The sequence below is a fragment of the Coffea eugenioides genome, chromosome 7, assembly GCF_003713205.1.
Source record: "Coffea eugenioides isolate CCC68of chromosome 7, Ceug_1.0, whole genome shotgun sequence".
Taxonomy (NCBI): Eukaryota; Viridiplantae; Streptophyta; class Magnoliopsida; order Gentianales; family Rubiaceae; genus Coffea; species Coffea eugenioides.
The window spans coordinates 9,119,572-9,190,810 of record NC_040041.1 but is presented as its reverse complement, the minus strand read 5'-3'; the positions used below and the strand labels follow the sequence as shown (position 1 = coordinate 9,190,810).

Below are 71,239 nucleotides of genomic sequence, written 5' to 3'. Positions count from 1 at the left end.
TTATAAATTTAGATATGCCTACCCTGAAAAATGAGCACTCCCCGATGAATCATGAGTGAATGATGATGAACCCTTGGTTGGTATGTCTAAACACACAGAACTGACAAAAGTAATGGATAGGTGCAGTGCTGTCCACCCAAAAAAAATGCAGCAGATGGAAATAGTAATTTAAAAGAAACACTATTTATTTTAAAAAAGTTTTATGATCTTCTTCTTTCAGTTGGGAGAAACAATCTAATAATAGATTTTAACGTATCTAATTTGAGTTGCTTGATTTGATATCTATACGTGATTCTTCTCAACCCCATCAGCTAACCCAAGGTCGAATGTCAAATTCCAGAGCCAAATGGGCGTTGTTCTATCTTGACTCCAAATAGTCTTGCCAGAAGATGAAGATGAACATATGATAACCATTCAATAAAAAAGAATTACAGTTCGCTCATGCTATGAATTGATTTTTAACACGAATGTTTGACAAGAAAAGTTATAATAAACCTGAAGCTGTGAAAACATAATGGGTAAATCATTCTTGGTAAAGAATTTAGGTGCCAAATAACGCAATACATACCAGTAACTCCTGATCCAAGTTATAAAAGAACAGAGAAGATAAATGAGTAGAACTACAGTAGTGGACTAGTGTCCTCCTCCTGGATCCCAAACTTCTAGTTGTAACAGCTCCATGCAGCCAATTACAGCTGACATGCTGCTGCTAACGCCGTGCGGTAAAACTTTATGAATGAAAGGCAGAATCTCGGCCACCAAATGACAAATGCAGAGAGAGCACACCAAGTATCTCTAGCACTAGGAGGAGGTACATAGACTTGTTGATGACAGAGATGAGCAATTGCGGTACTTCTAACACGCAACATGGATAAGAAGAGAAGTAATAGTTTAAAAAAAAAAAAAAAAATCAAATCGGGTTGATCTCCACAGTTCTTCAGCGCACATATGAATAATTCAGTAAGCACAAAAACCACTGTAACATTGCCAACATCAACAAAATGTCAAGAGAATTCAATTCTCAATTTAATTTGGAATGAACATAAGAGAGACAACACCGTTAAACGACTACAGTAAAAACAACACGAATTATGTTTCTTAGTTTTCTATACCTATGCTCCCTGAACTCGACAAGATTTGGTTGAAGGAAGGTTCTAAAAGGATCTCGATCTCTTACCCATTTTGTTATGGGCGTCTAGCTTCTCTATGCCGGGTATAATTTAGACATGTAACAATGGCATGAACCACTATATGCCAGTATGCCTCCATTTTACCACTATATGCCAGTATGCCTCCATTTTAAGAGGGAGGAAAATTCTACGATAAGTTGAAGTCGACCAATAGTTTCTTCAAGTCAAATGACTTCAAGTCATTTGACACAAAAGCTGCACCAACAGCCACTGCAATACTCAATATAACGAATGCCTTCAAGCATCCATTGCTTCGTGATACCCGACCCAGAAGTATCTTGCAGTGCTTTTGAGCATCTTTCAAGGTCGCTTGATGAGCAGCATCCTTCTCATCACTAGCCAATGCCTTCTCATTCTGCAAATCCACAGCACAAGTGTTTAGGTCTGGTTGCAGAAAGTTTATTACTTGTAACTAAGCATCGTTAAAATACTAAAAGATAGCTTATCCTAGGAACAGAGACACTAGGCAACTGAGGGCCACAACCAGCCAACATCGAAGAAGCACACATGTTCAGATTTTGTATAGAGAATGACACTTGGTAAACCACCATCAGACCAATGATCCAAAATTACTGCCGTGCGAAACTAAAGGCCACTCAGAACTTTGTTGATTCAGGAAAAGAAAATACACGCACAACTAACATATGTTCTATTTGCCAGAGGAATATCCTTGGTTACATACCACAGCACATGGCGTCATCTCCATGATTAGTGATTATTGTAGATCACGCATCTAATTACCCAATTCAATTATTTATCATTTTCAGAATGAACTCAATGAACAACCAAAATGATTTCCCCAATGCAAATTAAAGCATAGCCTTACCTTCACTATCAAACTTCTTAAAGTTGTCTTTAGAGGGTCAACCACAGAATGTTTCTCCGCATGAATCTTCCACTCATCACACAGCTTTTTCAGAATGACAACACTTGCATCAAGATTTTCCATATAGATGTTATCCTGCTTGAATCACAAATGATAATGAGTAAATAGAAAAGGAAAGCATCCAACAAGCAGATAAGAGATGATTTGGCTACAACTCTATTGAACTTACCCATTGCTTGCAAGAGTCAGGGTTCTCAGTTAAACACCAAATAAACAAGTTACTCGCTTCTCCTGCTAATTCAGGAATACCTGAAAAGCTTTCACCTTGTCAAAAGCCATAAACTGACCTTGGTAGGGCAACAACTGCTCTTAGAAGGCACAAACGAAGACTGAAGACTATTGGTATTTAAATTTTACAATACCTTCTCCGGCAGCTTTAATGGCAAAGGGCAGCATTTGCTGAGTGATTTGCTTCATAGCTTTGCTTCCTGAGGAAACAGAAAGAGCTACCTCTTTCAAAAGAGGATACACAGCTTCAAACCTCTCAGTTGCCTGAATGCAAAAGCAAAAACAAACACCTCAGAACCCAACATACATAAATAGAACAAAAAATATTTTGGAATACAATTATTTCTAGCTTCAAGGTGCTGACCTTTACTCTGGCTGAATTTGCTGGAAAGGTGGCTCTCATCAAAAGGTCAAGTGAGGATGGAGGAACCACACGTTCTCCCTTTCTGACTGCACCATTAAGTAGAATGGTTCGAGCCTTTGGTGAGGAAGTAATTCTGCAATCAAAACCAAACAGAACTTATTTAAGCTTTTAGCAAAGAAATGAATGAGTTCAGTTAAAATCAACCATAAATTGACTACAGTAACAACAAAAGGGAAAAAAATTTTAAAAAAAGGCTATTTACCTCTCAACCACCTGCAAAATTAAGTCTCTGGATTGCGGATTAGAATTGGATTTCCCGCTAAGCATAGGGAAAAGAAAATGAACCCACAGGAACAGTCCAACAACCAAATCCCCTTGACAAGCCTGCAGTATTTGAGTAATTATTAAAGGGGATACCTTTTTTCCACTTACAAATCAATAAGATAGGAAAGAAAGGGAAATGTCAATCTTTTATCAAACACTGTAGGATCTGGCTATCAGATTTTATCAAGAGAATACCTGAGTGATAACCCACACGAGAACAGGAAGCTTATCTTGCCCCTGATACTTAGCATTCTCCTTCAGTGATGGCAACAAACTAATCAAGACGTCGGGTTTACGTCGCAATACCATTGCCAAGCCGACAAAAATGGCAACCTGCACCATAATGCCATTATGTAATTGATTTATCCACAACATGCCATTAGAATCAAAGAAGGTAAATCATTTTATACGTGAATAATACTTAAATACTCTCAAAGTAACTGACCACTTCCGTAGGTACTTTCCAATCTAAAATAAATCAACAACTAAAATAACTACTTGTGAGCTTAGCCTAACTTTATATTAGTGCTTATCCAACCATTTGCCAGTTTAATTGCATTCTTGTTGAGTAACTGAGTCGTAATTCTGTCAGTATTGATCCCTCTACTGAGAGTTACATGTGCTGTTGTTACTGGAGAAAACATTCCAATGGGTGAAACAGTATGAAGATTGATCACTCAATCTACAGTACCACATTATCTCTACAGTACTAATGTCCACTGGAGTACTTTTCCAAGAGCGAGTGATCACCTTAGATGGGCAAAATACAAAATTACCCCATTTTAAATCAAACTATAAATTCTTCAGCTCGCCTGAGGGTGTAGAAACAGTTGAACCAAACTTTGGCAAAATATAGCACTTCCAGTCCAGCTTATGTCAACAATTGTGAGCATGCATTTCTACTAAATACTGGTCTCACATTAGTAAGGATTATCGCAACCTTAGTAAACACTATTTAGCTCCATTTGGCCTCTAATAACCACACAAGATGGGATTTTGACTTTGATTTATTCTGGTGAAATCACTGACAATGACTCTACTTTAGAGAGTAATGATGCCCAAATAGTTACTCCTTGCTGAAGCAGAGGCAAGAGGAGAAGAAGACAAAAAAAAAAAGGTTCTAAGCAGCTTAAAAATTAGACTTCAGAGAGAGAGAGAGAGAGAGATGTATTCATTGTTCAACTAAACAGGAAGGCAGGACCAAGAACAATTACCTGAGATTTTGAAGCTGCCTGCTGAACAACCTTTTTAGCTCCTTTGGTGGAGCCTTGATGAAGTGCAATGTCAGATATAATGCTATCGAGTGACCACAACACAAAAGAGCCAAGCGCTTCGACAGATCGCTGGTTAAGCCAATCTGTTGATGTCTTGTACACATCTTCAGACACGTTGGAGAGAGGGAGCTGCACAAAAGCCACAAAATCATTACCAATTGAGTGCATCATTAACTCCAAATTTATAATCCGTTACCCACTATAAGATTTAGGTAACTTGAATCACCATGACCATTCAGCAGTTATGAACAAACTTCTTGGAAGGAATGAAAAGAACAAAGTGGACCAAAAAAACACCCAGTCAATAGATTCAACAAAGTGAAAAACCTAGCAAGTATTCACAAATTCAACACACTTCTCAGAAAGAAAGAAAAGAACAAAGTTGACCAGAAAAAACACCCAATCAAGAGATACAACGAAGTTCAAATGGACTTATACTATTAAAACTGCATGTTGGATTGACTCAGAAGTGTGCATATACTGACACAAAACCAGCGCTCAGTAGTAGTAATGCTAAATAAACTTGCGCATAGACAGGTTTTAAAGTTAAAAGCAAAAACAAGAGAAACAGAAGCTGATGATCTACATGACAAATATTACCGCAGTCTGCAAGCTCCAGGAACAAGGGACAGCCATATTTATATCCGACACAATACTGTAATTAACACATCAAACTTCTGAATTACATTATATCTAAAAATGTAGGACAAACGATCCACGCACACGTCATAGACAGTCATCTAGACTAATTCACATCATATAACACTTTTTACATGAAAAATAGTAGTCTTTCTCTAGTCTGCGCACGCATCAAACCACATTTTATTAAAACGCAGTTGTTCTTCATAAAAAGCCAACAACTTTCGATTCTTATCATTGTTAAACCTGTTACACACCAAAATTTGGTTTATTTAATTTTTTTTAAAAAAAAACTGACTTTCCAAAATTTTTACTAATTAAAGAAAAAGGGGAAAAAAACTCACATCAACCATCTTTGCAACAGGAGATTCCTTAAGTATCTTCATCCATGGAAACTGGGACCCACTCACTTTAGCAAATGCACGTCCGAAATAATCTGCAAATCTCATCAGCTGTATATCCTGCTGCGTCTCAAAGGAAACCTAAAATAAACCAAAATAAAAAGTCAAAATCATCAATTTTTTGGGCAATTCGATTCAAAACCCAAACTTTAACACACAAATTGAACGTAGTAGCAGATCAGATTCAGAAATATCTGAAAATTTGTTTTAGCCCTAAATATCCAAAACATAATTTTTACTTACTGAAATATCAGCAAGGAAAGAGGTGAGATCAGCGGCGTCGATCTTCGAAGCAGCCTCAGCAACAGTAACCTTCGGTTTCTTAGGCTTCTTAGGCTTAGTCTTCTTCTCTTCCGGGGCGCCATTCTGCACTGGAGCCTCGTCACCGTCGCTAACCTCCTCGACGTCGTCAATGACAACGGAATGATCCTCCATAGCAGCGGCGGCGGCTTGTCGATCCTCCAGCCATTTCCGGTGTCTCTCCTCGGAGTGCTCCTCGATCACCCGGAAAACATCGCTCCGTCGATCGGAAACTCCACCTCCTCCTCCCGCCGCAGCCGACCTCACTTGCTGCTGATTTTGCGGCTGTTTCTTATTCTTCTTCTGATACGTCACCGTTTTCCAACCATGATCGTCGTTTCCGTTCTTCATCTCAGCAATGGAATTTGAATTCTCTTCCATCTCTTTTTCCTCACTTAATTAAAGCTGCAAATTTTAACTATTAAAAAAAGGAAAATCAAAATGGAAAAGAAATCAAATTCTTTTCCTTTCCCTTTTCCTCTTTCTCAGCTACCTAAGAGGCTAAGATTTCGATTTATCCTTTTCCAACTGGAAAAAAAATAAATTAAAAATTAAAATAAAATTTTGGGAGCTTTTATTCTCTCTCTCTCTCTGGTTTTTGTTACTCAGCGATGTGTCCCTCTCGCTAGCAATGGGGAAGACGAGTGGGGATATATATTAGGTGAGGAGAGGGCCGAGTTCGGGCCAAATTGGGGCTGAGATCGGATAGAGGAATAGTCCACGTGGGCTTATGAGCTAGCTTGGAGTTATCCTATTGACCTTGGATTGTTTGCGAAATTACAGCATTGGCAATTGTCTTGCATCGGTTGGTTGGTGCCGGTAGGAATTGGCTGCGGGTAGAAGCAGGTTTTGGTTTGATGATTATGCATCTGTTATGAAATTACGATGGATAAGATAAAATCATAATAGTGGAGTTATATTTAATCAGGGGCTAAAGAAATAGCTGGACCCCTTCTAAAAAACAAAAATAAAATTAGGTGGATTGGGAGTTAACTTTCCCTTGGCTTTAGGAATGGGTACGGGTCGAATATCCAGCTCGTATATCACTTCACTGATCTAACTTGCATCTTACGAGTCAGTCATTTTCTGATCCTTATTCGTCTCTCATATCAGCAGCTATTCGGGTACCCGCCTCCATTCCACTTATCATTTAATTTTAAAAAATTAATTTATTTAATATAATTTTGTATATTACATATTCATCTAAGATTTAATAAAGATTTTTTCTCAAAAAAAATCTCACACCAAGAAACAAACATACAAAAAGAATACAAGAAAAAAGAAAAAATCAATGAAATTTTGAAATAAGTATTACCTTTTTTCTAAATATATATTTCACATTAATTAAACTCTTTCTAAAAAACATAAGATCATAACCTCTGCAAATGAATTTGGTAAACAAACTACAGTTTCCCATTTTTGTAATGTAATTTATTCAATGAAATTGCTTATTTAACTCTAAAAATATTATTTTGTAATATGTGTAAAAAAATTATATATATATATATATATATATATATATGCTAGGTAAGTCGAGTACCCACGAGTTTTTAATTATATGACCTTAACCTGCTTCACATCTAAAAGCGTAGCCGACCCTCTTTTGACCAAAATAATATGAATTGAATATCCTAATTTTCGGATTAGATCGGATCAGGTATAATGAATTTTTGAGTTAGCGGATATCTTTGTCCACCCCTACTTGGATTATGGTTTGTGATTTGCTTGGGAAAGTAAAAGATGATCTAATGAAAAATTGAGAGATTTATAGGTCCTGCAGCTCAACAAGTTGTACAAAGATATATTTTAGTATGTAAAACTAATTTAAGTGACTAGTATTTAATGCAAATGAAAAACTTTTGACTTGTTTAGATTGCTATTTTCTGAAATTTTTATAAAAAAATATATATACTATTGTGATTTGATGACATGAGATAAAAAAATAATTGAAAAATATGTTCACAAAAAATGTAAAAAAATTTTGAAGAAAAATGGCAGTGCAAACCTAAATTTTTTTTTTTTGTTTCACAACCAAGGCATTTATAAGCTGGTGACTGTTTTTCAACCTGGTTGCATCACAACAAAGTATTATTCTTTACAATCTCAAAATAAAACAAACTAATAGACATTTGGGGGGAAAGATAGATTGGATGGTTTGAAGGTAAGAAATGTAAGTAAAAGATCTACCCATCACTATTACTCTTAAAAAAAAATGTTACTCATTTGGTTAATAGGATTAGCATCATCTTTGTTATTTTAGAGGAGAGGATATGATTTCTATAGTAATGAAGTCCACCCAAAATATGACAAGGTTTATATATATATATATATATAAAGATGATGAGTAGTAGTTTTTCATTTACTTCCTTGACGATGACTCGATCCTATTTACTTTCGTAGGTTACAAGTGCACGTTATGTTAACTAAGTTAGGTTTCATTGTCGACATGACAATGTTAAGTATGATTATTTTTAAATATTTTAGTCTTGTGACATATCAAGTTAGTGGATATATGCATAATAAGTACATTACAAAAGGTGTTTCAAATATATCTTTTATCAAATTATCAATCATTATACATTTCTTCGTATTACTATTATCCATTGTGTGTTTAAAGTTTTTCAGCTGCTCAGAAAGAGTAACAAGCTAGGCGGTGACAATTTTCAATATAGCACCAAAAAGCAAATGACAAAACAAACAGTTCAGTCAATGTGAAATTCAAGTATGCAGATTGCCAGTTGACTTATTGTCATAAAGACTTGTTTTCAAACTCTGTGGCATGGCATGTTACATATCGTGGCTACTGAGTACTGGCTATCCACGTTGAAATGAGGGCGAGTCATTGCGCCCTCAATATGGAAAGTGGATATAAGCTTTGCAAATAAGTATATATTTCTTTTCTTTTCTTTTTTAAGTAGCTTTTGTTTTACATTTGTACTCCTAAATTTTTGTAAAATTCCTTTATACGTTATGTATTGCTTTATCTTGCTTGAAACTTTACTTGAATGAAAAAGACTTTGAAAAACATAATTTTGCTTCATACTAACTTCTGTTTTTATACATTAAACAAAACGCAACTTATTGCTCTTGACACAATTGGTTTATTACTTCCACTGATCATAGTCTTGACTACACCACTATTTATAGACACATAACAAAGTGATTTGATTTATACTCTCCTCATAAAAATCGTACGGGTAAACGCTTTGCCATCTAGTAGCATATTTTTCACTTGGCTATGTTGGAATATTTGCAATTAGTCTTAATGTGTAGGTGAACATAATTGGACCATGATATATAACTGGTCCTGACACATGATGTTTTGGGAAAATGTTCTAGCATTTCGTGTATAAAAAAGTAGAGTTTAATCATCACCTAAATTTGCTGATTTGAGGATAAACTCCCATTTTGGGTATTATTAGTTCCCTTCATAGCTATTTGTCTAAATATTTTTTACAGTATAGATGGTACTGTGAAATGCTTCTTTAAATTGGAAGTTCACCATGACCGCCTTGTCTATGATTACATTTAAAGTAAATCTTATATACACTGATAGTGTATACACTATCATGATTAGATACACAACACATATATAAAATTTAGATATCAAATTCAAATTCAGATTATGTGTCATGCATCTAATCATGAGAGTGTATATACTGTCAATGTATAAAATATTAACCCTTATATTTATGGCTAACAGCAAAACAGTCACAACATTTTTTTTTTCAAACTATTGCATATGAGGTAGGATTTTGCAATGGATCAAACTTTATCTCCTAACACAATTAAATAAAATGTATTTTAGCTACATATTTTTCTTAAAAGAAATTGTTTTTTTAAAGCAAAAACTCCATAAATTGCTTAGCTAGTGAGTGATGCCTTTCCAACATTTTCTTGATCTGTAAATGACCTTGAGATCCTCACGGATCTTGGCCTCAAAGTCTCCTTGTTGATTTATTTTGAGAATGTATATAGCTAGGACTATTGGGCTACCAAATGGTAGGAATTTTTATTAAAAAAATTGCATTATAACGATTATATATATATGTGAAATAAAAAAGTGATTGAAAACGTAAAGATTTTTTCATGAAAAATCACAATCCAAACAAGGCCACGTGTTCTAATCTAATAGTGGCTACATAAAAAGGATTAAAAAGCTGAGAAGGTAGTCAATATAGTTCATTTCCAGCTCCCAATCTTGACCAACCACAATGAATAAGATCTACACTGTGTTGAGAACTTTGAGAATTTGGGGGAGGAGAACAATCATGGCATATATAGTGATTTTTAGGATCAACAAAGGGCAAAAGAGTAAAATGAGTGGAACTTTGTGAACCTTGAAGCATTTGTTTTGGATTATCATGGTCATTTTCGTACTTAACACCTAAAATTTGTACAAATCCATTTCAACTGTACCAAATTAACACATAGAAATCTATGCATTAATTGTAATTGTATATATTAACATAGTAAAATTTGTGTAATATCTATATATTAACGATACCCGTTGGACACCTACTCAGAAAAATCCTATGGTATAATTTATGTCCTTGTCAGCATCTTACGTGCAAGACTGGGAGGCTACCTTTTGTTTTCACACGAACCTGTCCATTTCTATGAGTGTCTGTCTACGTTATTGCACCTAGTACTAATAGTTAGTTTACATTAAATTTTTAGAAGGAAAATATTTAATGCTGCATTGAATGCTTGAAAATGCAGTAATAACTGTAATATTTATTTCCTAATTACATTACACATCTAAGAGCCTTGGATATCCATCATGTCTGGAAACTAGACACAATCAACAAGCCTTAGGAGAATTGACAGCTAAACAACACGTAAAAGTTAGTCTTCAAAATCAGGAAAATTGAATTCTTCCGGTTCTGATATCACACTACTATAAACAATGCACGTGATGAAGTAAAAATAGGCAAAGTAAGCCATTAGATTTTATTGTTGGAAAAGGGGATTTCGTCACTAGTGTGTGTCCTAGAAAAGAAATTATAGATAAAGACAATGCACGGTGGTTGTTACTTTTATCCGAATTTAACAACTAATGGAGACCATATCTAAAGATTTGTAACATTTGTGTTCTACCATTTTTGCACCCTTTCTTTTGTAGTACTTTATTTACGCCTATGAGAAATTATCTAAACTTGCCCTCAAGTTTGTTTTTCAGTCCTTTAGGCGAATATCTTTCCAATTACGCCGAAAATGCTAAAGCAAATGGTCACGTTTTGAAATCTTGAAATTTCACACTTGGTGAATTCTAAAATTAAAACAAAAAAGTTGGAAATTTCAAATACTAATTTGTAGTTGGAGTCTATTGATTCTGGGACTGCATTGCCGAAATCTTGTGCTGAACTGATAATGAAATAGTTTTGGAACAGAATCAAGGTAAGGATGAAGTTAACTGGGGTAAAAATGAATATTTTCAACCATTCAACTTCAACTAAATTGACGCTGACACTTTAATTGTCAAATTCCAACATAATATTCCATTGTAATCTTCGCCAAGCAAATGTGACCAGGAATAAATCAACAAAAAAAAAAAGAACAACTATAGGGACCACCAAGATAATTAATTTTCTATTTTTGGTCCCTGATCTATTTTTTTTTTCTCCGACCGACCCCTGAACAATTAAAAGTGCATCGTTTAGGACTTATTGCCATTTCAGACATAAGTCATGCAAAAATCGAAGGGCATTTTTGTCCTCCCACTTTTTTAGAGGAAAAAATGAAAATTGATCTAGTTATTTGTTTAACCACAAATGGAATCTAATATTTTTGCCCATAAAAAAAATAACCATATATGGGTCATCCGATACATTCAGGATAAAAAAGTGATAAAAATTTAGGTTGAAATCAAATTTTTACGATTTGATTTTGTAAATATTAATTGCTTTAGCTTTAGTAATTAAACATCTTGACTTTATCTACCATAATTACCAACAGGACAATGGAATTTCTCCTGTCCATGTACCATCAGCCATCAAATAAATAAATTTAAAGCCAATTCTAACTCTTTGTATGTTAGATCTCAAAAATTACCATGGTGGATCTTTTGTCGCACATCATGCCTTTTTTATACTCCACAAGTGAATAAATTTAAAGCCAATTCTAACTTTATGTATGTCAGATCTCAAAATTTACCATGATAGATCTTCTATCGCACATCGTATCTTATTTTCTATTACACTCTATCTAATTTTGTCAAGCATCCCTTACTAAACCAAATCTCAATGCAACTCAGATTATGTTAAGTTAATCGATTAATTGTGTGGAGTTAAATGTTAACTTTACATTCATTACAAATTCAAATTAGCCATAGTTGGTTTCAATCTAAAAAATGATTTTCTAGTCTGAAAATCAACATGTGACTCACATACAATCATTTTTTATGTACAAGAAAGTCAAATCCTATGTTTTTTGTGACAAAATAAATATTGATTGGGTATAATTTCACTCTTTTAGGAAATTAATAAATACGGTTTTGGTCAAATCTTACTTATTTATGGACAAAAATGAATAAAATCGGGTTATTTGTTTAATTGCAAATAGGATTTAACCATTTTGCACCTAAAAAAATGAACACAAGTAGAATTTAATTTTTCATATACATTGTCAGTTTTGAATGAATGGTAACTATGCAAAATTTGAATTCAAAATTTAACTTTTACACATATGTCATGAATTAACGATAATAGTTTATACACAATCAGTGTATATAAGATTTTACTCATATGCACGAGTCACATGATGGATTCAAGATAAAAAGTGGTCGAAAATTTAGATCGGGGTCAAAATTTATTGACCTAATTTTTGTACGAAACATAAAGTTACAATTTTAAAAGTGAAGGACAAAAAAAAATTCATTTAGAAATTTGTGAGGCACGTTTCAAACTATTTTCTTTTGAAAATTTTACAATTTTGCATACAAAGCTTAATTAAATATTATTTCCCCAATTCGTGACTTCATGATACTTTTAGCATAGAAAAATATGAACTTTTGCACAGAATTTAAATTAGACCCATCTTTATCCTCTGCGCAGATAGTTACGCCAAAAAAGATGGAGTGTGCATATTATCAAATTATAACATTATCACTTAACCCCGCATATCTTATCTAAAAAGTTTAAACTTTTAAAAACAAAATAATTCTAAATTCACACTTTATACACCTTAAGGGAGATTTTATAGTTCTTTTTGAATATTATACATTCAAACTAATTTTTTATTGAATGATGAAATAAGTGTTTTTAACATCTAGATTATGAAATTTTCAAATATTTAAAAGGATTAATCTTATATACACTGTTAGTGTATATACTATCACTATTAGATATATGACATATATGAAAAATTTAAATTTGCTCATATGTCATCCATCCAATCATGATAATGTATTATACACTGACAGTGTATATAAAATTTATTCTATTTAAAATATAAACCAATATCATCATCGAGAAATATACAAGTCAGAGAATGGTTGTCATTGAGGAATATACACTTAGAGAATGGCTCCTTGAAAGGACCTTAAAATTTTTTTCACTGTATCATGTGCACTAATGGTATAGAAAACAATGCTCCGATATCCAATATAGATATTCGAGACACGAAGGACCAAAAAAAAAAAGAAGAAAGACCATAATAATGAGATCAATAATTGGATGAATTTCTCAAAATATTATCAAATAAAAAAAGCCAGCAAAAAATTGTTGGACGAGGGACCTTTTCTCAATTCATGCCTACCGTGTACTGTATCGCATATTTGTATTAACTGAAATATTTTTTTTTTTGGTTTAACGCTTGTAGACTGGAGACCCACTCACGCTTAGCATCGACTATTCTTTGTCCTTTTCTCCCCCACCAATGTAACATCCAAAACGATTCTCACGCTGAACTCGTTTTTCCCAGGAGAACTACAAAGGAATCTTTTGCAATCAAAAGAATCGAGAAACAAAGGGCTCAAAAAGTGACGAAAGTCTTACCCAAAAAGCAAAAAAAAAAAAAAAAAAGAAGCGAAGAAAGTTTTGTACTTTTGTTAGGAAGGACGAATTTGAGAATCTAACAATATATTTTGTACTTCTGGTGCAAAATACTCCCTAAAGTTTTTGCAGAAATATATATTTAAGTCTTTGGTGTTTCTGATTTTGACCAAATTGGTCACTGAAGTTTCAACCGAACAGTTAAGATCCCAGATTTTTTTTAATTTTGACCAAAAACCGCGAATTTTCCATTGCCCTATTTTGGCCGAAATGAGTCGCATTAGGGCCAAACTTTAATGCAGTGTCAAAACTTTCAGATTGTAACTTCAATTTTAGGAGTTTAAATATAACAAGTTGGTTGAAATTTTTCAGGAAACCTTCTATCGACGAGAATTCAGTATAATTATATTTTGTATAATTTCATTCAGTCATTACATACATTTAAATTTTTTATATATGAATATATCATAATATTGTACTGAATATATGTTAGATATTTTATTTATATATATACCATCTTTATTTCAAATATAATAATATAATATAATTATATATCAAATAATATAAAAAGTATAATAATCGAACTCAACCGTACTGGAGCTCAATCGCACTAACCTCTCTCCCTTCTATCATTCTCACTTTGTTATTGGAATCTAAAGAAAAGAAAATGAGTTGGAGAACAAAGTGAACACCCGAAACCTTACCCCACCCAAAAAAAATAAAAAGGAAAAAAAAAACTAGATTGGGGTCAACTGCTTCTAGATTATTTGACAAAAAGGCTCCACGTAATTGCACGGCACCCAACATATCATATGCAGAAGTGCAATTTGCAAATTTGATAGTATTGCATTAACAAATTCAATATTTATTTTACGAGTGTGAACACTTTCTTGGATGACGAGTCCTCCCTTCTTTAGAACGTCTGGATATCTTATCAAACACATAAGCAAGATCAAGAATTGGATAGAGTATTATTTGGAATAATTACTATAGTATTTTTTATAATGTGGTGTATATGAGATAAAAAAAATGGTTAAAATTTTAAAAAAGTAGATTGAAAAATGTGTTTATGATGCTAGCTAAATATTATTTGGAATAATTTGCTATCCAAAGAAACATACCTTATATATTTTTTTAAAATTTAAAAAAAGAAAAGAGGCAAAAAACCCATATTTTTCATTTTGGAAAATTCAAAACATCTATTAGTTTTAAGTAGGAATAGCAATTGGGGCGGGTGGCCGCACGTTGGGGGTGGGTGGCCACACGTGAGGGGCTAATGGGGCGGGGGGGAATTTTCCCCCTGTTTAGAAACGGGGGCGGGGGTAAAAAAATAAATATATAAATATATATATGTATACAATTCTATATAATATTTAATTTAATTAATTATAAACTCAAGATAATGATATTATTAATTATATATATTACATAATGTATATTAGTATATGTAATATAATTGATATTATCAATTATACTAATAATTATATATATTTATTAATAGAAATTATTAATTAGTTATACTAAATTTACTAGTACATTTATACTAAATTTCTAATTACACTTAATACAAGAATACTTTTTTCTCAAAAAAAAAAAGCACAAGCACAATAATGAATTAGTGATTGTATTTGTGTGAAAAGTAAAAACTTGACTACTTTAATTGTATTTATTTCATCATATTGAATTGTATTTAAATAATTTTTATTTGATTATTTTTATGAGTTTCAATTGTGAAATTATAATAAATAATAATTTGATGATGTGTTAATATTTTAGTACTTAATTATTTATTACAATTTAACTATCATAAAATTATATAATAAAATTTTATTAGCCCTTCGGGAAAGCAGGGCAGGGTGGGGATAATTGGTAGGCAGCGGGACGGGGGCGGAGAAAATTTGGGAAGGATTGCTATTCCAGAAAGAAAATCTATTCCAATGCCTTCATCTACAAATGAATAATACGCAAGTCGTTTTTTTTTTTCCTCTTTTCTTTTATTGTCTTACTATCATGAATCGACATCACTACCTCGTAATTTTGTTTTGCTTACCATATTTGGAAAGCTTAGTTGGTCCCAACTCCCAACGGTGGAGACGCGCTTTCGGGCATCCATCACCAGCGGCAGCGGGCTCCAGCTTCCCAGAACCAACAAAATGATTATTCAATTGCCCATCTCATTTATTATCGTTTCCAAAAAAAAAAAAAAAATTGCCCATCTCATTTATTTTAAAATTTTTAGGACTTGCTTGGGCTTAGGGAAAAGTTCTTTTTTTTTTTACTAGGAAAGAAGCTTCTCCATCCCCAATAAGCTCATATGAACCTCGAAATACACTTGGGAAAAAACAAAATGTAGAAGTTACCTGAAGCCATGCATCGCACGAGGTTGCCAGTCGACAAACAAAATTAACATTTACTAATTTTCAGTGGCTAATATTAGAAGGATTGTAGATAAGATAATCCCAAAGGGATGTTGATATTTTCCTACCAAGAAAGAGAATATCAAAAAAAAAGAAAAAGAAAGAAGGATGTGAATATATTTGTAGAAACCAGCAATTTACCTGAGATATTTGCTTCGGACATCCGATCCGATTTTTTTTGGTATATGTTGCTGTATTCTAACTCAAACTCGGAGGCTCAACAAAGCTCAAACTCGTTGAGTTTTTGCAAGTCTTGTCAAGAGGGGCATAGTTGAAAGTTCCCTCTTTTTCTAGGATCCGAGATCCGAATTGGCAAAGCATGGCGACTGCAAATACAAGTAATTCAAGCCAAAGTCTGCCAAGGCAAAACTCTACTCCAGGCACCACGCAACAGCAGATTGACTTTAACCTGCATGCTAATTTTTTACTACTTTCCCTGGTATCAGCTCAAAGATTTTACTTTCATTTGGGAATGGAAACATTCTTATGCCCAATTTCACAAGAATTTCTTGTTGAATCCAAGGAGCTAAAACAAGGTAAGGAAATGAGTTGGCAAGACATGGTCACGAACATTAAAGGGAATGAAAGCTCTCATGTGTTGATAATGGGAGAAGATTTTACACAAGTAAACTTGTTAGCTTAAAACGTCTCTGCACTTTTTTTGCTTCTTATCTGTTAACGAGCCTTCCATGTAGGAGAGCTCTCCCAGGGGAACAAGGGCGGTAGGATCAATTGGACAAATTCATCGTATCCAGTTTACTAACAAGGGCGGTACTATCCAGAGAAGTTTGCAGACAATTCATTACATGCTCAAAGCAGTACTTTTTAACTTTATCCCTACAATGTAAATGAATTCAGAGAGAGATTTCCAAGATAACTACTGATTTATATTTGATAACTTGATTTCATTTTCACTAACATGCTAGCACGCTTGGAAATGGCCTAGCTGGAAGATACAATACAACATGCACTAACAATTCACGTCACTTGTTGCCTTCCAACGCACCATAGCCTAGGCAACAAATCTTAAAAGCCAAGACGAGCCTTTCACTGGACAATGAACTGGGTGAAAATCTTACAAAACCAACACGAATTCATAAAGTAGATCTCATGAATTACTTTCAATGTCAAGTGTCAACCAAGTCGTGGCTTCAACCTGAAATATTTCCTTTATGGCGGGATGGAAAATGTTGGAGGTGTCGTAGCAATAAACATCTAGTATACCAATGAGCAAAATGAGTGAAGGCGGGCTAGCTCATTCTGCACGAGACTAGACAGATATTTCCTGTTCTAAAATATGCATGAGCAGACCAACTGAATGGCATTACAAATGTCAGCTTTATGGAAAATATAATTCAGAGACATAAATATAACTGCAACACTTGCCCCTCATCCTCTAAACTTAGTCAGCATGCACAAAGCAGACATGAAAAAAAACCCCTCTTTTTTTGCAATACACTACCAATGACCAAATGTACATATCTTCTTAACCAGCAGGTACGAGGAAGGAGAAACATCAAATATCAATATAGCCAGAGAGGCTTCAAAATTCCACTAACAATACTAAACTGATCTAACCAAAGCAGCAGAAAAGGTCACTACTCCTGCTAAAACTATTTACTCATTGCCTTCGGAGAAGTGATTGCTCAAAAACCAACCTCATTCTGCGAGTCAACACATCCAATTCTGCCACCCTTTGCTCCTTCCACCTTCTGTCAAAGTCCCATCTTTTTCCTTCCTCCTCCTGTTCACAACCATTCAGCCTTCCCCCATCCTTCACAACCCCCATCCTAACTTCCTCCAATGACTTATCAAACGCATCAATCACCGCCTTCGCCACAGCCACCTCCTCCGCCCCCATTTCTCCACCATTCCGCCACCCCATTTCATCTGCCTCCTCCTCCTCCTTTTCAAACTCCACATTCACCTCACTCAACTTCACCTCCCCATCAAAACCCATATTGTGAAACCCGCGATTTTTGGCCCCTATTTTATTATGGCATTATTGTAGTTTTTCCAATTAATTAAAAAGATAAAATTTGCTAGGTAAAAGAAAAAAAAAATAAAGTAACTGTAGGATGGGCTAATGGGCTCTAATAAAGTAAAACTCTGACTCAAGCCACCTATTAGTAAGTATTGCTAGGGTTGGAATTTTACTAAAACCCTAGACAGGAAAAAATAACCCTAGCCTTACCTCTCTTTCGTCTACCTCCATAGAGAAAGAGCCGTCAGAAGGGAGGGAAGGAGAAGCAGGCGACACCGTCAATCGATCCGACGACTAGGCACCTAAACCTGTAAGTTTCGAGTTCACGTAAGAAAACTTCTTTTTGGTTGTAAACGCTTTAGTAGTGGTATTAATTAGGAAATCTTATGGACATGTATTATTGCTATATAGGTTTAGATATATATGTTTCAATAAGATTCACATCTGGATTAATAGAAATAGGGGGGGTTGATTTTAATCCTGATTTATGGGGTGTTTGAATCTGTTTAAAAGAAGGGAAAAAAAAAAAAGGAAAGGGAAGAGCAGCGGCGGCTGCCGCTGCTCTGTTTCGGCCAGGGCGATGCAGAAGCAACGCCACAAGAAGAATTCCAAAGGTTGTCGGCCAACCCAAGGCTAAGAAAAAAAAAAAAAACATTAGATGTTGTCGCCAGCACTTGCTGGCGACAATGGAGCAATTTGGGTCGCCAGGCTCTCTGGCGACCATGGTTGGCCATTGGCCAACCAAGGGCCCCACTAGAAAAAAAAATATAAATATTAATAATAAAATAAAATAAAATGAAAAATAATGATAACAATAAACAAAAATAAATAAGTAAAGAGAGAGCAATTTAAACTTGGACCAAACTATAGTATAAAGATTTAGTAAATATTTAACAAATAGATTTTGAATATAACTAACCCATTTTTATAGTATATTGTGGATATTAAAATTTAGGACCCAATCTAATATAATTGTTGGAAGTGAGGGTTAGTCATTTGAAATATTACCTTATTAATTAAGTCTAAGGTACTTAAATAGAAATTTAAAACATTTTAACCAAGCCTTATTAGATTAAGTTGTACAAGATAAGATAAGCTTTAGATTGTTGAACGAAGTGCTTAAAATAATAATAATAATAGTAATAATAATATGGAGGAAACAAATAAAGATTGTTAACGAAGGTATGAATATAAATACAAGTGCAATAACTTAAGACAATAATTATAATGATAAGTCAATATATATATAGGTACATATATACATAAATAATAGTAACACCTACACACGCACAAAGGTGAAAATAAAGTGAAAGGTAATAGTAACTAATTAATAAATATATATATATAAGTGGTAATAAAGCAAAGTAGCGACGTCAAGGACGATAATAATAATAAGTAATTATGATTTATAAACATGTATAGTAAGATAACGGTCAAGATAATAAATATGATTATGAATAATTATTTTATCTTGAATTGGGAAACTTTACGAAAGGAGAACTTTCCAAATTAAGAAACTTTCCAAAAATAGAGGCTTTCCAAATTAGGAAACCTTCCAAAAATGGGAATCACCCCAGTTTTGAGGGAGGTGCTATTAGGATCCATTTAATGGTCTAGGAGGTGAATCTTATGCTTACTTAGAGGTTGTATATTTATGCAACTATAGGAAGTAACAATTAATTAGGGAACTCATGCATTTGATAGGTACGAAACAAGAACCTAAGGTAGTTCCACTCGAGCAGCCAAACAGAGGTAGGTGGTACTTACCCTTCTGAGATTTCAAATGTGCATAATGAGATCCTTGTTTTCAATACTATTTTGTTGTGTTGACTCGAAAGGTGTTTGATTAAATGCTTTACTTGGATATTTATGAAAGCTATATTTTACCATACAAAAATGGACCGTGTGACTTATTTGAAAAGTTTTGATATGCTCTTATATACAAAATGAGCCGAATCTTTTATGAAAGTAAAGATTTATGTATATGATATATGAAATGAATTTTGACAAGTAAAGCTCAGAGCAGTCATGAAATAGACGGTAGGGGCTATAGTCCTGTATAATCGCCATGGTAGCCTGGTATAGAGTCCGGCCGATTGGTAAGGTCATGGTAGCCTGGTATAGAGTCCGGCCGATTGACAAGGTCATGGTAGCCTGGTATAGAGTCCGGCCGATTGACCCAAATATGAATGAGACCAATCGGTAGTCATGGAACTTATTGGTCGCCCACCTAGAAGGGGTTTAATCTCTAGGCTGAGTACTCAGTAGCCGGTCATTACATGTACTTGTTATGAGCTGATATGAAAGAATGATTTATAAGCTGATATGGAATGAAGTTATGAACTGATTTGAAATGAGGATTATGAACTGATATGAATTGATTATGAACGGATATGACGGGATTTGTGATTTGACGAGATGATTTATGACTTTACGATTTCTCATGTACAACTATCCATAAGATGCTTTCAAGTTGCTTGCCATCCTTTACTACTGTTTGCTTTACAAATGACGTTATTTTCAAAATTACGGATGTGATTGATATGCAAACAATTTGAGTTATACTTATATTTGTATATGTATCTATAAAACCAAGAGTGCATGGTCCAACAGAGGGGTAAATATTACCTACTGAGCGATGTGTCGCTCAACCCACTTCTTACCATTTTTGCAGATTTTGAAGAGTATGAATTGGTTTACGTAGAAGACCCTGAGGATGACTTTTATTAGCATTAGATGAATAGAAGTTGGCAGGCTAGCTACCTCTAGTTGCTAGTCTTATTTACTTTCGTTTCCGCTGTTTCAATAAATGTACGAACATCTTGAATATTCGTAGACTTCCTTTTATATGTAATTCGAACCTCGCTTTATTTGTTTAAATTATTTAGTACTGTCAAGTTAAATTAGTTAATGTAGCCTTGTATTCCTGGGTGGGACTTGGGAGTACGGCGAATGTCATGTGACGGGCACGTGCGGGCTCGGGGCGTGACATTTTTAGTGGTATCAGAGCCTAGGTTCGGGATAAGACCATAAGATCAAATAATTCAAGAATTAAGTAATGTAGGTAGTGAAGTAGGTTTGAGAAAATCTGTGTACTGTAAGAGGAGGGAAGCAGGACTGATGGTATTCCATTTCGTATTATAGCTCAAGTTGTAATAGTTGGAAGTAGGTATAAAGATACTGAAGATATTTGTGATTTTGAGAATTGGAATGAAATTGATAAGGGATTAAAAGAAAATAAGTGACTCCATAACATTTAATGGTATTAGAATTTTAGGTTACGAATTTACTGGAATGACCTCAGGTATTGAGATGATGATTACTTTTAGTAAGTAAGTGGTGACTATATGTATATGTTAAGTTGAAAAGGTAACCAAGCCCACCTACCAGATATGATTGATACTTACAAAAAAAAGAATAATAATAATAATAAAAGGGTATTTAGGGTGTTTTTTTGTAAGTTTTGATATCTATGGTACATTTCAAGTTTATCGTTTAGGATGTCAGACCTACGGATAATCTTATGTCTAATTGAAGTCTAGTGTGGAGAAAACTGAAAATATTGAGGGAATTAGAGTGCACAACGAAAGTATGAATGATCAACAATATGGTGTCATCGAACGCAAGCAATACACATTGGAACTTGGAATTTTGTTGACTTATTTTGAGGATTACGATAATTGTATCTAATGCTCAAGACATTTATTCAACTAGCTCATATTATTAGTTGTGGTATTACTACATCATGATCAAGCAATAAATATTTTATAAATTTCTTACAATATATAATTTTACATACTTTTTACCTAAAAAAAAAAAATGAATAAACGGAGAAAGCAGAATTTTATTTGCACAAATAGTTTTTAATTAGAATTTTTAAATATGTACCTTTACCTTACAGTTGCTTGGTAAATATAGTTTCTAAATATATATGTATATATCTATATAAAAAAAAGAATAACTATATTGAATAATTATATCGTACAATATTGTGCAATATATAAATAAATATATATATATATATTTTGTGTTTATACTCACCCAATCTCAAAAGAGTTTTAGATAAAAGTATTTTACAAAAAAAAAAAAATAAATATTTTTTTTTCCTTATCGTATAGAAAAATCTAACAATAATTCTTGATAAATTCTCTTTTTACTCTAAATTCTAATGTTGTAAGAAGTATAGTTAGTTGACTTATGTATTCCAAACACTTTCAGTTTCTAACCCTGTATGAGTTAAAAATTCTATACATAGATAAATATTTTACCAAAGTTATGATAAAGTTATTAATTTCCTACATGAGAATTTAGTATTTTTTTTTTTGTATAAAATTTTCTATATTTTTGTATCATCAAGAAGTTTGTGAAATGATATTTGAGATGTTAATATTTTCGAAAATTGAATTGAGCTAGGAAAAAAAATGACCAAAGGAAATAAGATTCCCATGGCATTTAGTGGTATAATAACTTAGGTTATAGGATTTAAAAATAAGAATGATGCTATTTGAGGTATTATTGATCTCTTTGGAAGTTGAAATGAGATAGATATGAAATTTGAGGGAAATAAGGGATTTTCATCACCAATTACAAGTACAGTGGATAGGAACCCATATATTGAGATAAGGATTATTTTGTGATAGTGGATAAGTAAATTGTGATAAAACGTGTGACAAAAGAAGAAATGGTACTGTTAGTGTTTACGGCATCCTTTTTATAGGTTGATCTCTATAGAGCGTTGTAAGCCGATATTTAGAATGTTGGATTGTGAGAGATATTATGTTCATCTCAGCTATATAATTTTGAAGATGGGAGATATTGAGGAAAATAAGAGTGCGCAGCAGAAGCTTGATGGAATTAAATAAGGAAATTCAATTTAGACATTGTAAGAATAATTTCTAAGATGTATTGCAAGAACATTGGAGATATTGTTAATTTATTCTGATGTTTATGTCTTTTAGGTTTCGAGGACGAAACCTTTAAAGGGGGAGAGAATGTGATATCTAATCTAAAAATAAATTGCGAAAGTAGTGTCGAATTGGGATCCTAGATTCACGTCCAGATTTTGGTCAACTTACCAAGAAGTTATGGGGACTGATTTAAGATTAAGTACGGCCTTCCACCCTCAAACGGATGGACAGTCGGAGAGGACCATACAGACTCTAGAAGACATGCTCAGAGCTTGTGCACTAGACTTCTCGGATAGTTGGGACAGGTTGGTAAAGCTAATGGAGTTCTCGTACAATAATAGCTATCATAGCAGTATAGGCATGACACCGTTTGAGGCATTGTATGGACGGAAGTGTAGATCCCCCTTATTTTGGGATGAAGTAGGCGAGAAACAGATCACTGGTCCTGATTTGGTGGAGCGGACTCTGGAGAAAATTAAGATCATCCGGGAAAGGTTGAAAGTAGCTCAGGACCGAAATAAAAGTTGGGCAGATTCAAAAAGGAGACCTTTGGAGTTCCAACCGGGAGAAAAGGTGTATTTGAAAGTGTCCCCTACCAAGGGAGTAATGAGATTTGGACGAAGTGGCAAGTTAAGTCCAAGGTATGTGGGACCTTATGAAATACTGGATAGAGTAGGACCTCTAGCGTACCGACTAGCTCTCCCACCTGCTTTGTCAAGGATACATAACGTGTTCCATGTCTCCCAATTAAGGAGGTATGTGTCAGACCCGAGTCATATTTTGGAGGACCAACCCGTCGAGGTGAAGAAGAACCTATCAGTGGAGGAAGTTCCTTTAAGGATCGTAGACCGAAAGGACCAAGTTATGAGGAGAAGAACCATACCCTATGTCAAAGTGCAATGGACGAACCATACACCACGAGAGGCTACGTGGGAGTTAGAAGAGGACATGCGGAATAAGTAGCCATATCTGTTCGATCAAGGTACGTAAGTTTCGGGGACGAAACTTTTCGTAAGGGGGGTAGAATGTGAAACCCGCGATTTTTGGCCCCTATTTTATTATGGCATTATTGTAGTTTTTCCAATTAATTAAAAAGATAAAATTTGCTAGGTAAAAGAAAAAAAAAATAAAGTAACTGTAGGATGGGCTAATGGGCTCTAATAAAGTAAAACTCTGACTCAAGCCACCTATTAGTAAGTATTGCTAGGGTTGGAATTTTACTAAAACCCTAGACAGGAAAAAATAACCCTAGCCTTACCTCTCTTTCGTCTACCTCCATAGAGAAAGAGCCGTCAGAAGGGAGGGAAGGAGAAGCAGGCGACACCGTCAATCGATCCGACGACTAGGCACCTAAACCTGTAAGTTTCGAGTTCACGTAAGAAAACTTCTTTTTGGTTGTAAACGCTTTAGTAGTGGTATTAATTAGGAAATCTTATGGACATGTATTATTGCTATATAGGTTTAGATATATATGTTTCAATAAGATTCACATCTGGATTAATAGAAATAGGGGGGGTTGATTTTAATCCTGATTTATGGGGTGTTTGAATCTGTTTAAAAGAAGGGAAAAAAAAAAAGGAAAGGGAAGAGCAGCGGCGGCTGCCGCTGCTCTGTTTCGGCCAGGGCGATGCAGAAGCAACGCCACAAGAAGAATTCCAAAGGTTGTCGGCCAACCCAAGGCTAAGAAAAAAAAAAAAAACATTAGATGTTGTCGCCAGCACTTGCTGGCGACAATGGAGCAATTTGGGTCGCCAGGCTCTCTGGCGACCATGGTTGGCCATTGGCCAACCAAGGGCCCCACTAGAAAAAAAAATATAAATATTAATAATAAAATAAAATAAAATGAAAAATAATGATAACAATAAACAAAAATAAATAAGTAAAGAGAGAGCAATTTAAACTTGGACCAAACTATAGTATAAAGATTTAGTAAATATTTAACAAATAGATTTTGAATATAACTAACCCATTTTTATAGTATATTGTGGATATTAAAATTTAGGACCCAATCTAATATAATTGTTGGAAGTGAGGGTTAGTCATTTGAAATATTACCTTATTAATTAAGTCTAAGGTACTTAAATAGAAATTTAAAACATTTTAACCAAGCCTTATTAGATTAAGTTGTACAAGATAAGATAAGCTTTAGATTGTTGAACGAAGTGCTTAAAATAATAATAATAATAGTAATAATAATATGGAGGAAACAAATAAAGATTGTTAACGAAGGTATGAATATAAATACAAGTGCAATAACTTAAGACAATAATTATAATGATAAGTCAATATATATATAGGTACATATATACATAAATAATAGTAACACCTACACACGCACAAAGGTGAAAATAAAGTGAAAGGTAATAGTAACTAATTAATAAATATATATATATAAGTGGTAATAAAGCAAAGTAGCGACGTCAAGGACGATAATAATAATAAGTAATTATGATTTATAAACATGTATAGTAAGATAACGGTCAAGATAATAAATATGATTATGAATAATTATTTTATCTTGAATTGGGAAACTTTACGAAAGGAGAACTTTCCAAATTAAGAAACTTTCCAAAAATAGAGGCTTTCCAAATTAGGAAACCTTCCAAAAATGGGAATCACCCCAGTTTTGAGGGAGGTGCTATTAGGATCCATTTAATGGTCTAGGAGGTGAATCTTATGCTTACTTAGAGGTTGTATATTTATGCAACTATAGGAAGTAACAATTAATTAGGGAACTCATGCATTTGATAGGTACGAAACAAGAACCTAAGGTAGTTCCACTCGAGCAGCCAAACAGAGGTAGGTGGTACTTACCCTTCTGAGATTTCAAATGTGCATAATGAGATCCTTGTTTTCAATACTATTTTGTTGTGTTGACTCGAAAGGTGTTTGATTAAATGCTTTACTTGGATATTTATGAAAGCTATATTTTACCATACAAAAATGGACCGTGTGACTTATTTGAAAAGTTTTGATATGCTCTTATATACAAAATGAGCCGAATCTTTTATGAAAGTAAAGATTTATGTATATGATATATGAAATGAATTTTGACAAGTAAAGCTCAGAGCAGTCATGAAATAGACGGTAGGGGCTATAGTCCTGTATAATCGCCATGGTAGCCTGGTATAGAGTCCGGCCGATTGGTAAGGTCATGGTAGCCTGGTATAGAGTCCGGCCGATTGACAAGGTCATGGTAGCCTGGTATAGAGTCCGGCCGATTGACCCAAATATGAATGAGACCAATCGGTAGTCATGGAACTTATTGGTCGCCCACCTAGAAGGGGTTTAATCTCTAGGCTGAGTACTCAGTAGCCGGTCATTACATGTACTTGTTATGAGCTGATATGAAAGAATGATTTATAAGCTGATATGGAATGAAGTTATGAACTGATTTGAAATGAGGATTATGAACTGATATGAATTGATTATGAACGGATATGACGGGATTTGTGATTTGACGAGATGATTTATGACTTTACGATTTCTCATGTACAACTATCCATAAGATGCTTTCAAGTTGCTTGCCATCCTTTACTACTGTTTGCTTTACAAATGACGTTATTTTCAAAATTACGGATGTGATTGATATGCAAACAATTTGAGTTATACTTATATTTGTATATGTATCTATAAAACCAAGAGTGCATGGTCCAACAGAGGGGTAAATATTACCTACTGAGCGATGTGTCGCTCAACCCACTTCTTACCATTTTTGCAGATTTTGAAGAGTATGAATTGGTTTACGTAGAAGACCCTGAGGATGACTTTTATTAGCATTAGATGAATAGAAGTTGGCAGGCTAGCTACCTCTAGTTGCTAGTCTTATTTACTTTCGTTTCCGCTGTTTCAATAAATGTACGAACATCTTGAATATTCGTAGACTTCCTTTTATATGTAATTCGAACCGCGCTTTATTTGTTTAAATTATTTAGTACTGTCAAGTTAAATTAGTTAATGTAGCCTTGTATTCCTGGGTGGGATTTGGGAGTACGGCGAATGTCATGTGACGGGCACGTGCGGGCTCGGGGCGTGACACATATCCCCAAAATCAACACCTTCAACCACATTATCACTCTTTTCCCACTTAAGCTCAATATTCTCAACTTCATTAGGATCCAGACCCGACAAAATTTCGGGTAAAAAGCTGACTTCAACCCCAACTAAATCCGATTTCGTAGCTTTCCCACCACTAACTCCACCAAACGGCGACGTGTCAGCATAATCAGGGTGCCAGAGCCGCTTAGAAATCTCAAAAAGAGCACGATCGTGGGGCGATAAGAAAGACTGATCCAACCCTTTAGAAATCCGGGAGGAAATGACCCGGAACTTCTTCCTTAACCTCCGAAGCTTCTCGGAGAGCTGAGATTTAGTGTAAGGCTGAGACATGGTGTCGGAGAATCGAGCGTAGAAAATGTTGAGGTCTCGAGGGAAGGAGAGGTTGTCGGAGGCACAATGGAGGAGGCCCTGTAGGAATCGGATTTCGTCGGGTTCTGTCCATATCCGGTGAAATTTGAAAGGCGGAGGCCTAGGATCTCCATCGGGCACCGGGGACGAGTATTTCGGGTCGGGGTCCGAGTCGGGGTTGGAGTGGCTGGAGGGATTTGGATCGGGGGTTTTGCGTTTAATGGGAAGCTTAGAAGCGGAGGCTTTAATGGGTGGGGCAGGGGCTAGGATAGGGGTGCAAACGAATCGAGCTGCTCGCGATGGGGCAGGGGCTAGGATAGGGGTGCAAACGAATCGAGCTGCTCGCGAGCGGCTCGCGAGCAGCTCGGTCAATGTTCGACTCGAGCTCGGTCAATATCGAGCTCGAGCGGCTCGTTTATAATACGAGTCGAGCTCGAGCCATCCGTATGAAGGCTCGCGAGCTCGCGAGCCACTCGCGAGCCGCAGGAAATTACATAAATACCCTTACTTATTTAACTAATTACTAAACTGGTAACTAGATACAATTTCTCCAAGGACTGAAGGACCAAGACTGCGGACATTGGACTGTGGTCAGTGGACACAAACACACCTCTTCTTCTTCCCACTCGGCTGTTCCGCTGTCGGCATTCTTCTTTCCCCAAATCAAAAGCAAACCCTAGCCGCCGCTACCACCGTCTTCACCACTCACCAGTCAGCCACTTCTGCCACCACCACTGCCCCGCCCTTCAATTGAAGAGCCCTTTCTCTCCGAGTCCTTCAGTCCCAGTTTGTTGGCCGACGTTAGAAGCAGCTACGGTAGACATTTCATCAGCTCCGTTGGTGGAGGGCCTCGCGAACAGGTTATCCATCACTCTTCTTCCCTTATTTTATGTTTTTGTTGCTGTATAATATGCTTGGTGGTAGAATAAGTGATTGTTTCCTATCATTGAAGCCAGATCGACTTCTTCACCTCTTTCCTGTTGAGAATGTTTAGATGTAAAATTATTACTATTAATTTCCTCTTTCCTGTTAATGGCGACGGAGCTCTCGTTAGAATTAGATTGCCTCTTCCTTCCCATTTTCGTCCCCAATTTCAATCAATTAGCGGAAAAAAAAATTTGTCTCTTCTCAGGTATTCGGTGAATTAAGTTGTACTGATTATTGATTGGAGCAAGCGTTTTTCTCAATGTACTTTTTTCTCCTTATTTTCTTTTTTTTTTAATTTGGATATGTTATTATTATTAGGACGGTTTCTTGAAGATTGGTAAGAATGTTGGGTTTCTTTTTTTAACTTCTTACATACATTTTCATGGAATATACCTTCTGTTTGATTGAAATACTTTTGGTTTGTAATTTTTGATTGTTCACTTTTTATTTTCTCATTCTGGGGTAATTTTTATCAAGTGGGTACCTGCCAACCACTATCAAAGCTTAGCTCACGGCTTTTAGGCCTTACTTGTCTCTATACAAAGCCAGAGCAAAAGGGACAAAACAATGTTTAATGTTGGGCCATGTCCAGACGTATGAATCATTTTCCCTGATTCAAACACCAATTCACTTAGCTATGTTAGACTATTTTGCTTGAAGTCAAATGACTTGTTTTTGTTTCTATTGATACTTAGTGCTTGGCTGTGGGCGAAAGAATCCAAGACTCGAGGCTATTGGTTGCTGGAGGACTTAATCTAGAGTGATTTCAAACTATTTGTTCCTTGTTTTTTAGTTTGTTTGAGGTGTTGGACATTTGAATTGAAAAATTGTGAAACAATTATGTATGTGGAGTTGTGGACATTTGTTTCTGATTTCATGGATGTATTATTGGACAATGAAGAATTGTTGTTACTTTTAATTCATGTTTGGAATTGTTAAATTCAAGTTTGCAAGGCATTGAATAGCTTAAAACATGCTATTGAAGCCAGGTTAAATAAAGCTGGTTATGTTTAGTGATAGAAATTTTCGAGCTGAATTCGAGCCATTTCGAGCTCTTGTCGAGTCAAGCAGATCGAGCCTTATCGAGTCGAACTCGAGCCAGTTTTTTACTTAGTCTAGTCGAGCTCGAGCTCAATTTTTTCGAGCTCGTCGAGTTCGAGCTCGAGTTCGAGCTTGAGTGTACAGTAATCGAGCCTGACTCGATAAGTTCAATGTTCGACTCGGCTCGGCTCGTTTGCACCCCTAGGCTAGGGTGGAGTCCATGGCTTGGGAGTTGCTGGGTTCTACACTTCTACTCGCTGACTGACCAGTGACCAGGTGACCAGCGATCACTCGGGGTGGGGAGTGGGGACCGGCCAGAGGCAGTGTCTCTGTGTTTGTTTCGTTTGTTTTTCTTGGTTCAATTTAGTTTGGTATTGATTTTCTGGATAATGGTTTGGGCTGGTGAAAATTTTGAGAAGCTTTGGTTTTGGATCATTTTATTGATCTTAGCACGAATTCCTACTCATCCCTATTGCAATTTTTTTTTTCAAAATTTTATTCGTCTCACCCCTCCGCATATCCAAGTGTAACCATTAGGCACAGACGCAGAATTTGAATCCTGAACTTAGATAGTGGAGAGACTTTAAGAGTCCTTCCTGCCCAGATTGCAACTTCTTTTAGATCAATCACAGTTCATCAATACTCTAATCTCATCTTAGCTAGTGGTTCAGCAAGCACTCTCCAGCTACTCGCCATCAAACTAAATAGAGAAGATAAATGAGGGAAGTCATTCTTAGAATTGTTCTTCTCTTGTATTATTAACAAAACCTAACATGCCATTACTTAAATTAGCTCCTAAAACCCCATATCTTGTCTACGCCCAATTGGGAATTAGATAGAAAATTCTCTAGGGGTGTGATTACCCACAAGAGTCATTGGAACTACCATTTTTTTAGTAGTGTAGCTAGAATCCTTGCCATTCACCAAATTTTTATATTGTTGCAAGTGTTCTTGCCATCCACCATTGTCTGCAATAGCTCTTGTTCTCGCCTTCCCTTATCCACAACTCGACTTGAGATAATTGAAGGATGCTCTGACTTTTTAAATATCTTTCCACGCTTATGCCTTTGGTTCTTTGTAATTCAAGGATCAAAGAGATGACAAGGAAGCATAGTATAGTTGATAAAACGAGTTAGCTACAATTGATAGATCATGAATTCGAATCATCAAAGTGAGCAAGTGGAGAACCACTAGGGGAATCATTGGTGCTCATCTTAAAAAAAAAAAAAAGGGCCCAAAGGAATTTCCCTTGGGCTGAGGATGAGATTGTCAATGCTGAACTTGCTAAGGCCTGATTGCCTTGGGCTTTATGCTGCCTGATATTTTTAAGATGGACCCTTGGAAGGCCCCCTGTTCAAAGAAGCTCCGACATGGGCTTTTTACTGACTGATCTTGAAATGGCCCCCTGAGGAACAAACCCCTGCTTCACCGGGCTAACAATCCTAGAATCTATTTTGTGCATTTCATTTTTTTGGCATGATTTTGTGCATTTCAGATTGTTGTCGTCGTTGGATCATATTGAATTTCTCTTGTTCTTTTGCCTCAGGTGTTTTCTGGAAGAGAATGGCAAAGCTCTTGCTTTCCAAAGTTCAAACTCCAATTTATCGCTCAATTATCAAACCTGCCCAACTTTTACTTCACGCTCACCAATTTACACACAGTTGTTCAGAGCCTGCAGATGATAAGGATGCAATCTTGACGTCCATATGTGACTCCTTAAGCAAAGATGGCCTGAGTTGGGATTCTTTAACCCAAAAGTTCAGCTCAGTTCATCTCACCATCCCTCAAGTCGAAAAGGTACTAATTCAACTAAAAGAACCCATTAATGCAAAGCAAGCATTGAAATTTTTCCACTGGTCAGCTCATAATATGAATTTGCAACATGGGATGTCTTCTTATTGCATTACAATTCACATTTTGGTTAAAGCTAGGCTTTTTAAGGATGCCAAGGCATTGGTTGAATCAATTTTAGTCAACAAAAAATCCATGCATGATGGTCCTGTTGAAATGCTTAACAATGTTCTGGATTCACTGCTTGGTTCTTATGAAGTTGTGGGTTCGACCCCTTTTGTCTTTGATTTGTTTATGCAAACTTGCGCTAAGCTGAGGATTATTGATAGTGTTGTTGATGGTTGTAAAGTCTTGGATGAGCGTGGGTTTGGATTGAGTGTTATTAGTTATAATACTTTGCTTCATGTTATGCAAAAGTCTGAGAAGACTTCTCTGGTTTGGAGTTTGTATGAGCATATGATTGACAAGAGAATGTACCCAAATGAAGTTACTTATAGGATTTTGGTTCGTGCTTTGGGTAAAGAAGGGAGGCTAAAGAGGTTTTTGGATGTGGTGGAGAGGATTCATGGCAAGAGATGTTCTTTACCGGGCATGGTGGTGAATACTTGTTTGGTGTTTGGTTTGATAGACGGGGGTAAAGTTGGAGAGGGGATGAATTTGTTGAAGAATATGTTGCAGAAGAATATAATTCCTGATACCATTTCATTTTCGTTGGTTATAATGGCCAAGGTGAGGATGGGGGATCTGGATGCCGCATGGGAGGTATATGAGGAAATGCGTAAGAGGGGTTTTGAAGGGAACTCTTTTGTAAGTACTTCGTTTATTGGTGCTTACTGTAAGCAGGGGAAGATTGAGGAAGCAATGAGGTTGATGCGAGAAATGGATGATTTGGGGATGAAGCCGTATGATGAAACATTTAATCATCTAATTGAAGGTTGTTCGGGAACAGGATATTTGGATGAAAGCTTGAAATTTTGTGAGAGAATGGTCAAGATGGGACTTCTACCAAGTCCTTTGGCATTTAATATGATGGTTGGTAAGCTTTGTTCAGATGGGGAGGCAAAGCGGGTTGATGAAGCTTTGACTGTTTTGTCGGAAATGGGGTTTGTTCCCGACGAAAACACATATTCTCATCTCGCTAATGGCTATATGACACTTGGTGATGTGGAGAGGATTCTGAAACTTTATTACGAGATGGAATATAGATCACTTTCTCCATGTTCTTCATTTTTAAATTCCCTAATAATTGCTCTTTGCGGACATGGGAGGGTAAGAGAAGCAGATGAGTTTTTAAATTTGTTGAAAGCTAGATCACTTATCCCTGGATCACACACTTATAAAACATTGATTGCGAGTCATCTGGAGAAGGGGAACAAAACCAGGGCCCAGCAGCTTTGTGAAGAAATGGTAGAAATGAGTTGAAGACCGGATGGTAAATGGTCTCAGCTAGGAACGTGATGATGGACCTGCAGAGATGGACGCCTTAAACTTAAGGGAGGTAGGTTGCGTAGAAAATTCATTGTCATTGTTTTATAACTGAGAAAGACCAGAAACCCCAAACATACATCTTCACCACCGACGTGGGAATTGTTACAATGGCTGAGAAAAATAATAAGAGAAGCAAAGGATTAGAACTTATTTCTTTGTAAAGCTGATTCTCAAATCATAACATGAAATTGCTTTATTTATAAAATTCAAAATAATTCCACTAACTATCCCACTAATTTCACTAACTACTCCACTAATTTCACTAATTACTCCACTAACTCCACTATCTTCATTAATTTCACTAATTAAGTAGAACAAAACAAACAAATATGATTAACTAACAATAGCAAATATTTCTAACAATCTCTCTCTTAAATTGAAAGTTTTTCAAACATTCAGTTTAATAGAACTTATCAATTGCACAGACTCCAAGCAACTTCCTTCATTTTTGAAACGTGGATAACTTTAATGGTTTGGTCATTATGTCAGCAATTTGATCTTCACTTTTGTAGTAGAGAAAACCAATTATTCCATTTCCGACAAAACAGTCAAAGCTTCATCAGCCCGCTTTGCCTCCCCACCTGAACAAAGCTTACCAACAATCATATTAAATGCCAAAGGACTTGGTAGAAGTCCCATCTTGACCATTCTCTCACAAAATTTCAAGCTTTCATCCAAATATCCTGTTCCCGAACAACCTTCAATTAGATGATTAAATGTTTCATCATACGGCTTCATCCCCAAATCATCCATCTCTCGCATCAATCTCTGTGACGACCCCACCTCCCCCTAAGGCGAACCAGAGGGTTCGGCGGGCCGCCTGCCCAGCTCTCGCCGGGACTCAGTCGATCACTTCAAGCAACCATCGAAAACAATAAGAATAACATAAAACGGTCCAACTTAAATCAAACTTATATACAAAGCCATCCCAAAAGCAATACAACTTATGTACAAAGGTTCTCCATTCTCCATACAACCAGCCCACCAAACATTGGGGCGAGAACCATAACAAAAGAATCAAAAGTACTAGATCGGCTAGTCTATCCGTAGCTTCCGTCCTTGCACGTCTTCCCCTGCTAAGGAAAACAAAAACTAAAGGAATGAGTTGGAAAGCTCAGTGAGGTTCCGTACACATAGGCAACAAGAGAATCAATGCATTCAATACATGAAATCAACAATTCAAGATACAAGTACGAATAAAGCGATAAACACATTCATTAAAAGGATACGGGCTCACAAGAAGCCATTCGTTCATTCGCTCATTCATTCATTCTCCTTTCATTCCCCTACCTTCAATCATTTGAAAATGCATTTTATATAGATAAAACTCCCTCGTTCATTCATTCATTCATTCACCCCGTCCCTGGCTTTTGGCCAGGCTCCACCAACCTACAAGGTAATACTCGAGTATACCGAAACGTTCACCCAAGTTCCTAATCGCCCGACCGAGTCCGCTTCTGGCTCGAGACGACCGGTAACAAGGGGCAATGGCCAGTTCAGCCCAAAAGGCTTACATTCATGCACAATTAACATTTCAATCGCTCAATCATCATTAAAATGTCATAATCATTTAGGCTAAGTGCGATAAAGTACACACTTGCCTTGAAAACTCATTTAACAATCATCGAAAGCATTTAACACGTTATCAATCATTCAAACAAGCCACATAATCATGAAACGTAGCAAATAAGGAACACTTACCAATAACGCCCACTTCTCAATCACCAATGAAACCTAAAAAGACACAAAGACCACATTACAATCTATCCCACAGGATTTGGATGAAATCAAGAAATACCCGACTACGCGCGAGTAAACGTATAAAAGACTTTCAAAGTATAAAGAGGCATTTGGATCCGTGGACAAGAATAACCCTAATGCGACCCAAACCAAAAGGGTTATAAAAGTTGTAACGAGAACACTTCACTCAAACAATTCAAATTTTCCAGGAAATAAACTAAGGCAATATTCGTTCGGAATCGTTTGTATGACTCAATAGCACATATTTTCAAGTGGTCAATAAATGACCGAAGCCAATAAAATCATGTGAAAAGAAGGACGAAATACTTTAACTTATTCAATTTACAAGAAAATAAACGGACGGCATGTCCCTTGTGTTTACCTATTTTCCAGCCATTAATGGCTTCATTATTTTCCTTAAATCAGCCCCAACATGTCATATAGAATAATCCCATCCAAAAGCCATTCACTAGGCTTACAAGTCATATAAATACACAATAGATACAAAGAGCAAGCTAGAAACATTTCCGGATAAAAACAGTTTTGACATCATTTTTGCGGTTTTGGCACCATTGGTGCTACGATTATCGGATGAGGGTGCAAGACCCACCATCTCGAAGCCAAAAGACAGGGCTACAATAATGTAGAAGGCCACTCAGTCCAAATCCTAGCACAACTAGGTCAAACGTGCCAAATACTAAACCAGAATTACCAAAACAGGTTTGCAAAACACATAAAACTGTAATGAACACAACTCAGTCTATACAAGTCCAAATGCCGAAATTCCAAAGGCATAAGTTAGCTAAGACATCCAGCTACATTTCATCAGAAGACACCAACTTCAAAATCCAAACCAATGCCAGTCAAAACAACCAAATACAAACGCAGTTTTCACATTCTGTCCAAAGCAGAACAGCTACAGTAATTTCGTCATAACTCACTCTACATTGATCCAAATGACCTGAAATTTTACAGGCATCTCCATCACATCAATACCTACAACTTTCATGTTTTGAGCAAAGTCTAATTCGGCCTCTAACCCAGTGATCTAAAACCGGACAGAATTGGGATTTTATGAACCCTAACTTTCCATTTTCACACCAAATCCAAAATTGATTGCATTTAACCACAATTCACACTCACTAGCCTCATTCTATAACATTTCCATTCATCATACTTGGCCACATAGACAAAATCATATGCCAACAGAAAAATCATAATTAAATAGAAAACTTCACCATAATCAACCCAAATCAAGATATAACTCACAAAATAACATATCCAACCCTTACAATTCACAATTTAACCATTAGCAATGCAAGAGAGAACTTTCTTAATCACCTTACCTCACAACTCAAGAAGACTAGCAATTCCAAGCTTCCCCTTTAAAAATTACTCCACCCAAAAGCTTTAACCTTCCAAGAAGCTCACTTGTACGGAGTGGTTTCAAAATCTATCGGTGGAATTTCAAGATTGAAGCAAAAATTAAAGATGAAGATTGAAGAGTTTTTCTCTCTTAGCTCTCAAAGCTCACGGCTGAACAAGAGAAGGAATGAAGATATTTTGGTGATCAAAAGTGATAAGAAGGAAAGAAAAAACGCTGGTCAAACCAGCTGTCCTGTCACAATCCGGCCGGTTTCTGGCCGGATTCCTGGCCGGATATGAGGCAGAGACGAATCCAAATTTTTTTCAAAACTTCTCCACAATCCGGCCAAGAACTGGCCGGATTTCCGGCCGGATTCGGTCCTTCAACATTTTCGCAAAATTTTCTCTTTTTTCCAAGTTTGATTGCCACGCTCAAACGTAGTTCTACCACATACACATTCATACATATCTCATACATCATTGCACATAACAAAAGGCCTTCCCGTTTTTGAAACGATTAGTGAACAAATCTTCAATTAACGGGGAAACGGGAATAACCAAAACACTTAGAAAGTATGCAAGGTTTAGGGTTCTCACAACCTCATTGCTTCCTCAATCTTCCCCTGCTTATAGTAAGCACCAATAAACGAAGTACCTACAAAAGAGTTCCCTTCAAAACCGCTCTTACGCATTTCCTCATATACCTCCCATGCGGCATCCAGATCCCCCATCCTCACCTTGGCCATTATAACCAACGAAAATGAAATGGTATCAGGAATTATATTCTTCTGCAACATATTCTTCAACAAATTCATCCCCTCTCCAACTTTACCCCCGTCTATCAAACCAAACACCAAACAAGTATTCACCACCATGCCCGGTAAAGAACATCTCTTGCCATGAATCCTCTCCACCACATCCAAAAACCTCTTTAGCCTCCCTTCTTTACCCAAAGCACGAACCAAAATCCTATAAGTAACTTCATTTGGGTACATTCTCTTGTCAATCATATGCTCATACAAACTCCAAACCAGAGAAGTCTTCTCAGACTTTTGCATAACATGAAGCAAAGTATTATAACTAATAACACTCAATCCAAACCCACGCTCATCCAAGACTTTACAACCATCAACAACACTATCAATAATCCTCAGCTTAGCGCAAGTTTGCATAAACAAATCAAAGACAAAAGGGGTCGAACCCACAACTTCATAAGAACCAAGCAGTGAATCCAGAACATTGTTAAGCATTTCAACAGGACCATCATGCATGGATTTTTTGTTGACTAAAATTGATTCAACCAATGCCTTGGCATCCTTAAAAAGCCTAGCTTTAACCAAAATGTGAATTGTAATGCAATAAGAAGACATCCCATGTTGCAAATTCATATTATGAGCTGACCAGTGGAAAAATTTCAATGCTTGCTTTGCATTAATGGGTTCTTTTAGTTGAATTAGTACCTTTTCGACTTGAGGGATGGTGAGATGAACTGAGCTGAACTTTTGGGTTAAAGAATCCCAACTCAGGCCATCTTTGCTTAAGGAGTCACATATGGACGTCAAGATTGCATCCTTATCATCTGCAGGCTCTGAACAACTGTGTGTAAATTGGTGAGCGTGAAGAAAAAGTTGGGCAGGTTTGATAATTGAGCGATAAATTGGAGTTTGAACTTTGGAAAGCAAGAGCTTTGCCATTCTCTTCCAGAAAACACCTGAGGCAAAAGAACAAGAGAAATTCAATATGATCCAACGACGACAACAATCTGAAATGCACAAAATCATGCCAAAAAAATGAAATGCACAAAATAGATTCTAGGATTGTTAGCCCGGTGAAGCAGGGGTTTGTTCCTCAGGGGGCCATTTCAAGATCAGTCAGTAAAAAGCCCATGTCGGAGCTTCTTTGAACAGGGGGCTTTCCAAGGGTCCATCTTAAAAATATCAGGCAGCATAAAGCCCAAGGCAATCAGGCCTTAGCAAGTTCATCATTTGAAAAGGCAGCATTGACAATCTCATCCTCAGCCCAAGGGAAATTCCTTTGGGCCCTTTTTTTTTTTTTTTAAGATGAGCACCAATGATTCCCCTAGTGGTTCTCCACTTGCTCACTTTGATGATTTGAATTCATGATCTATCAATTGTAGCTAACTCGTTTTATCAACTATACTATGCTTCCTTGTCATCCCTTTGATCCTTGAATTACAAAGAACCAAAGGCATAAGCGTGGAAAGATATTTAAAAAGTCAGAGCATCCTTCAATTATCTCAAGTCGAGTTGTGGATAAGGGAAGGCGAGAACAAGAGCTATTGCAGACAATGGTGGATGGCAAGAACACTTGCAACAATATAAAAATTTGGTGAATGGCAAGGATTCTAGCTACACTACTAAAAAAAATGGTAGTTCCAATGACTCTTGTGGGTGATCACACCCCTAGAGAATTTTCTATCTAATTCCTAATTGGGCGTAGACAAGATATGGTGTTTTAGGAGCTAATTTAAGTAATGGCATGTTAGGTTATGTTAATAATACAAGAGAAGAACAATTCTAAGAATGACTTCCCTCATTTATCTTCTCTATTTAGTTTGATGGCGAGTAGCTGGAGAGTGTTTGCTGAACCACTAGCTAAGATGAGATTAGAGTATTGATGGACTGTGATTGATCTAAAAGAGGTTGCAATCTGGGCAAGAAGGACTCTTAAAGTCTCTCCACTATCTAAGTTCAGGATTCAAATTCTGCGTCTGTGCCTAATGGTTACACTTGGATATGCGGAGGGGAGAGACGAATAAAATTTTGAAAAAAAAAAATTGCAGTAGGGATGAGTAGGAATTCGTGCTAAGATCAATAAAATGAGAGCAAATTATCTGGTTGGCCATTAAACTTTTGCCATCGTTCAGTTTTGGTCACTCAACTATTAAAAGTCTGGTTTTGACCATTGAAATATATAAAGTTAAGATGTAAGGCCATTCTGTTATATTTGGCCGTTAAGTTTACCAATATGTCTGTTTGCACGATTTTCAAGATAAAAGTTAGGGTCAATTTAGGAAGTTCAAAATCTTCTCGCGTATTGATGATCAGAACGGTGTCGTGTGGGACAGGGACGAAATTCGGATCTCTGAGTATTCTCAGCCAAGTGAAAGGTGTCCGCCACTGGCGGTGCTGCATACTGTTACTTCTTCTTCGTCAGACTCAGGCGGGCTACTGAGTACTGGCTATCCGCGTTGAAATGAGGGCGAGTCATTGAGCCCTCAATATGGAAAGTGGATATAAGCTTTGCAAATAAGTATATATTTCTTTTCTTTTCTTTTTTAAGTAGCTTTTGTTTTACATTTGTACTCCTAAATTTTTGTAAAATTCCTTTATACGTTATGTATTGCTTTATCTTGCTTGAAACTTTACTTGAATGAAAAAGACTTTGAAAAACATAATTTTGCTTCATACTAACTTCTGTTTTTATACATTAAACAAAACGCAACTTATTGCTCTTGACACAATTGGTTATTACTTCCACTGATCATAGTCTTGACTACACCACTATTTATAGACACGTAACAAAGTGATTTGATTTATACTCTCCTCATAAAAATCGTACGGGTAAACACTTTGCCATCTAGTAGCATATTTTTCACTTTGCTATGTTGGAATATTTGCAATTAGTCTTAATGTGTAGGTGAACATAATTGGACCATGATATATAACTGGTCCTGACACATGATGTTTTGGGAAAATGTTCTAGCATTTCGTGTATAAAAAAGTAGAGTTTAATCATCACCTAAATTTGCTGATTTGAGGATAAACTCCCATTTTGGGTATTATTAGCTCCCTTCATAGCTATTTGTCTAAATATTTTTTACAGTATAGATGGTACTGTGAAATGCTTCTTTAAATTGGAAGTTCACCATGACCGCCTCGTTTATGATTACATTTAAAGTAAATCTTATATACACTGATAGTGTATACACTATCATGATTAGATACACAACACATATATAAAATTTAGATAACAAATTCAAATTCAGATTATGTGTCATGCATCTAATCATGAGAGTGTATATACTGTCAATGTATAAAATATTAACCCTTATATTTATGGCTAACAGCAAAACAGTCACAACATTTTTTTTTTCAAACTATTGCATATGAGGTAGGATTTTGCAATGGATCAAACTTTATCTCCTAACACAATTAAATAAAATGTATTTTAGCTACATATTTTTCTTAAAAGAAATTGTTTTTTTTAAAGCAAAAACTCCATAAATTGCTTAGCTAGTGAGTGATGCCTTTCCAACATTTTCTTGATCTGTAGATGACCTTGAGATCCTCACGGATCTTGGCCTCAAAGTCTCCTTGTTGATTTATTTTGAGAATGTATATAGCTAGGACTATTGGGCTACCAAATGTTAGGAATTTTTATTAAAAAATTGCATTATAACGATTATATATATATGTGAAATAAAAAAGTGATTGAAAACGTAAAGATTTTTTCATGAAAAATCACAATCCAAACAAGGCCACGTGTTCTAATCTAATAGTGGCTACATAAAAAGGATTAAAAAGCTGAGAAGGTAGTCAATATAGTTCATTTCCAGCTCCCAATCTTGACCAACCACAATGAATAAGATCTACACTGTGTTGAGAACTTTGAGAATTTGGGGGAGGAGAACAATCATGGCATATATAGTGATTTTTAGGATCAACAAAGGGCAAAAGAGTAAAATGAGTGGAACTTTGTGAACCTTGAAGCATTTGTTTTGGATTATCATGGTCATTTTCGTACTTAACACCTAAAATTTGTACAAATCCATTTCAACTGTACCAAATTAACACATAGAAATCTATGCATTAATTGTAATTGTATATATTAACATAGTAAAATTTGTGTAATATCTATATATTAACGATACCCGTTGGACACCTACTCAGAAAAATCCTATGGTATAATTTATGTCCTTGTCAGCATCTTACGTGCAAGACTGGGAGGCTACCTTTTGTTTTCACACGAACCTGTCCATTTCTATGAGTGTCTGTCTACGTTATTGCACCTAGTACTAATAGTTAGTTTACATTAAATTTTTAGAAGGAAAATATTTAATGCTGCATTGAATGCTTGAAAATGCAGTAATAACTGTAATATTTATTTCCTAATTACATTACACATCTAAGAGCCTTGGATATCCATCATGTCTGGAAACTAGACACAATCAACAAGCCTTAGGAGAATTGACAGCTAAACAACACGTAAAAGTTAGTCTTCAAAATCAGGAAAATTGAATTCTTCCGGTTCTGATATCACACTACTATAAACAATGCACGTGATGAAGTAAAAATAGGCAAAGTAAGCCATTAGATTTTATTGTTGGAAAAGGGGATTTCGTCACTAGTGTGTGTCCTAGAAAAGAAATTATAGATAAAGACAATGCACGGTGGTTGTTACTTTTATCCGAATTTAACAACTAATGGAGACCATATCTAAAGATTTGTAACATTTGTGTTCTACCATTTTTGCACCCTTTCTTTTGTAGTACTTTATTTACGCCTATGAGAAATTATCTAAACTTGCCCTCAAGTTTGTTTTTCAGTCCTTTAGGCGAATATCTTTCCAATTACGCCGAAAATGCTAAAGCAAATGGTCACGTTTTGAAATCTTGAAATTTCTAAAATTAAAACAAAAAAGTTGGAAATTTCAAATACTAATTTGTAGTTGGAGTCTATTGATTCTGGGACTGCATTGCCGAAATCTTGTGCTGAACTGATAATGAAATAGTTTTGGAACAGAATCAAGGTAAGGATGAAGTTAACTGGGGTAAAAATGAATATTTTCAACCATTCAACTTCAACTAAATTGACGCTGACACTTTAATTGTCAAATTCCAACATAATATTCCATTGTAATCTTCGCCAAGCAAATGTGACCAGGAATAAATCAACAAAAAAAAAAAGAACAACTATAGGGACCACCAAGATAATTAATTTTCTATTTTTGGTCCCTGATCTATTTTTTTTTTCTCCGACCGACCCCTGAACAATTAAAAGTGCATCGTTTAGGACTTATTGCCATTTCAGACATAAGTCATGCAAAAATCGAAGGGCATTTTTGTCCTCCCACTTTTTTAGAGGAAAAAATGAAAATTGATCTAGTTATTTGTTTAACCACAAATGGAATCTAATATTTTTGCCCATAAAAAAAATAACCATATATGGGTCATCCGATACATTCAGGATAAAAATTTAGGTTGAAATCAAAATTTAACGATTTGATTTTGTAAATATTAATTGCTTTAGCTTTAGTAATTAAACATCTTGACTTTATCTACCATAATTACCAACAGGACAATGGAATTTCTCCTGTCCATGTACCATCAGCCATCAAATAAATAAATTTAAAGCCAATTCTAACTCTTTGTATGTTAGATCTCAAAAATTACCATGGTGGATCTTTTGTCGCACATCATGCCTTATTTTATACTCCACAAGTGAATAAATTTAAAGCCAATTCTAACTTTATGTATGTCAGATCTCAAAATTTACCATGATAGATCTTCTATCGCACATCGTATCTTATTTTCTATTCCACTCTATCTAATTTTGTCAAGCATCCCTTACTAAACCAAATCTCAATCCAACTCAGATTATGTTAAGTTAATCGATTAACTGTGTGGAGTTAAATGTTAACTTTACATTCATTACAAATTCAAATTAGCCATAGTTGGTTTCAATCTAAAAAATGAGTTTCTAGTCTGAAAATCAACATGTGACTCACATACAATCATTTTTTATGTACAAGAAAGTCAAATCCTATGTTTTTCGCGACAAAATAAATATTGATTGGGTATAATTTCACTCTTTTAGGAAAATAATAAATACGGTTTTGGTCAAATCTTACTTATTTATGGACAAAAATGAATAAAATCGGGTTATTTGTTTAATTGCAAATAGGATTTAACCATTTTGCACCTAAAAAAAATGAACACAAGTAGAATTTAATTTTTCATATACATTGTCAGTTTTGAATGAATGGTAACTATGCAAAATTTGAATTTAAAATTTAACTTTTGCACATATGTTATGGATTAACGATAATAGTTTATACACAATCACTGTATATAAGATTTTACTCATATGCACGAGTCACATGATGGATTCAAGATAAAAAGTGGTCGAAAATTTAGATCGGGGTCAAAATTTATTGACCTAATTTTTGTACGAAACATAAAGTTACAATTTTAAAAGTGAAGGACAAAAAAAAATTCATTTAGAAATTTGTGAGGCACGTTTCAGACTATTTTCTTTTGAAAATTTTACAATTTTGCATACAAAGCTTAATTAAATATTATTTCCCCAATTCGTGACTTCATGATACATTTAGCATAGAAAAATATGAACTTTTGCACAGAATTTAAATTAGACCCATCTTGATCCTCTGCGCAGATAGTTACGCCAAAAAAGATGGAGTGTGCATATTATCAAATTATAACATTATCACTTAACCCCGCATATCTTATCTAAAAAGTTTAAACTTTTAAAAACAAAATAACTCTAAATTCACACTTTATACACCTTAAGGGAGATTTTATAGTTCTTTTTTAATATTATACATTCAAACTAATTTTTTATTGAATGATGAAATAAGTGTTTTTAACATCTAGATTATGAAATTTTCAAATATTTAAAAGGATTAATCTTATATACACTGTTAGTATATACACTATCACTATTAGATATATAACATATATGAAAAATTTAAATTTGCTCATATGTCATCCATCCAATCGTGATAATGTATTATACACTGACAGTGTATATAAAATTTACTCTATTTAAAATATAAACCAATATCATCATCGAGAAATATACAAGTCAGAGAATGGTTGTCATTGAGGAATATACACTTAGAGAATGGCTCCTTGAAAGGACCTTAAAATTTTTTTCACTGTATCATGTGCACTAATGGTATAGAAAACAATGATCCGATATCCAATATAGATATTCGAGACACGAAGGACCAAAAAAAAAAAAAAAAGAAAGACCATAATAATGAGATCAATAATTGGATGAATTTCTCAAAATATTATCAAATGAAAAAAGCCAGCAAAAAATTGTTGGACGAGGGACCTTTTCTCAATTCATGCCTACCGTGTACTGTATCGTATATTTGTATTAACTGAAATATATATATATTTTTTGGTTTAATGTACGCTTGTAGACTGGAGACCCACTCACACTTAGCATCGACTATTCTTTGTCCTTTTCTCCCCCACCAATGTAACATCAAAAACGATTCTCACGCTGAACTCGTTTTTCCCAGGAGAACTACAAAGGGATCTTTTGCAATCAAAAGAATCGAGAAACAAAGGGCTCAAAAAGTGACGAAGTCTTACCCAAAAAGCAAAAAAAAAAAAAAAAAAGATGTGAAGAAAGTTTTGTACTTTTGTTAGGAAGGACGAATTTGAGAATCTAACAATATATTTTGTACTTCTGGTGCAACATAAATACTCCCTAAAGTTTTTGCAGAAATATATATTTAGTCTTTGGTGTTTCTGATTTTGACCAAATTGGTCACTGAAGTTTCAACCGAACAGTTAAGATCCCAGATATTTTTTAATTTTGACCAAAAACCGCGAAATTTCCATTGCCCTATTTTGGTCGAAATGAGCCGCATTAGGGCCAAACTTTGGGCCTGTTTGGAACCTGAGTTTTTTGGTAGTTTGTCTAAAACTTTACTGTAGTGCACTGTAGAAGTTTTTGAAAAAATTTTGTAGAAGTTTTTGTAAGGTGAAAAACATTTTTTTTCTTTTTTTTTTTTTCTCTTTCCCTTTCTTTTTCTTTTTCTTTTTCTTTCTTTCCTCTCTTTTTCTTCTTCTTCTTCTTCTTCTTCTCCTTCTTCTTCTTCTTCCCTGTTACCTCCACCACCCCCAGCAGCAACTCCACCTCCCGTCGCCCCCCTCTGCCCCGCCTTCCCCTCCCCGCCACCCCTTGCCCCTTCTTCCCCTCCCCCCGCCGCCCCCCTCTGTGCCACCCCTTCTGCCCATTCCCCTCCCCCCGCCTTCCCTCTCTCCCCGCCGTCCCCCTCTGCGCCCGCCCCCCTCCCCCGCTGCCCCCCTCTGGCTTCCTCTCTCGCCCCTCTCCCCCTTCTGCCCCTTCCCCTCCCCCGCTTCCCCTCTCTCTCCCCCCACCGCCTCCCTCTGCCCCGCCTTCCCCCTCTCCCCCGCTGCCTCCCTCTCCACCCTCTCCCCCGCTGCCCCCCTCTGCCCCGCCTTCCCCTCCCCCCGCCTTCCCTCTCTCCCCGCCGTCCCCCTCTGCGTCGCCCCCCTCTGCCCCTTCCCCCCTCTGCGCCACCCCCCTTTGCGCCGGACGTAGAGAGAAAAAAAAAAGACAAGAGAGGATGATGGCAGGGGAGGAAGAGGGGGAGAGGGAAAAAAAGGGGGAAAAAAAAAAGACCGGCATCGGCACCGGCACCGGAAATTGGTGACAGAGCCGGCAATGGAGGTGGTGGTGGGAGAGGAAGAAGAAGAAAAGGGGAAGGGAATTTTTTTTTTTTGTGTTTTGGATATTTTAAGTGTGTAGGTTAAAAACTTTGATAAGTTTTTTGGGGTTCCTGTAGCAAAAGTTGTTAAAAAACTAGTTTTATACAAACTTGGTAAAAAACCAAGCTTCCAAACAGGGCCTTTAATGCAGTGTCAAAACTTTCAGATTGTAACTTCAATTTTAGGAGTCTAAATATAACAAGTTGGTTGAAATTTTTCAGGAAACCTTTTATTGGACGTGAATTCAGTATAATTATATTTTGTATAATTTCATTCAGTCATTACATACATTTAAATTTTTGATATATAAATATAGGGTAAAAAATAAAAAAGCCCCCTGTGATAAATCTAATACACAGAAAAGCCCCCCATGGTTTCAAAATATAGAACACGACCCCTCATGCTTTGAACTAAATTGTAAAGGTGACGGAATCCGTTAAACTTAACGGAAATGGTCAAAATGACCAAAATACCCTGATATAATTCAACAAAAAAACAGCTCAAAAAATCATTTATTTTATTTTCTAAGTAGAGAGAATTGAGAGTTAAGGGGTAGAATAGGTATATTTGATAAAAATTAGGTATAAAAATTTTTTTTTAGGTTCCAATATGTCATTTCCGTTAAATTTAACGGATTCCGTCACCTTTACAATTTAGTTCAAAGCATGAGGGGTCGTGTTGTATATTTTGAAACCATGGGGGGCTTTTCTGTGTATTAGGTTTATCACAGGGGGCTTTTTTGTTTTTAACCCATAAATATATCATAATATTATACTGAATATATGTTAGATATTTTATTTATATATATTATCTTTATTTCAAATATAATAATATATCAAATAATATAAAAAGTATAATAATCGAACTTAACCGTACTAGAGCTCAGTCGCACTAACACCTCTCCCTTCTATCATTCTCACTTTGTTATTGGAATCTAAAGAAAAGAAAATGAGTTGGAGAACAAAGTGAACACCCGAACCCTTATCCCACCCAAAAAAAATAAAAAGGAAAAAAAAAACTAGATTGGGGTCAACTGGTTCTAGATTATTTGACAAAAAGGCTCCACGTAATTGCACGGCACCCAACATATCATATGCAGAAGTGCAATTTGCAAATTTGATAGTATTGCATTAACAAATTCAATATTTATTTTACGAGTGTGAACACTTTCTTGGATGACGAGTCCTCCCTTCTTTAGAACGTCTGGATATCTTATCAAACACATAAGCAAGATCAAGAATTGGATAGATTATTATTTGTAATAATTACTATAGTATTTTTTATAATGTGGTGTATATGAGATAAAAAATGATTAAAAATTTAAAAAAGTAGATTGAAAAATGTGTTTATGATACTAGCTAAATATTATTTGAAATAATTTGCTATCCAAAGAAACCTACCTTAGTTTTTTTTTTAAATTTAAAAAAAGAAAAGAGGCAAAAAACCCATATTTTTTCATTTTGGAAAATTCAAAACATCTATCAGTTTTAAGTAGGAATAGCAATTGGGGCGGGTGGCCACGCGTGGGGGGTGGGTGGCCGCGCGTGAGGGGCTAATGGGGCTGGGCGCGCGGGGAGGGGGGGAATTTTCCCCCTGTTTAGAAACGGGGACGGGGTAAAAAAATAAATATATAAATATATATATGTATACAATTATATATAATATTTAATTTAATTAATTATAAACTCAAGATAATGATATTATTAATTATATATATTACATAATGTATATTAGTATATGTAATATAATTGATATTATCAATTATACTAATAATTATATATATTTATTAATAGAAATTATTAATTAGTTATACTAAATTTACTAGTACATTTATACTAAATTTCTAATTACACTTAATACAAGAACACTTTTTTCTCAAAAAAAAAAAGCACAAGCACAATAATGAATTAGTGATTGTATTTGTGTGAAAAGTAAAAACTTGACTACTTTAATTGTATTTATTTCATCATGTTGAATTGTATTTAAATAATTTTTATTTGATTATTTTTATGAGTTTCAATTGTGAAATTATAATAAATAATAATTTGATGATGTGTTAATATTTTAGTACTTAATTATTTATTACAATTTAACTATCATAAAATTATATAATAAATTTTTATTAACTCTTCGGAAAAAGCAGGGTAGGGTGGGGATAATTGGTAGGCAGCGGGACGGGGCGGAGAAAATTTGGGAAGGATTGCTATTCCAGAAAGAAAATCTATTCCAATGCCTTCATCTACAAATGAACAATACGCAAGTCGTTTTTTTTTTCCCTCTTTTCTTTTATTGTCTTTCTCTCATGAATCGACATCACTACCTCGTAATTTTGTTTTGCTTACCATATTTGGAAAGCTTAGTTGGTCCCAACTCCCAACGGTGGAGACGCGCTTTCGGGCATCCATCACCAGCGGCAGCGGGCTCCAGCTTCCCAGAACCAACAAAATGATTATTCAATTGCCCATCTCATTTATCATCGTTTCCAAAAAAAAAAAATTGCCCATCTCATTTATTTTAAAATTTTTAGGACTTGCTTGGGCTTAGGGAAAAGTTCTTTTTTTTTACTAGGAAAGAAGCTTCTCCATCCCCAATAAGCTCATATGAACCTCGAAATACACTTGGGAAAAAACAAAATGTAGAAGTTACCTGAAGCCATGCATCGCACGAGGTTACTAGTCGACAAACAAAATTAACATTTACTAATTTTCAGTGGCTAATATTAGAAGGATTGTAGATAAGATAATCCCAAAGGGATGTTGATATTTTCCTACCAAGAAAGAGAATATAAAAAAAAAAAGAAAGAAAGAAGGATGTGAATATAGGCTAATTCCTTAAAATATACGTATAAAAAAAAAATTATCCGTCAAATGCACGTCTGACTGAGGTGCTTTCTTATTCTATACGGGCCGTGTTGACTCAGCACGGCCGAATCACAAAAAAATCTACCCGGTCAACATCCAAGTTGGGCTGAGCATTTGTGTCAGCGGACGTGCCCAGTCGGCACGTCTCGCTGCTCTCGCTTTCTCTGTCTCATGTATAGCATAGCAGCTCCTCCTCCTGCTTGCATTCGTTCCTTCAGTTTGGCTTCGGATTCGGTGAAAGCAGCCACTGCTTGGCTTCGTTCCTTCTGTCAGGTGCGGAGTCGTTGAAAGCAGCCCGTGGTTAGTCAGTTTTGCTGGAGACAGAGACGATGAAGGCTTGAAAAAATTTGTTGGCCGAAACTTTATTTAATAGGGTGGTAGTAGTACAACTTCTGTTCGTTAATTTTGATAGGTTGCAGAAAGTATACTCAGGCAGCTCCATCAGGTTCATCTGTGCTTCGTCACCTTGATTAGTTAATTTTTAAAAAATTGAGATTGAATGGTGGATAATAATATTAATTTGTATTATGTTAATTAAACATGTTAAGTAATTATGTTAATTACTTATATTATGTTAATTAAACATGTTAAGTAATTATGTTAATTATTTATATTATGTTAATTAAACATGTTAAATAATTATGTTAATTATTTATATTATGTTAATTAAACATGTTAAATAATTATGTTAATTATTTATGTATTTACATGTTATATTATACTGTCATCAAATGACATTAATTAAACTTGTTTTCTGCATTGTGTGTTGTTGTTATAGCTTATTAATTAATAGTTAATGTAAGGTGTGATAATTTATTTATAATTTTACAATATTGAAGTGTTAAAAAAGAGTTAACTAGTGTATATAGTGATATAGTGTTGTCGACTACGACTTATTGTTTAATCGTATAATTTTTGGCGAATTACTATGTAATATAATTCATATAGGAATACTAGAAATATCTAATTAAAATTATTGCTTTTTACGTGCATAAAATATATTAATTAACTAAACATAAGAAATTTTTGGATTGCATAAAAAAATGAAGTAATATGCAAATATTAATAAAAAAAATTTTGGATTGATATTGATGTAGATGAATAATTCATGTACGTAGTAGGACTTTTGTAAGATATCATATATGTTGCGTGCAAGGTAAAAATATAGTTAAAATAATTATCCAAAATATAGTTAAAAATGTAGTTAAAATATAGTAAAAATATAGATGCAAAAATGTTGTCTCAAAAAAATAATTATCCGAATTGGTTGTATTATTATGTATGCCAATCACAATCACAAAGCGATTATAATAATTAATTCCTGTTTATTAGAATACATGAATCGTTCGTTAATTAACAACTATTATGCATTTAATAATAATTTAATAATAATACATGTGGAAAAGGCATCTAGGGACATGAATCATGAGGTTAGGTTAATGTATTTATTTTAAATATTAATGAAACGAAGTATATTTAGGATTATGATTAAAATTTAGTTTAATCAGGTTAATTTGAAAATTAAAGTACCAAATTTTAAAGTACCATAACTCTAAAAATCCTAAAGCCTAAAACTTTTTTTTTTTTAAATGTTGTGCGAGAGACCTTTGTGTCAGCGCGGACGTGCCCAGTCAGCACGTCCGCTGACACAAATGCTCAGCCCAAATTGGATGTTGACCGGGTAGATTTTTTTGTGATTCGGCCGTGCTGAGTCAGCACGGCCCGTATAGAATAAGAAAGCCCTTTAGTCAGACGTGCATTTGACGGATAATTTTTTTTTATACGTATATTTTAAGGAATTAGCCGTGAATATATTTGTAGAAACCAGCAATTTACCTGAGATATTTGCTTCGGACATCCGATCCGATTTTTTTGGGTATATGTTGCTGTATTCTAACTCAAACTCGGAGGCTCAACAAAGCTCAAATTCGTTGAGTTTTTGCAAGTCTTGTCAAGAGGGGCATAGTTGAAAGTTCCCTCTTTTTCTAGGATCCGAGATCCGAATTGGCAAAGCATAGCGACCGCAAAGACAAGTAATTCAAGCCAAAGTCTGCCAAGGCAAAACTCTACTCCAGGCACCACGCAACAGCAGATTGACTTTAACCTGCATGCTAATTTTTGACTACTTTCTCTGGTAACAGCTCAAAGATTTTACTTTCATTTGGGAATGGAAACATTCTTATGCCCAATTTCACAAGAATTTCTTGTTGAATCCAAGGAGCTAAAACAAGGTAAGGAAATGAGTTGGCAAGACACGGTCACGAACATTAAAGGGAATGAAAGCTCTCATGTGTTGATAACGGGAGAAGATTTTACACAAGTAAACTTGTTAGCTTAAAACGTCTCTGCACTTTTTTTGCTTCTTATCTGTTTAACGAGTCTTCCATGTAGGAGAGCTCTCCCAGGGGAACAAGGGCGGTAGGATCAATTGGACAAATTCATCGTCTCCAGTTTACTAACAAGGGCGGTACTATCCAGAGAAGTTTGCAGACAATTCATTACATGCTCAAAGCAGTACTTTTTAACTTTATCCCTACAATGTAAATGAATTCAGAGAGAGATTTCCAAGATAACTACTGATTTATATTTGATAACTTGATTTCATATTCACTAACATGCTAGCACGCTTGGAAATGGCCTAGCTGGAAGATACAATACAACATGCACTAACAATTCACGTCACTTGTTGCCTTCCAACGCACCATAGCCTAGGCAACAAATCTTAAAAGCCAAGACGAGCCTGTCACTGGACAATGAACTGGGTGAAAATCTTACAAAACCAACACGAATTCATAAAGTAGATCTCATGAATTACTTTCAATGTCAAGTGTCAACCAAGTCGTGGCTTCAACCTGAAATATTTCCTTTATGGCGGGATGGAAAATGTTGGAGGTGTCGTAGCAATAAACATCTAGTATACCAATGAGCAAAATGAGTGAAGGCGGGCTAGCTCATTCTGCACGAGACTAGACAGATATTTCCTGTTCTAAAATATGCATGAGCAGACCAACTGAATGGCATTACAAATGTCAGCTTTATGGAAAATATAATTCAGAGACATAAATATAACTGCAACACTTGCCCCTCATCCTCTAAACTTAGTCAGCATGCACAAAGCAGACATGAAAAAAAACCCCTCTTTTTTTGCAATACACGACCAATGACCAAATGTACATATCTTCTTAACCAGCAGGTACGAGGAAGGAGAAACATCAAATATCAATATAGCAAGAGAGGCTTCAAAATTCCACTAACAATACTAAACTGATCTAACCAAAGCAGCAGAAAAGGTCACTACTCCTGCTAGAACTATTTACTCATTGCCTTCGGAGAAGTGATTGCTCAAAAACCAACCTCATTCTGCGAGTCAACACATCCAATTCTGCCACCCTTTGCTCCTTCCACCTTCTGTCAAAGTCCCATCTTTTTCCTTCCTCCTGTTCACAACCATTCAGGCTTCCCCCATCCTTCACAACCCCCATCCTAACTTCCTCCAATGACTTATCAAACGCATCAATCACCGCCTTCGCCACAGCCACCTCCTCCGCCCCCATTTCTCCACCATTCCGCCACCCCATTTCATCTGCCTCCTCCTCCTCCTTTTCAAACTCCACATTCACCTCACTCAACTTCACCTCCCCATCAAAACCCATATCCCCAAAATCAACACCTTCAACCACATTATCACTCTTTTCCCACTTAAGCTCAAAATTCTCAACTTCATTAGGATCCAGACCCGACAAAATTTCGGGTAAAAAGCTGACTTCAACCCCAACTAAATCCGATTTCGTAGCTTTCCCACCACTAACTCCACCAAACGGCGACGTGTCAGCATAATCAGGGTGCCAGAGCCGCTTAGAAATCTCAAAAAGAGCACGATCGTGGGGCGATAAGAAAGACTGATCCAACCCTTTAGAAATCCGGGAGGAAATGACCCGGAACTTCTTCCTTAACCTCCGAAGCTTCTCGGAGAGCTGAGATTTAGTGTAAGGCTGAGACATGGTGTCGGAGAATCGAGCGTAGAAAATGTTGAGGTCTCGAGGGAAGGAGAGGTTGTCGGAGGCACAATGGAGGAGGCCCTGTAGGAATCGGATTTCGTCGGGTTCTGTCCATATCCGGTGAAATTTGAAAGGCGGAGGCCTAGGATCTCCATCGGGCACCGGGGACGAGTATTTCGGGTCGGGGTCGGGGTTGGAGTGGCTGGAGGGATTTGGATCGGGGGTTTTGCGTTTAATGGGAAGCTTAGAAGCGGAGGCTTTAATGGGTGGGGCAGGGGCTAGGGTGGAGTCCATGGCTTGGGAGTTGCTGGGTTCTACACTTCTACTCGCTGACTGACCAGGGACCAGGTGACCAGCGATCACTCGGGGTGGGGAGTGGGGACCGGCCAGAGGCAGTGTCAGTGTGTTTGTTTTTCTTGGTTCAATTTAATTTGGTATTGATTTTCTGGATAATGGTTTGGGCTGGTGAAAATTTTGAGAAGCTTTGGTTTTGGATCATTTTATTGATCTTAGCACGAATTCCTACTCATCCCTATTGCAATTTTTTTTTTCAAAATGTTATTCGTCTCACCCCTCCGAATATCCAAGTAGGGTTGTTGGTGAGCCGAGCTAGCAACAACTCGACTCGAACTCGGGTTGACCGAGTTCGAGTCGAGTTTCGAGTAACTCGACTTCAAATCGAGTCGAGTATCGAGTCTCATTTTCCGAGCTCGTGACTCGTCGAGTAGCTCGACGAGCCAGAGTTAATTAAATAAAATATTTATAATTTAAATAATATATATTTATTATAATTATAAAATGACTATTATGGGTATAAGTTATATGAAATTTACAATATTACCTTCTTTATAATAAAATCCTATAATGGCAAAAAAGTAATAACATAATTGTAAAAAACACTAAAAAGAAAAAATGTCTAAAAAAAAAGGAAGAAAAGACTTTCTTCCTTCTCTCAGTTCTCTGTGCCGACTGTGCGACTTTCTTCTCTGTTCGAAGCCTAGCAAAAAAATTCACTTTACCAATCTACACCCTCACTCCGTTCGTCGCCGACGCCGTTGCTCGCCGCATCTGTGAGACTCCATCGCCATCGCCATCGCCATCGCCTTAACAAGTCCCAAGTCCCAAGTCCCAAATCGAAGCTGCTCTCTGCCTCTCCGGCCTCCGCCAGTCCGCCGCGCTGTACGTCTCCTGTCGGCTGTGTCCTGCCGTGCTGGTTCATCGCTGCCGAGTGTCGAAGACGAAGCACCAAGATCTCACTAGTTCATCGCTGGTTCATCACTGCTCATCTCTGGCTCACTTAGGTAAGTGCTCCTCTGTTTTTGGCTCTGTGTCTCTGGCATTAAAATTGGCCAAGATCGACTAGGAAACTTGTTATCCTGAATTGATAAGGGGACGAAATCTGAGCTTCCAATTGCAAACTCTAACTGTTGTAGTAGTTTAGATTAGGTGTGATATAACATAAGCTTTGTATTTTATACACAAGAAGCTCTCTCCAGTTGTGCAGCCTTTAAAAGTTAAGGCCTTGGGGAAAAATTCCACCTTTTACCCGTTAGAAAGATTGGCCTCATGCTTTTGAATATACATGCCGCATACGTTGATTGAGCTGAATGTCTTGGTTTATGATCATTTTTGGGCTAGTTATTGCTTTAATTTGAGTGAGAATCCGGCAAAATTTTAATGCCCATTTACTGTTCGACAAAATGCTTGATTGAAAGTTTTAGTTGAAGGGTGATTGGTCTGCATTTTTGCACATGAAAAATACTGGCCAAGTCGGCCAGTTCACTTCCTCGCATCTAAGAATTTTTGGTGTGTTGATGTCTTACATTTTTCTGCTCCTTATGCTTCCGGTCGAGTGAATTCGAATTGATGTTATGAGAGGGAGTGTTGTGAGTCTCATTGTTTGTTGGAATGGTTAGAAATTGAAGCCAGATTTCTGGTTGCTGTCTTGCTGAATGGTAATTGATATTTGCTCGTTGGAGAAGATGATCACTTGTCCAAAATTGCAATTTCAGTCCCTCCGTTTTCTTTTTGTTTAGTGATTTGGTCCTGTCTTTTCCTGAGCTTCATATTTGCCTCCAACACCATCATAAGTCCCTTAATTAGGTCCCTGCTTTGTTGCATTTTAATCCCTCAAGTCCCCCTTGTTTACCGTAGCCTCAAAATTTGGAAAAATCAAATCCATTTTGCCTTTCTTGAGCTTAATCCTATGTTTGCCTATTTTATATGACTTTTTGGGATAAATTAATTCTTGACTTTAGATCATAATTGTGGCTTAATATTTTTTGTTAATTTGTTTATGTTATTGGGTTTAGTATTATGGTTTAAGTTTTTTGGGTAATTATATTTGATTAGGCTTGTAAAAATTCTTTTTCTTTTTCTGCTCCTTCTTAGACCACACTTTGCTGTTTTGGATGTCTTACTACCTTCATGCCTTCATGGGAGGTAGAATGTGGATACTTTTAGTTGTATTTGTATTGATGAATCATGGATTTTATGCCTCATTTACTCCAGCTGATAGCTACTTGCTTGCCTTTGAATCTTCCCAAAACATCACATTTGATCTGTTTTTTTCGTCAAATCGAGTCAAAAAGCTTGATAAGACTCGACTTGATAAGGCTCGATTAAAGATCGAGCCTTATCGAGTCGAGTCTCGAGCCTGAGGAAATTCTTCGAGTCGATCTTCGAGTATCGATTTTCTTGGCTCGATCGAGCTCGAGTCGAGCTCGAGCCTCTGTGTGTATGAGTCGAGTCGAGCTCGAGTATAGTGATACTCGAGCTCGACTCGGCTCGATTACATCCCTATATCCAAGTGTAACCATTAGACACAGACGCAGAATTTGAATCCTCAACTTAGATAGTGGAGAGACTTTAAGAGTCCTTCCTGCCTAGATTGCAACTTCTTTTAGGGTTCGTTTGGTTTCCCATAGAATTGGGGTTTAGAATTGGAATTGGGGTCCCAATTCCAATTCTTCAGTTTGGACACCGGCAATACCAGAGAATTAGAATTCAATTCGAATTCTATGGGCCATCAATTCTACAAATTCAATTCTTTGGTAAGACCTAAGAATCATAATTCCAATTCCATAATTTCACCTTCTATTCGGGTTGGTACGCGGATCCTAAGTGGATTAAATCAATAAAACGGGTCTCCATATAATCAACAAAAACAAAACTGAAAATGAAAGTCCTCCCCCCCTCTCTCTCTCTCTCGTCACAGGCCAACCACCGTTTCTTTGTAGCTCTTTCTTCTCCGCATCTTCCTTCTCCGCCTCCTCAGTCCTCCCATACTTCCTCCTCTGCCACCACCTATACTTCCATCTCTGACGTCTTGTCTCTCCTCTTACTCATCTTCCTCCTCTGCCTTTTCCCAGCATTGAACATCTACTTTCATTTACGCTGTTTGGGAAGACGATACAGCTGCCGGAGGCTCCGTCTGCTGCGGTGGCTGCTTCCACAGCTCCATCTAATGATATTTCCGCTGATGATACTTTAGTTCAAGATCGTCCTTCTTCGCCGAATTCTTTACCTGAAGACAGCAGCAATCCGGATAGAAGTGGAGCGGAGGAAGAATCCGACAAGGTTCCTACTTGATTACTTCTTTATGTCGTAAATGACCCATTACTTGAATTTGTGAAAGGAATGATGGGTTCCATCTTCGTTTTCAGATGTTTTGGGTATGCAGTATACAGTTGACTTTCCGCGACCTTCTTTTATCTTTTGTTTAGCTTCTAATTTGGGGTTTTTGGATAATATGATTCAATTTGAGAATTTTATTGACTTTTCCGGTAAGCAGGTATATTTTGGATTGGGGAAACTCGTCAATTTGATACCATCTTCTTCATGTTTCTAGTGGTATGAGCTGGGATTGAATTGACGTGTTTATCTGTATGAGCTGTTAGTTATCTTGATAATTGATATTTTAACCTTTCTAGTCAAGTTGTGCATTTCTTAATGATTGAAGGCCTGCTTTCGTTTCTGCTTCCTCTCACTAATTTGTTGTGTTGTGACTGGAGTGGGTTTGAATTCAGTTAGTTAAATCGAGTCCAAGTTTATCAACTATATCAAAGTAAGCCGGGCAAGTAAGACGAGAATAGTAGTGAAGCACCTTTCTTGCCTTTATTTCTGTGTTATCCACAATAATCTGCACTGTCGCTCTAGTATGTTTTTCACTGCATTCCACACTTCCACCATTGGTACTCTTGGTGATAGTGTACTTATGTCCAGAGTACCCCATTGATCAGAGAGCACTCTGCAGAAATCATCTAATTCCTGTTGCCCCTGAGATCAGAGAGCACTCTTTTCACGTAATTCGTGTACTTACGGGGTGGTTTCTTGGCCGCCTCCCTGAGATGCAGTGGAGTAGAAAATGCCAGCAGGCTTTCCAGCCAGCTTTTGAGCTCCCCACAAGAAACCAGTTGAATCCATAAATGCCTTGAATTGGGCAGCCATCATCCCAAATCTAGTTGGGAAGCCAAATATGAATGCATCAGCTTCAGGGAGTTCATGGGGAGTAATCACAGGGACGTCACTCTTTGGGGGAGCACCCAACTTTCCAAGAATTTCCTAAGAGAAGTCAGGCCAAAAGGGAAGAAAGAAAAATAAATCAGTAGCATAAATATTTTGATCTTGACTTAGAGCTTTTTCCTTACAAGTATATGATGACTACGCAGTTTTAATACCAGAGAAATATGTCACAGGAATATGAGAATTTGTGGTGTGATTATGTAAATGATCTGCGTAAGTTTGATTTCAGATGATGTATTGTCACTGGGGTGTTGACGGAAAAATGGTCACCTGATGTAAAGGATGCCCGCTGTGACCTTGATCCTATCTTAGTTGCAAACTACGTAAGGTACTTGTGGTTCTGTTCCTCGTTTAATTCAACTGTCAGATAGCTTTTCATATTTTTGGCATGATTAGAGAATCATCTGTTTCTATCTAATCAAACATTATTGGAACTACTAGTTTAATCACTCTCTGTTCCTGTTAGTTTAATAACATTATTTTGTATTTTACGGCTACTAGTTTTGGATTGGTAATTGGTTATAATCACTACCAAGTTAGCAGAGTTAATTCAATAAGTGCTTTTTACAATTGGTTTCATTGTAAATGGATATAAATGATTATGCTCTTACTGATCCAAGGTTAGACTAGTAGTAGATTTTCAACATTACTGCTGCTGGTCAAAGCTCCTCCATACAGAGTTGGGGTTAGAGTTAGGACTTGTGTAAGGAGACCAAACAATGATTAGAGCATCTTACACCATCTACATGACATGCACAAAATATTCTAAATTGCCGCATTGGTCAAGGCATCACCATGAACCTTCCACTTCTTAAACTCGGTAGAGGCTAACATAAATGAACTTGCATTCCGATGGCCTCCACCACTGAATTCCTTCATGTGATTCTATGATATGCATTTTCATAACTGAATAGGAGAAGTGCTATGAGTTGTGAAGATATTAAGAACCTGTGAGATTTGTGTTGTATCCTCATTCTCAATGAGGATATGAGTTATCTAAAATTGAATTGGATAGATTTCAATTGTTGAAGGGTATTGATTTACTTATGAATGACAGGACAAAGTATGACACTTTTTCTGGTCTCCGAGATGACTTAAAAAAGGATTGGCTACTGATCCACATTGGTAATTGATTTTTTTTTTTTGGTAATCTTCAGTTGAAGTTGTTTTTGTAGAAGAAGTTGAGCTGATTGCTGGACGCCCAAGTAGAGAAAGTAGAAGTTGTTACTACTCCATCGTGTATCCATGACTTTTTAAATTCTGATGAGTTCTTTGTTTTTTATGTAATGGATCAAAACAAGATTATAGAAAGATTCTAGGGAGTATTTCAGCTATTTTCTATCTGATTTTTGAGATTATAAGAATGGAACACAATCATATTGGTATATTTGTACCTGTGCGATAAGAAATTGGCACTCTGAATATTGATTAGTGCTAGATTGGTTGTTTATTGCTGATTTGCTGGCTTTCTGATCAATTTTTTTTTTGTAGAAAAGGAACTAATTTGTTTTTTTTTTTCTCTAAAGCATTAGTAACAATTAGTTAAATGCAAGAAAAAAAATAAATTATTAAAGGCACTAATTGGCTTTTTCCTTAAAGCTTTAGTAACAATTAGCTAAATGTTAAAAAATTATTATATAGTAAAAAAGAAGAAATTTTTTATGTAAGGAAATGTTAGTTGGAAACAATTCTAATTCTTAATGAATTCTTCTCCCATCCAAACGAAGAATTTGGAATTCCAAATGAATTCTTTATCAATTCTATGTATTTCCCAAACAAAAGAATTCCAATGTTTTGGAATTTCAATTCATAGAATTCTAATTCTATAGAATTTCAATTCCAATTCAATTCCAATTCTGTTGAACCAAACGCACTAGATCAATCACAGTCCATCAATACTCTAATCTCATCTTAGCTAGTGGTTCAGCAAACACTCTCCAGCTACTCGCCATCAAACTAAATAGAGAAGATAAATGAGGGAAGTCATTCTTAGAATTGTTCTTCTCTTGTATTATTAACATAACCTAACATGCCATTACTTAAATTAGCTCCTAAAACACCATATCTTGTCTACGCCCAATTGGGAATTAGATAGAAAATTCTCTAAGGGTGTGATCACCCACAAGAGTCATTGGAACTACCATTTTTTTTAGTAGTGTAGCTAGAATCCTTGCCATTCACTAAATTTTTATATTGTTGCAGGTGTTCTTGCCATCCACCATTGTCTGCAATAGCTCTTGTTCTCGCCTTCCCTTATCCACAACTCGACTTGAGATAATTGAAGGATGCTCTGACTTTTTAAATATCTTTCCACGCTTATGCCTTTGGTTCTTTGTAATTCAAGGATCAAAGGGATGACAAGGAAGCATAGTATAGTTGATAAAACGAGTCAGCTACAATTGATAGATCATAGATTCGAGTCATCAAAGTGAGCAAGTGGAGAACCACTAGGGGAATCATTGGTGCACATCTTAAAAAAAAAAAAAAGGCCCAAAGGAATTTTCCTTGGGCTGAGGATGAGATTGTCAATGCTGCCTTTTCAAGTGATGAACTTGCTAAGGCCTGATTGCCTTGGGCTTTATGCTGCCTGATATTTTTAAGATGGACCCTTGGAAGGCCCCCTGTTCAAAGAAGCTCCGACGTGGGCTTTTTACTGACTGATCTTGAAATCGCCCCCTGAGGAATAAACCCCTGCTTCACCGGGCTAACAATCCTAGAATCTATTTTGTGCATTTCATTTTTTGGCATGATTTTGTGCATTTCATATTGTTCTCGTCGTTGGATCATATTGAATTTCTCTTGTTCTTTTGCCTCAGGTGTTTTCTGGAAGAGAATGGCAAAGCTCTTGCTTTCCAAAGTTCAAACTCCAATTTATCGCTCAATTATCAAACCTGCCCAACTTTTACTTCACGCTCACCAATTTACACACAGTTGTTCAGAGCCTGCAGATGATAAGGATGCAATCTTGACGTCCATATGTGACTCCTTAAGCAAAGATGGCCTGAGTTGGGATTCTTTAACCCAAAAGTTCAGCTCAGTTCATCTCACCATCCCTCAAGTCGAAAAGGTACTAATTCAACTAAAAGAACCCATTAATGCAAAGCAAGCATTGAAATTTTTCCACTGGTCAGCTCATAATATGAATTTGCAACATGGGATGTCTTCTTATTGCATTACAATTCACATTTTGGTTAAAGCTAGGCTTTTTAAGGATGCCAAGGCATTGGTTGAATCAATTTTAGTCAACAAAAAATCCATGCATGATGGTCCTGTTGAAATGCTTAACAATGTTCTGGATTCACTGCTTGGTTCTTATGAAGTTGTGGGTTCGACCCCTTTTGTCTTTGATTTGTTTATGCAAACTTGCGCTAAGCTGAGGATTATTGATAGTGTTGTTGATGGTTGTAAAGTCTTGGATGAGCGTGGGTTTGGATTGAGTGTTATTAGTTATAATACTTTGCTTCATGTTATGCAAAAGTCTGAGAAGACTTCTCTGGTTTGGAGTTTGTATGAGCATATGATTGACAAGAGAATGTACCCAAATGAAGTTACTTATAGGATTTTGGTTCGTGCTTTGGGTAAAGAAGGGAGGCTAAAGAGGTTTTTGGATGTGGTGGAGAGGATTCATGGCAAGAGATGTTCTTTACTGGGCATGGTGGTGAATACTTGTTTGGTGTTTGGTTTGATAGACAGGGGTAAAGTTGGAGAGGGGATGAATTTGTTGAAGAAGATGTTGCAGAAGAATATAATTCCTGATACCATTTCATTTTCGTTGGTTATAATGGCCAAGGTGAGGATGGGGGATCTGGATGCCGCATGGGAGGTATATGAGGAAATGCGTAAGAGGGGTTTTGAAGGGAACTCTTTTGTAAGTACTTCGTTTATTGGTGCTTACTGTAAGCAGGGGAAGATTGAGGAAGCAATGAGGTTGATGCGAGAAATGGATGATTTGGGGATGAAGCCGTATGATGAAACATTTAATCATCTAATTGAAGGTTGTTCGGGAACAGGATATTTGGATGAAAGCTTGAAATTTTGTGAGAGAATGGTCAAGATGGGACTTCTACCAAGTCCTTTGGCATTTAATATGATGGTTGGTAAGCTTTGTTCAGATGGGGAGGCAAAGCGGGCTGATGAAGCTTTGACTGTTTTGTTGGAAATGGGGTTTGTTCCCGACGAAAACACATATTCTCATCTCGCTAATGGCTATATGACACTTGGTGATGTGGAGAGGATTCTGAAACTTTATTACGAGATGGAATATAGATCACTTTCTCCATGTTCTTCATTTTTAAATTCCCTAATAATTGCTCTTTGCCGACATGGGAGGGTAAGAGAAGCAGATGAGTTTTTAAATTTGTTGAAAGCTAGATCACTTATCCCTGGATCACACACTTATAAAACATTGATTGCGAGTCATCTGGAGAAGGGGAACAAAACCAGGGCCCAGCAGCTTTGTGAAGAAATGGTAGAAATGAGTTGAAGACTGGATGGTAAAATGGTCTCAGCTAGTAACGTGATGATGGACCTGCAGAGATGGACGCCTTAAACTTAAGGGAGGTAGGTTGTGTAGAAAATTCATTGTCATTGTTTTATAACCGAGAAAGACCAGAAACCCCAAACATGCTGTACATCTTCACCACCGACGTGGGAATTGTTACAATGGCTGAGAAAAATAATAAGAGAAGCAAAGGATTAGAACTTATTTCTTTGTAAAGCTGATTCTCAAATCATAACATGAAATTGCTTTATTTATAAAAATTCAAAATAATTCCGCTAACTATCCCACTAATTTCACTAACTACTCCACTAATTTCACTAATTACTCCACTAACTCCACTATCTTCATTAATTTCACTAATTAAGTAGAACAAAACAAACAAATATGATTAACTAACAATAGTAAATATTTCTAACAATCTCTCTCTTAAATTGAAAGTTTTTCAAACATTCAGTTTAATAGAACTTATCAATTGCACAGACTCCAAGCAACTTCCTTCATTTTTGAAACGTGGATAACTTCAATAGTTTGGTCATTATGTCAATAATCTGATCATTACTTTTGTAGTAGAGAAAATCAATTATTCCATTCCTTGAAACTCCCTTAGAAAGTGAAATCTTACGTCTATGTACTTGGTTCTTCCATGTAGAATTGGATTTTTAAAGAGTTTGATGGCAGAACTATTGTCATAATAAATTATAGTAGCTCTTTCTTGTTGAAAATGGAATTCTTCAAGAATATTCCTTAACCATTGCTTGATGGGCACATGCTGTTGCAACTTGCAGTTACGTACTGTGCTTCAATTGTTGACAAAGTAATAATTGGTCTTTTTTTGAACCCCATGAAATAGCTGTTGAATCCATCATGAATATATAGCCAGATGTACTCTTTTTATCGTCAAAATCGCCTGCATAATCACTGTCAGTAAAATCAAATAAATCTAATTTTTCACCATTCTTGTAGAACAACTCATATTCAATGGTTCCTTGCAAGTATCGAAGAATCCTCTTGGCAACTAGAAGACATGTCTCCCTTGAAATTTTCATATATCTACTAATAAAACTTACTGCATGCATAAAATCAGGTATTGTGGTTATCAAATACATGAGACTTCCCATAATTTGCTAACTCTCTTTCTTTCAGATTCTTTGATGAGTTTTAAATTCACTTCAACTAGCATACTAACAGAATTACAATTCTTCATTTGAAACATGTTTAGAATTTCTTACATATATTTTCTTTGAGAGATAAAAATTCCATCAACAGATTGCACCACTTCAGTGTCCAAAATATAATGCATCTTTTCAAGATTAGATATATCAAATTCAGCCATCATAGATTTCTTGAATTTCTCAAACATAGTACTATCATTTCAGTAAAAATAAGATCGTCAACATATAAACAAACAAAGAGCAATTTACCTCAATTTTCAATCTTTATAAAAAATGTATGCTCATATGGACACTTTTTAAATTTCTCCTTAGAAAAATAAGCATCTATACCTCTACACTAAGCACGTGGGGTTTATTTTAACCCGTATAATGCCTTTTTGATTTTATATATCTTATGTTCACTTCCAACCTTTACATAATCAGGAGATTGATCAATGAATACCTATTCATGTAGATCACCATGTAAAAATGCTAATTTCACATCCAACTGGATGATAGGCTATGAATGTTGTGCTGCCAATGCAATCACTATTCTAATCGTGTCATGCCTTGCGATTGGAGCAAAGACTTATCCATAATTTACCCCAAACTCTTGCTTATAACTTTTAGCTACTAAATGTGCCTTAAATTTGTCAACTTCTCCATTCTCCTTTAATTCCGTCTTGTAGATCCACTTGATACCAATTGACTTTTGTCTTTTAAGAAAATTGATTAACTCCCATGTGTTGTTTCTTTCAATAGTTGCAATTTTTTCATCCATTGCCTTTTGCCACTTTAAATCTTTGATAGCCTCTTCAAAAATTGTAGGATCATAATCAAAAAATAGAGTAAAGTATGTAAGTGGGTCCTCAAATTGGTCAAATCCAGTTACCTCATAATCGATCATCCATGCAGGTCTTTTTCTAATACGTTGAGGCCGTCCTTTATCTTTTGCTACTGTTTGGGAACTTGGTACATCATTTAGACCATTTGGTGGAATTTATTCTGTCAACTGTTGCCTATTCTCTTTATCAATTTTATCAAAATCAGCAGGTATTTGTTGTTTAATAACATTGTTGCTCTATGATCAAAAATTACATCCCGATTGATAACAATTTTCTTAGTGATAAGATTATAAAATTTATAGACTTTGATTGATCACTAACATTAACATCAAGAAAAATACATTTCTCTTTTTTATTATCTAGTTTTGTTCTTTTTTAGTCTGGAATATGAGCACATACAATGCATCAAAAATTATAAAATGATCCACTGTTGATTTTCATTCCCTTCATGTTTCCTCAGGCGTTATATTTTTAACAGCAAGTGTGGGACTTCTGTTCAGTATATGAATGTTCAAATTGACAGGTTCAGGTCAAAAACTTTTTGGAATACCACTTCTTGTCAAAATAGTTCTTACCATATTCAAAATTGTATGATTATTTCTCTCTGAAATACCATTCTCCTGTGACATATAAGCTGCTGTAAGCTATTTCTAAATTTCATGTTCCTTACAAAGATTCATAAATTCTTGTGAGTTATATTTTTCACCACGACCACTGCAAAGAATCTTTATGAATTTGCTTGCTTTCTTTTCGATAAGAGTCATGAAATTTTTGAAAGCTGAAGTGTTTCAGATTTTTTCTGCAAAAAATAGATCCAAATTTTTTGACTATAATCATCAATAAATGTCATAAAATAACATTTTTCATCATTAGATGGTGGATTTATGGGTCAGCATCAATTGGAGTGAACCAGTTTCAAAACGTTCATTGTTCTTCACGATTTTTCTTTTGAAAAGTTATCCCGATGTTGTTTACCAGCGAGATACTCTTCACAAACTTTTGAAGGAATTGTAATTTAAAATAGATCAACTACCATATTTTTCTGCTATAAAGTTTTTAATCCATTAAAATTTATGTGTCCATAACAAAAATAGCATAACCATGTTACATCTTTTGATTTTGTTGAGAAATATGAATGAGTCGAGTTCTACAAATAGAGTGAAAACATACGATTTGTCGTCATCTTAACTTGAGTAATTAAATCCAACTTTACATTTCGAACTCGACATACTCCATCTTTAATAGAAATCTCATACCTCTTTTTTAGCAACTGACCCATACTAAGTAAATTTGTCTTGAAGTCTAGAACAAAAAAAATATCAGTAATAATGTGACTAGAATTTTCTTTAATTTGAATAGTTACCCTTTCTTTTTTCATAATGAAAATTGCTGAGTTATCACCAAACTTGATAGTATTACGGAATGACTCGTCCAACTCAGAAAATGCCTTCTTATCTCCACACATGTGATTGCTGCAATCGGTGTCTAAATACCACATGTATTGTTGAATTTTTTCACTCATGTGACACACCATCAAAAGAGACAATTCTTCTTCTTTTTCTATAAAATTAGTCATTTCTTCATTTTACCTATTCAAATTAGTTTGACATTCTGATTGATAATAGCCATGCCTAGACATTTGCAGCATTCAATATTATACTTGTCTGCTGGATTTAGCATTTGAATTGTTAATGTATGGCCTCCTCGTTCTTATTTTCTTTTTTGAAATTGATTTTCTTAGTACTAGTATTGTTGTGTTAGTTGTCACGATCATTGTTTCCTCTACCTCTGCTTCTGTCTCTGCCTCTGTCTCCTCTCCATGTTGAGTGACTTTTTGTTGAAATCTTCAATGCTTGCTTCTTTTTCTCTTATTGGTTAATTTTTTTCCTCATGAATTAGTAAAGAGCTCTGCAACAAAATTAAATTTTACTGCTGAAGAGGTGATTTCTGGCTAGGTAGCCGAGATTACCTAGGACAGTCATCTCTCGGATGAAGTGAAGTTTGGAGACAGGTTCGTTGGTCCGAAGTGAAAGGCGGGGCTCTGTCCCCTGAAATCACTCCGACGATCAAGTCAGTTTAGTGAGAGAAAATAGAGAGTAATAATCAATACCAATGTAACAGTGTGCTTATTTGCGTGGGAGAGCAGAGGGGTATTTATAGGGTGAGTCTGGAGGGAAGGACAGGAGGTTTAAACACCCAGGCCCCACCACTTGTGTATTACGGCGCTGCTCTGGTCCTGTAGTAACAGTCCAGGCCTTTTCCCAGAAAGTACGGGGCATTCCCGACAGAGTCTCCGCAATTTTTCAGATAAAGCAGTGGCCCTCAATAGGGTGTCAGGCATGTTGACATCATCCACGTGCAACTGAGATGAGCTGCCTAGAGGACATAGGTTGAGGTCATATGGGGTCTGAGATGAGCTCTATCCGAGGTCATTAGGGATCCTGGATTTCGGGCCTCATCTTGGTCTCATGACAGATGAGGTAATGTAACCTCGGGTTGCGAGAAACCCTAGATGACCATCCTCAATAAGCCCCCCAAGCCTCGGGAACACTGAGCTTCATAAGGTTCCGAGGCTTCTTCATGCCGTGATTGCTTAGACCCTGAGGTGAGAAGGGCGAGTCATTGCAAATCGTGCCGGGCTGTCACGGAGCATAACACGTGGACAGATCAAATGGAGGGACGTGGGGTGACAAGACGGTTATGGGTGACTGGAACGACGCGAAGTAGTGGAAACGTGTATACAGGTAATGTGTCAGTGAAGAGGCAGTCATTAATGAGGAGAGAGGGACACGTTTTTTTTAAATTTATTGTTGCCGCCTCTTCGCATTCTCGCTAATCTCTATAAATAGGGGCCTTTTTCACCGCATTACTTTTCACCAATTCCCTTTTTACAGCCGAACTATTGCAAATTTCGGAGCAGGTGCCGAGATTAGGGCTGTAATCGAGTCGAATCGAACTCGAGTATGGCGACTCGACATACAAGAAAGATACTCGAGTTCGAGCGAATAGTATTATTGGAGGTCGAGCTCGAGCTCGAAACTTGCTCGCAATACTTGAGCTCGACTCGCATGGGCTCGAGTCAATCGAGCCTTATCGAGCTCGGTCGAACTCGAGTTACTAAATTTCATTTTCTTGATAATTTTTGTGCGAAAAGACATTATTGCCCTTTTAAAATTTTTATACGATTTGAAACATTTAGTAAATTTAACAACTCTTTTGGATATAAGAGTAATTTTATAACTCGAGTTTAGGGCTGTAATCGAGATTAGGGCTGTAATCGAGTCGAGTCGAGCTCGAGTATGGCGACTCGACATACAAGAAAGGTACTCGAGCTCGAACTCGAGCTCGAGCGAATAGTATTATTGGAGGTCGAGCTCGAGGTCGAAGTTTGCTCGCAATACTCGACCTCGACTCGCATGGGCTCAAATCAATCGAGCCTTATCGAGTTTGGTCGAATTCGAGTTACTAAATTTCATTTTCTTGATAATTTTTGTGCGAAAAGATATTATTGCCCTTTTAAAATTTTTTATACGATTTGAAACATTTCGTAAATTCAACAACTTTTTTAGGTATAAGAGTAATTTTATAATAATAATATATTAAATAATTAAAATTAAAAAGCTCGATAAGGCTCGACGAACCTTCGAGCATCGCTTTTGGATGCTCGAACTCGACTCGTTTAGCTTATCGAGCCGCTCAAGCTCGACTCGAACTTGGTCAACCCGAGTTCGAGTCAAGGTTTTGACCGAGGTCGCGAGCAGCTCAGCTTGATTACATTCCTAGCCGAGATCCAAAATTAGATGAGACTTCCTTTCTTCTCCAACCCAGCTTACTTTAACAAATAGTAAGTACCTTTTTCTCTTCATCTCGTCCTTATACACATGGCTAGGGTAGCTAAAATACACAAAGAGACGGTGAAACCGACCTACCAGCCCGAGGAGGAGCCTTCCATCTCGGAAGAGGGAAGTTCAAACATATCAGAGGAGGGAACCTCGTCCAGTTCAGGGGAGGAAACTGCCGAGACCTCCCAAGCAGACGAGTCTTCCGAGGCGAGTCAGGGGGATTCCGAGATCTTGTATAACAATGATTTCGGAATAGAGATTCCCCGCGATGAGGGAGTGTTGGAGCCAGTTGCCCCAAGGGATCTCTCTGCCATAGATTTCGGCCAAATGCCATCTTTTAGAAGTTGGGTCAGCATGGCCGAGGCTGAGAGGATAATACGAAAGTATCCTTTCAGGGGGGTATGGCATCGACACGCCTGGACCAAACTATTCAGCTGAACAGCCTCCAATGGGCACTGTGGCCGTCTACGTGCAATAGCTAGAGGCCGGATGCGAATGCCCACCACAAGATTCTTCCGAGATGTGCTGCAACATTTTGGAGTTCGGGTCACTCAACTTGTCCCTAACGCGGTTTGAATCTTGGTGGGGTTTGAAATGTTATGCCGAAACCAAGAGATGACCCCAACAATCAACCTCTTCCGCCGATGTTACACCCTCAAGGCTCATGGGACAGACAAGGAATGGTTCTCCATCTGTAATCGGAATAACACCATCCCGAAACTCGTAGTTGATGCTCTCACTTCGATAAAGAATTGGAAGCACAACTTCGCCTTCGTCCCCGCCGGAAACTTCCCCTGGGGCTTCTGGTGGAGGCCCATTAAAGCGAAACCGGATCCCTCTCCAGGGGATCTGGACTAGGAGGACTTCCAGACGTTGATGGGATCAAGCCTCCGAATCAACAGTTGGGATTATCCCGAGACGGTGCTGGTCGATGGGGGGATCAGCCGAGCTGTTATTGACCCTGAGAAACCCCCGTTCTTTTCCACTAGACTTAAAAAGCCTTGTAAATTTTCTTTCAAAGCCTTAGTCCTTGCCACAGTTATTCTAAATAATAATGTTTACTTTTTGTGCAGTGGTGAGAGTTTCTGATATCATCACTTCGGGTTCGGCAGCTGTGGTTAAGAGACCGAAGAGAAAGGCTTCGGGGGAAACATCGGCGCCGCCACCGAAGAAGAAGACAACACAAGTCCCCGTCGTCAAGACCTCGACATCCAAGAGCACCTCGGCCCCAACTGCCAAAGAGTCCACCTCGTCTGTACCAGAAGAAGTGGCAATTCAAGGGGTCACCATCGCCGCCCTTTCACATGGCTGAGACAAGCAGATCAAGTCTTCGGCTGCTCCGGTAATGGGGTCTTTGTTGTGGAACTGCTTCCATAGCGCACCTTAGTTTGCCGGGGACAACAGGGTGCACCCCAGCGGGCATTGGTGCCCAAACTGGGAACTCTCGGTCAACGACCTGTGCACCCACCCTCGTGCGGCACAAGAGTTGATCATGTTCTCCTCCTTGTCGAGGGATGCGGAGTTTACAAGAAAACTGACTCCTCCCGAGGTGATTCAGAGCCTCATGGTGTCCATGGCCTCTTTTATGGCTTACGTGGCCGAAATGGCACGCCGGTACAGCGACACGCTCGAGGAGCAAGACTCCAACAAGTTGCAAGACAAGATCTCCAAGTTGAAGAAGAAGGTTGCCGTGGCTGAGTCCGAGAAGACCCAACACCAAGAGCGATTCGATCAGCCCACGGCCGAGGAAGAGGAGAGCGAGGCCACCATCAACAGCCTTAGGTCGGCATTGGAGGAAGAGCAGACATGAAGTGAGGAGGAGAAGAAAGCACACCAGGAAGCGCTTGAGGGAGCCAGCGCCTCGGTAGTAGAGGCTTTTAAGAGGTCCGAGAAATTTACTAAGGACCTCGGTGAGTTGACCCTGCCGAGCTTCATGTTCGGCTATACCTCGGTGATAAATGAGGTGGCTTCTCTTCTTTTTGCCGAAGATTTGGAGTCTTTTAAGAACAAAGACAATTACAACGAAAACTCCAAGGAATTATGTGATTGGATGGCCGAGGGTATCCAAGTTGGAAAGAATTTGGGCGAGGTTCGAGACGAGTTCAACAAATGACTGTCCGAACTCGACCTGGAGTTTGAGGAGGAAGAGGTTGGCAAAGAAGGCGAGGTCGGCGGAAATGAAGTAGGCGGGGGGAAGACCGGTCACGGAAGGACCGAGGAGGTCGTGGGGGGTAATGGGAATACTGAGGTGGAAAATATTTAGGAGCATTCCTGACCTCGGTTCTTGTACTTTATTTCGTAATATGAATGAAATTTCTTTTCCTCACGTCGGTTCTTTTATTTCGTCTTCTTGTTTGTCCCCCATATTTTTTAATTCGCACCCGAAAGACATTAAAAAATAACTAAGTGATGAAATAACTGACGAATCATTAAAATTCTCAAGGATAATACATTCTTAGGTTATTGGCGTGCCAAGTCCTTGGCACGAGAGACCTATCTCGGTAGGCTAACTTACAATACCCCCTTAAGCTAGATCTACAACCCGGTAGGGTCCCTTCCATTTCGGAGCTAGTTTTCCTTGAGATTTAGCTCGACTGCCAGAATTTTTCCTAAGGACCAGGTCTCCAGGTTAGAATCGATGGTGTTTAACACGGGTATTGTAATAACTAGTCAGAGTATGCTTGTACGAGGCTACTCGAGCTGAGGCTGTGTCCCTTCTCTCTTCCACGAGGTCGAGGTACATCTTTCTTTCTTCCTCGTTCATCTCGGCTGCGTATGCTACCATCCGAGGGCTGGGTATAAGGATTTCAGTCAGGATGACCGTTTTGGACCCATAAGTCAGGGAGAAGGGAGTCTCCTGCGTAGCCGACCTCGGCGTGGTCCTATAGGACCACAAGACGTTGGGAAGTTCATCTACCCAGAATAATCCAACTTGGTGTAACCGGGTCTTGAGGCCGAGCAAGAGAGTTCGATTAAAGTTTTCTGTTTGACCGTTTGGTTGAGGATGGCCTACTGAGGTAAAATGCTGTTTGATGCCGAGGTTCTTGCACCATCCTTTGAACGGTTTGTCAGCGAACTGCTTCCCATTGTCCAAGATGATTACTCGAGAGATTCCGAAGAGGCAAACGACGCATTTTCAGAAAAATTTTTGAACAGCTAGCCCTGTGATGGTCCTGAGAGGTTCGGCCTCAACTCACTTCGAGAAGTAGTCCACCGCTGTTACAAGGAAAGCATATCCTCCAGCAGCATTAGGGAAGGGACCGATGATGTATATTTTTCATTGCTCGAAGGGCCAGGGTGAGGTTGTGGGGACCATGAAGTGGGCAAGTTGGTGATGCTCGGGAGCATAGCATTGGCATGAAGAGAAACTGAGAACGAGGTCTTGAGCATCCTGTCGGACAGTAGGCCATAAATACTTGAGGAGTAGAGCCTTTTTTGCCAATATCCAGTGGCCGACATGGGCCCCACACAGGCCTTCGTGTATTTCTTGGAGGATGCGATGGCCTTCTTCGAGTGTAATGTATCGCAGTCATGGGCCAAGATATGACCGTTTATACAGCTCGTCCTCTCGAAGAGCGTATCGAGCAGTTTTGCGTTGTATTTTTCGTGCCTGGGTTCGATTTTAGGGAAGGATTCCCTGGCTCAAAAATAAGAAAAGTGAACTCATCCATGTGCCCCCCAAATGCACAGGGTAGGCCGTCTCTTCCATGTATCCCGGTTCGGCCAAAATCTTTATGAGAACGGTCTTGCTGAGATTTGAAAACAAAGTGGAAGCTAGCCTGGATAATGCGTTGGCTTGCCTATTCTGCGATCGGGGTATTGTTTGGATTTCGAAAAACTCGAAATATGTAGTGAGTTGGTGAACTTTAGAGATGTACCGTTGCATAGTTTCCTCCTTGGCTTCATATTCACTAAGAACTTGGCGTACTACGAGTTGGGAGTTACTACGGATTTGGACCCGCCGAGCACCAAGTTTGCAGGTTAGCCGAAGACGCGCAATTAAGGTCTCGTACTCGGTTTCATTATTGGTTGCAGAAAAATCAAAGCAAAGGGCGTATGAGTACACCTCTCCATGGGGATCTTCTCGGAACAGCCCGGCTCCACTGCCATCATCGTTAGAGGACCCGTCCACATACAACGTCCATTGCTGTGGCTCGGACACATTTATAGTGGCGTCTTGGCTCACAGAAAACGTGAGTTCGGCCAAAAAATCTACCAGTGCCTGAGCCTTGATAACTGTACGGGGATCGTACGACACATCATTCTCTCCCAACTCGACAGCCCACTTGGTAAGACGTCCGGAAGTCTCGGAACGCACCAGTATCTGTCGAATAGG

The 71,239-nt window shown here is 36.9% G+C and overlaps 6 protein-coding genes across 8 annotated transcripts; 2 read left to right on the top strand and 4 right to left on the bottom strand.

Moving 5' to 3' along the window:
• Positions 1–926: 926 nt before the first annotated feature.
• Positions 927–6,220, bottom strand: LOC113777637 (transmembrane protein 214-B-like). Its single transcript, XM_027322792.1, has 10 exons — positions 5,550–6,220; positions 5,250–5,387; positions 4,207–4,395; positions 3,188–3,325; positions 2,931–3,052; positions 2,669–2,801; positions 2,439–2,568; positions 2,246–2,325; positions 2,017–2,151; positions 927–1,545 (listed from the first exon to the last, which is right to left on the bottom strand). The coding sequence occupies exons 1-10, from the start codon at positions 5,985–5,987 to the stop codon at positions 1,318–1,320; spliced, it is 1,731 nt and encodes a 576-aa protein (XP_027178593.1). The 5' UTR covers positions 5,988–6,220; the 3' UTR covers positions 927–1,317.
• Positions 6,221–26,910: 20,690 nt separating this feature from the next.
• LOC113776814 lies at positions 26,911–27,297 on the bottom strand. Its single transcript, XM_027321871.1, has one exon. It carries the CDS (start codon positions 27,295–27,297, stop codon positions 26,911–26,913), a length of 387 nt encoding a protein of 128 aa, XP_027177672.1.
• Positions 27,298–27,892: 595 nt separating this feature from the next.
• LOC113777563 (pentatricopeptide repeat-containing protein At1g66345, mitochondrial-like) lies at positions 27,893–32,710 on the top strand. 3 transcript variants are annotated; one of them, XR_003469200.1, is made up of 3 exons: positions 27,893–28,175; positions 28,720–28,836; positions 28,938–29,080. XR_003469200.1 is itself a non-coding variant. In XM_027322686.1 (2 exons), the coding sequence occupies exon 2, from the start codon at positions 30,847–30,849 to the stop codon at positions 32,494–32,496; it is 1,650 nt and encodes a 549-aa protein (XP_027178487.1). In that variant the 5' UTR covers positions 27,893–28,175; positions 30,830–30,846; the 3' UTR covers positions 32,497–32,710. The 3 variants fall into 3 exon arrangements, 1 of the variants encoding a protein (XP_027178487.1); XR_003469199.1 differs by lacking the exon at positions 28,720–28,836; XM_027322686.1 differs by lacking the exons at positions 28,720–28,836; positions 28,938–29,080 and adding an exon at positions 30,830–32,710.
• Positions 32,711–33,087: 377 nt separating this feature from the next.
• On the bottom strand, positions 33,088–37,361 carry LOC113776813 (pentatricopeptide repeat-containing protein At1g66345, mitochondrial-like). The gene is made up of 2 exons (XM_027321870.1): positions 36,268–37,361; positions 33,088–33,328 (listed from the first exon to the last, which is right to left on the bottom strand). Exons 1-2 carry the CDS (start codon positions 37,359–37,361, stop codon positions 33,088–33,090), a joined length of 1,335 nt encoding a protein of 444 aa, XP_027177671.1.
• A 13,315-nt stretch (positions 37,362–50,676) lies between these two features.
• On the bottom strand, positions 50,677–52,334 carry LOC113776811 (probable transcription factor At5g28040). The gene has a single exon (XM_027321869.1). It carries the CDS (start codon positions 52,332–52,334, stop codon positions 51,360–51,362), a length of 975 nt encoding a protein of 324 aa, XP_027177670.1. The 3' UTR covers positions 50,677–51,359.
• Positions 52,335–59,703: 7,369 nt separating this feature from the next.
• LOC113776810 (pentatricopeptide repeat-containing protein At1g66345, mitochondrial-like) lies at positions 59,704–61,047 on the top strand. Its single transcript, XM_027321868.1, has one exon. The coding sequence runs from the start codon at positions 59,704–59,706 to the stop codon at positions 61,045–61,047; it is 1,344 nt and encodes a 447-aa protein (XP_027177669.1).
• Positions 61,048–71,239: the final 10,192 nt, after the last annotated feature.

Bases quoted from the DNA above. Each gene is read 5' to 3' on its own strand.
- LOC113776811 (XM_027321869.1), bottom strand. From the start codon at position 52,334: ATGGACTCCACCCTAGCCCCTGCCCCACCCATTAAAGCCTCCGCTTCT.
- LOC113777563 (XM_027322686.1), top strand. From the start codon at position 30,847: ATGGCAAAGCTCTTGCTTTCCAAAGTTCAAACTCCAATTTATCGCTCA.
- LOC113776814 (XM_027321871.1), bottom strand. From the start codon at position 27,297: ATGTCTCAGCCTTACACTAAATCTCAGCTCTCCGAGAAGCTTCGGAGG.
- LOC113777637 (XM_027322792.1), bottom strand. From the start codon at position 5,987: ATGGAAGAGAATTCAAATTCCATTGCTGAGATGAAGAACGGAAACGAC. The intron at 4,396-5,249 runs GTGAGTTTTTTT...GCTTTTGTGCAG, and splicing joins CTGTTGCAAAGATGGTTGAT to CTCCCTCTCTCCAACGTGTC. The intron at 2,152-2,245 runs GTAAGTTCAATA...TGATTCAAGCAG, and splicing joins CTGACTCTTGCAAGCAATGG to GATAACATCTATATGGAAAA.
- LOC113776810 (XM_027321868.1), top strand. From the start codon at position 59,704: ATGAATTTGCAACATGGGATGTCTTCTTATTGCATTACAATTCACATT.
- LOC113776813 (XM_027321870.1), bottom strand. From the start codon at position 37,361: ATGGCAAAGCTCTTGCTTTCCAAAGTTCAAACTCCAATTTATCGCTCA. The intron at 33,329-36,267 runs GTTGTGAGAACC...GTCGTCACAGAG, and splicing joins AAGATTGAGGAAGCAATGAG to ATTGATGCGAGAGATGGATG.